The following is a 60,948-nucleotide window of genomic DNA, read 5'->3' as shown; positions in this document are numbered from 1 at the left end:
TCTCATCTGCATCTAAGACATAGGAGGCCTTTGGTTTTTTCTACCTACCGGTATTTAAGTCCTCTTGCATCCACAAACTACTGCGGATGCTCTTCATCTTCAAATCCTCTCTAGCAGCCACTGTATCCTTTGTTTTTTTAGGTCTAGGATCAGATACAATATATGCTCAAAAACATTCTTTTCATCGTGCATCACATCAACACAATGTAGAACTTTATGACTTGGCCAATATAATAGCTTAAACAAAATGGACCTCCTATAAAAAGCCTTTGTAACTTCAACACTATCATCGTCATTGTCGTCATCATCATCATCACTATCATCATCATCATCATCACTATCATCATCATCATCATCTCTATCAACAACATTTATACTCCCATAAACTTTTCATCGTTTGGAACCTTTTTGGATCTTACTAGGTACATATTTAATGCGGTTTAACAATTTATCAACATCTGTTCCTTTAAGAAGTGATGGAGGAAGGTTAAGCTCTTGCTCCCCATTGAAGTGCTTACTATACCTAAAGATAGAAAATGTTAGAACTGCTTATTATACCTAACTTAATTATTTAAAAAAAAACAATATTTGAAGTGTTTACTATACCTAAATGGGTGATCCGAATCAAGAAATAAGCGGTAGTTTGTGTACACAATCTTCTTACTACAAGGTAAAAGCTCCGAGGGAGTGTTGTCACCACAAATAGGACATGCTTTATAACCATGTGTCACACAACCAGATAAGTTTCCTAGAGCCGGAAAATCGTGTGTCCCCCACATCAACATAGCTCTCAGAGTAAAGTGTTCCCTCTTGTGCATGTCGAACGCAGGGACTCCTTCTCTCCAGAGTTGATATAACTCATCAAATAGTGGTTCAAGGAAAACATCAATATTTGTAGTCGGCGCCTTCGGTCTAGGTATTAACAAAGACATCATCTGAAAGTCGGATTTCATGCACAATGAAGGTGGGAGATTGTATGGCACTATATGATAGGCCAACAACTGTAGCCAGTTGATTGAATACCACGAGGATTGAAGCCATCAGTTGCAACTGCAAGCCAAACATTACGCCCCTCATTAGTGAATTCTGGCCATCTCTCTTTAAATTGTGTCCATTGGACTGAATCAACAGGATGTCGTATATAATCCCATGAAGGTGTGCTCGAGCATGCCATGTCATTTCCCGTGCTAATGATGGTATCGCATACAATCGTTGGAGTCATGGACCAAGTTCTTAGCATAGACAAGAACTTTTCTTCATTACTGGCCAATTTTCAGGTAAAGTATTTTCTTTTGGCAACCAAGTTCTTAGCATAGACAAGAGTGCGCTCACACTATTTCTGGACCAACTATACTATTTCTTCAAGTCATGAAGCTCTACAACTGCAGATAGAGTTGTCACAGGACCTTCACATGAAGGGTATAATTTTTCTTCGGCTTTACTTTTGTATTCAGCATACTTTTTACCCAAATCTAGTTCGGGAGCAAAAGGTTGTTCAAAATCAGAAATTTGACTAGTAGCCCCTCCATACACATCACCCCTCACACCTTCATGTATGCCATAACAAGCATCAACAAGATTCTCTAACCCAAGCCCTCTATCTTCAATGTTTTCATCTTCAACTATGTCTACCACAGGATACTTCGATTGTTTTTCACCATGTAAAGACCATATAGTATACGCTAGATCAAAACCATTTTGAATTATATGCCTTCAGACTTCATCAAACACCAATCTTTTCCCATTCCGACATGTTACACAAGGACAAGGACATGTTGTTAACCCTTCATACTTTTTTTGTGCCAAATCAATAAAACTAGCTACCCCTTCCCTATAGACGGTGCTCACTTTCGGTTTGGTTCATGAATCCACTCTTTTCACGAATCGGCCGTGACATTCTACCATTATGTAGATACAAAGATAAGAAAGAAAAAAGAAAGATAACTCTCGAGTTAGTTAGTTAATTTGAAGCAATCATAGATTACTTAACACTATTACTACTAAACTCAATTACTTGTCAGTCTTGAAAGATTTTCAATAGAGAGACTTGACAATTTTATGATCGAGCTACTATTCTACCAACAAAAATCAGGGAGACAATGACTTCAAAGTTCAAAGCCATTCAAAAGCACATTCACAATCAAACTACGTCAAACGTCAAAGCATTCACAAAGTAAAAGAACACTATACTGTCATTAAGAAAATTTAAGACTTGCTTTCGTAAAACATTTAGATCAGAACTTAGACCAACCTAAGTTGGGAAGCTTGAATGTTTGAATTCAAGCTGCCATGATTGAAAATGGATACAAAAATGTTGGAACACTAAAGTTTGGGATTCATTTATACTTGAACATTTTTAGAACAAACACATATTTTAGTGTTTCAAACAGAGGGTGCTCAAGATTATAGGACCAGCACCACTATGCATCACACAGAAAAAAAAAACAATTAACAAAAGCCAAACAAAGTCCACCACTAACAAAGATTATAGGACCAGTCCACCACTATGCATCACATAGAAAAAAAAACAATTAACAAAAGCCAAACAAAGTCCCAATGTCCTAAATAAATATAAATATTAAACAATTCAGGCACAAATTATGAATTATGAATGGCTAGCTTCAAACAATCAAGAAAAAAAAAACATAACTTTATAACTTCAAATCCTTAAAACTAGGATTTTTACGCAAAAATAGAACTTTACAATTTCAAATATTTCAAACTAGGATTTTACGCAAAAACATTGCCTAACTTGATATAGAGATGCTGTCAAACATAAAAATTTCATAAACAAAGAAAAAAAAAGATAAAAGAGCAAACATTAAGAACATACCCTCCAAAAGCCGAAAGTTAACTGTCTAAGAGAGAGACTTCCAGAGATAGACTTCAATAGCCTTCTCTAGTAATCCTTTTGCCAATTTATCTATTTCAAAACATAAACCCAACTATATTACAAATAACTCAAACCATTAAAAGTAAAAATCCCAAAAATACTAAACCCAAAAATTATAAAAAGCCAACAAATAATCAAATGTGTAAAGCTTTGTAATACTAAGTTCGAGACCTTACCTAGCTAGCGAGTGAAGTGAGTTTGATTCTGCGCTAGGGTTTTGAGATTGAGACAGAGAGAAAAGACGATACTGTTGAGAAGAAAGAGAGATGAACTTGATGCCCGCATCTCATATCACATGCCTAACATGTGTTTTAGTTGTGACAGTTTATAAAAATAACTTTGACCCCTATTTGTCGACACTATTTTTCTATGCATTTTTAAAATAAACTAAAATACATTTATGAATTATAGTGACGCTAAAACCACAAACTGACGCCTACATGCCGTCACGTCCTTTCTGACGCAAAAATGCTGTTATGGTGTAGTGAAACCATGGAGGTTTTTCACGCTTTTTGATAGCTTGGATGGCATTCAGTGAATCAGACTCCACAAGAAGGTGCTTATATTGTAAAGATAGACTCAGAATCATTCCTGCTTTAATCGCCTTAATCTCTTGGTAAAGAATATTGTCTCGGCCTCCATTTCCATTATATGCATATACTAACCTTCCTTCTTCATCTTTGATGGTGCCTCCATGACAAGACCCATAGATTCCAATAGCCCTATCTGCGTTTAGTTTCAACTGACCTTGTTGGGGAGGACTCCAAAAACATTGCTTAATAGATGGATGCTTGTATTTCATTGTAACACCAATTGCCCCAAAGACCAATCTTGCTTCCACCGAGTCATTGATCTCAATGGACAAAGAGTGAATATATCTTTTCATGAACTTGCATAACTTTTTGAACATCATGTTTTGGAACCTTCTTGCATTCTGCTATTTCCATATAGTATCAACTCCCGCACATAAATAAGCTTTGTATATTTTCGTTATCAGACCAAACCTCTTACATAACCTTAACAATGATGACCATTCTCTGTTTGTGCTTCTTGTGTCAGCAGTAATCCCAAGTAGTTGCTTAGTGCCATTCAGTAGCTCACTTGTCGCATTCAAAGAAAAATTGTTTAGAGAATTCTTTACTCCGGTTGCACAGACAACAAGATGAGTGTGAAATAATCTTCTTCTAGACAAGCCGATCTTGTGTAGGTAGACTATTGGAAAGAAATTGCCAGCACGTGAAAGAATGCTGAGGGATCACCTATTTCCCCCAAACTAACCTATTCCATCCAACTTTCGGTTAAATAGTTCTCAAGGTCATATATGCACTGTTAGATGTGTACCTCCCTGAGTGATGTGGTGGCCAAATAACCCTATCATTATCGATGTTACAATTAATCTCGACCTTAAGGATTGCCTCTTTGAGTTGTACTCTTTGAAGATTAGTGACTGCCTCATTCCATCTACCATTGTGCATGATGTGGCTAACTTTGGTGTTGAGAGGGAAATCCCATTTAGCTACAACTAGCATATTCTCAAGAAGTGGTGTTTGCCCACACCAGATACTGTACTATACTTCCCATTAGCAATACTATACTTGATAAGGTTCCGAGCATCCTTCCTTGCTTGTAGCACATTTCTCCAAGCCCATGAACAATCTTTTGGAATTTGCATAGTCCAGAAAAACTTGTCTCTGAGGTGTTCCTTCTAGGTCCACTGAACCCAACTACTCTCCTCCTTCCTTGCCTTTAAATACTAGCCCACAGTAGGCTCCCCTATTCCAACATTGCATATTCATAACACTAAGACCTCTTCATCTTTGAGTTTGCTGATGGTGCTGAAACTAGCTTGGTGGAAAGCTTTCTTCATATTTGCACCACTCCATAAGAATTGTGCACAGATCTTCTCAACATTTTTTAAGAAAAACTTAGGGAGTATAAACATCCTTGCCCAATAAGAGTGAAATGCCATAAGAACCGAGTGTATAAGTTGCAGTTTTCCGGAATGGGATAGGAATCTTGATTTCTAGTTTGTGATTCTAGAAGTTACTTTCTCAATAAGTGGCTGACATTCTTTTATTCTTAGTCTGGAAGAAAAAAGAGGAAGACGTAGATAGCGAACTGGAGGGTCAGTCAGATCCACTCCAAGAATAGATGCAAGAGCAGATCCATCTTGATGACTCAAAGCTCCAATGAGCAGTGAAGACTTGTGAGTGTTGATAATTAATCTTGTTGCTTGCCCAAATTCATGTATTGCTTGTGTCATACCTGAGATGGAATGAGTGTCACCTCTGCAGAATATAAGCACGTCATCCGCAAAAGCCAAGTGAGATATATGGCTTCTTTTGCATTTGGGATGATAATTGATCAGTTTTAACTCCAATTTCTCCTTTAAAATGCAGCTCAAAATCTCCATATATGACTAGGACAAACAAATACGGGGATAATGGATCGCCTTGACGCAAACCTCTTTGTCCAGGAAAGAAACCTTTGGGGGCACCATTTATAAGCACTGAGAAAACAGGAGATGCAATACACATTTCTATCCATTTCTTCAAGGATTCAGGAAAGCTAAACTTGACCATCATGACATAGACTGCTTCCTAACTCACCATGTCGAAGGCTTTCTTGATGTCAAGTTTGATGGAGCATCTAGGGGTGCCATATTTTCTTCCATAGCCTCTTAGAAGTTCACGAGAAAACAAAATATTATCCTGTATATCTCTACCAGGAATGAAAGTAGATTGGTTAGTGTAAACCAGATCATCTATGACCGTTTTAAGCCTATTAGTAATCACCTTGGATATACATTTATATATGGTATTACAAAGAGCAATAGGTCGATAATCTTCTACCTTTGAAGGGTTCAAGATTTTAGGTATGAGACATAGAAAGGTAGTATTGATTCCTAGGCATTTTACATGTAATAAAAGCATTTTTAATGGCAGAAATGAAATCGGTACCTACCACCTCCCAACAACTCTTGAAAAAAAAAGGAGTGAAACCATCAGGTCCAGGGCAAGGTCCAGGGCAACATTATCCTTCATGTTGAATAAAACACATTTTATCTCTTCCTCAGTGACTTTGCACTCCAAGGCCTGTGTATAGGTACTTGGAACTCTGCCTTTGATCTGAAGTGAATTAAAGAACTCATCGGCACTAATGGCAGGGCTTGCAGATCCCTAAAAGAAGCTGCATTTTTTGTAACCGGTCAAAATTTAAAAACATAGAATTGTTTCAGAAACGGAAATATCCAGTTGGCCTGACCGAGATATAAAGTATCCCCGGAAAAAATTTTTTCTTTATCTTCCACACACCACTTCGGCGAGATTTCCGATATTTTTCCATTTGTAATAACGGCATTGAAGAAGTAAAGTTCTTTATCTTACCACTTATTTTCTTTCCTTCCAAAGTCCACTGTCTATCACTCTGCTGCACGATGTCAATTTGTTCATCTCTAAAAAGCTCAGTGTATTTGTTAAGAACTTTAATCTGTTTTTCACAGAGGAAAGGGTCATGCGGCTTAGTCTGAAGGAGCATTTGAATGTCACATAATAATTCCTGTTTAAGCATCTTCCACTCTATTATTGCAGATTTGAAAACCTTGCAGCAGCCCATGGCTTTCTTTTATGTTTGAGAAGTTTCAATTTCTCAATCAAAATATACATAGGATTACTATAAATCTTGGTCGCCAAACCTCCAACAACATCTCTTGAAACTCTAGTTTGTGCGCCCAAAAATTCTTAAACCTGAAAGGGGGAAATTTCCTGGTATAATCACTCCAAGAGAGCAGAATTGGGGAGTGGTCTGAAACGCCAGGAGACAAAAAATTCAGCAGGAAATCCAAAAAAGAATCAGAATAAGATGTTTAGGATCCACTTCAAAGTGGCGGGCCCATTGAGACTCCAATCACAAACCGTTGGAAATAAAAAACTATTAAAGCCAAAATTACTCAAAATTCCAACGCATCTCACTTTCTGCTCAAATCTGAAAAAACCAAATTGCCAATTTCACACAATGGCAAATCTCTCCACACGACCGTCCATCACTCACATTATTTTCGATATGGACGGTCTCTTAATTGGTAATTTATTCACTTTACCCTCACATTTGTATTATTTCGTTAAGTTATAATAATTGTTTCATTCTTTTGTGGAGTGCAGATACAGAGAACTTCTATACACAAGTTCAACAAGTAATCTTAGCTAGATTTGGTAAAACATTTGATTGGTCATTAAAAGCTAAAATGATGGGAGCGAAAGCGATAGAATCAGCGAAAATGTTTGTAGAGGAAACTGGGATTAGTGATTCTCTTACGCCCGAACAGTTTCTTGTCGAAAGAGAAGATATGTTGCAAACATTGTTTCCCACTTGCAATCTCATGCCAGGTCATATGTCCCATTCTTAATTCAGATTATTGACGCCTCTAGTTTTTATCCTTTTTAATATTTAAGTTTTAGTATTTATTTTTGTAGGAGTCAGCCGTTTAATAAATCATCTTAAAGCATATGGATTACCCATGGCTGTGGCAACTGGGTAATGTTTGACCCTTTCTCTTTTTCTTTTTTCTCTCTCTCAATATATGTTGTATCAATGCTTTGTGATTGTACTATTTTCGTAAGCTGAATTCGGAGAGTTATATAGTTCAATATTGTTTGATTGCCAACTGCTGTACCTGCTAATCTTTTTGAGCAATATTTGTTTGAGTTTTTACGTACTTTGTATAGCGCAGTTCTCACAAGCGGCATTTTGATTTGAAAACGCAAAACCATGGTGACATATTCTTGATGATGCATCACATAGTTCTTGGTGATGATCCAGATGTTAAGAAAGGGAAACCATCACCAGACATATTTTTGGCAGCGGCCAGGAGATTTGAGGTATGACTATCTTGGGAGATATTGTGATTCTGAATTTATATTCTTAAACTGACTGGAAACTCGTGGTCTTATTAAGTGTTTCTTTACTTTTCTTATTTCTTCATTTAGTTGTCAGTTCAGACTCCCTAGAACTTATTGCTGACTCATGGAATGTTTATCTAAGGAATTTCTAACCAATTGTGATTGTTTAGGGAGTTCCTGCAGATCCCAGTAAGATTCTTGTGTTCGAAGATGCTCCTTCAGGAGTTGCTGCAGCTAAGAGTGCTGGCATGTAAGTTCTCCTTTAGTAATTTACTTATATTGCTTTTCAGTGCTGGCATGTAAATTTCTCCTTTAGTAAGAGCACTCCCAAAGGGAAGGTAACTAACTGACTACAGTCACCTACACATCAGCACCACATAAGAGCTTTGTAGGACAAACTCACCCAAACTTGTGTAATCTATATAGTCACCAGGTGACCCAAGATGGACCGTCCCAATGCTGAAGGCAAGTTTAAAATTCAGACCCTATGAAACATTCCATCTTGCTATGAGACGGTACGATACATATCGTTTGTGTGTTTCAAGTTAGGTGACTTGCCTGGTAGTCACCACGCATTAAATGTTTTTTTTTTTCGTTTTGTTTTGTAATTGAGTGACTTTCACTCACTTACCTAGCAAAGTCACATCACATTGGGAATGCTCTTACTACTTCCATTGTGCAACTTCAATATCATATGAAGCCCGATGAAGCTAATCTTTAAAGTATGTCACCAAGTTCTACACTGAAAACATGTCTACTTGGGGAGCTGATATTTTTTATCATTTTTACTTTCATTAAAAAAAAATACGGTAAAATGAAATTAATGTTGTATGCAAAGTACGAAGGAACCAAGGAAGGGAGTAATTAGACCCATTTTCTCACTTAGCAAGGGATTAAAGGGAGCACAATAAACCTAGCCGATGTTAATACATTTCATCAAAATTACCTAAAATGTAACAATATGTGCCAATTATTAGGTGTGCGCAAGGTAGATAAAATTAAAAGACTAAAGGTGCCTGTTACAGAATGCTCAGTAGGAACATTGCATTGTAAATGTCTGGATTCCCCTTCGGCGCCAAAAAGAATAGCAAGGCGGTCTGGGCTTCCATTATTGATATGTTTAACAAGAAGTTAAGTCGATGGAAAAGAAGGTTACTTTCCAACGGAGGTGCCCTAATTCTAATCAAAGGCACCTTATCCAAATAAAAGGTCACTATTTGTCACTTCTCATTATTCCGGTGAGTGTGGATAATAAGTTGGAGAATATTTTTAGAGACTTCTTCTGAGGATCATACGAAGAGAAACATAAATTTCATTTGATCGCTTGGGACTAATTGTGCTCTCCCATAAATGATGGTGGTTTGGGACTTAAACATTTTAAAGAGATGAATAGAGTCTTACTCGGAACATGGATTTGGAGATTTGGCAATGAGCCGAGTGATTTATGGAGGGACGCCATTCTTGAAAAGTATGAGGTTGAAGGCGATGGATGGTGTCTCAAATAAGTGAAGCAACTACAAGGCTGTAGTTTGTGGAAAGCTATAATTGCTAATCTTCCTTCATTCAAGAAAGGAATACTATGCGTGGTGGGAATGGAACAAAGACAAGTTTCTGGAACGTTGTTTGGCGCATCGACTTGCCCCCTCTCTAGTCACTTTCCTGCTATATATGCATTGTCTCGATGCAAGACAGGGAGGGTCATAGAGGTTGTGGTTGCTTGGAATCTCCATATTAGATAGTTGCTTATTGACTGGGAGGTGGATGCTCTAATTCAGCTGTTGGAGATGCTTCAAAACTATAACATGAGAGAAGGGGATGGCAAGAACTGCTCCTTCTCTGATAAATGTTTTTATATGAAATTAGTAGAGGAGAATGCAATCAATACAGGAGCTTCCACCAACCGTTCCTTACAAATTGGTATGGAAGAAAATTATCCTCACCAAAGTGTGCCATTTCATGTGGTGTGCAGTGTTGGAAAATGTCCTAACTGATGATAACTTCAAAGCTTGTGGTGAGACAATTCCTAGATGATGTGTGATATGTGGCATTAAGGCGGAAACGGTTTGCATATATTCCTTAGATGTGACTCGGCAAAGCACATCTGGATGTCCCTAAGTGCTGGAATTGTCTCTCTTTCTTTGGCGGATGCAGGGTACACTAATCTTATGGATTTTTTTATTATTATTATTTTTTAAATTAATTATAATAATTATAATTATTTATATCATAGCCAAAATCTGCTTCTGCATTTGGAAAATTGGTGCGGAAGGCAACACAATATGCTATAATACCTGCAATTATATGTATTTCCTTTGCTTCTTAGAAGCTGCTGCTAGCACTTTGTAATTAATGCTTTCTGATTGATTTTTAATAAAAACTGTTACTGAAGATAAAATAAAAAATATACATGCCGATTATAGAATTTTTCTTTGAAATTTTAGGCGTCTAGACGCTAGAGGATGATTGCAGCCGCCCAATCGGAGAAAATCTCCTTAGTGCAAGAACAAGCCTTGGGGAATCCCTTCATTCATTCTCGAACACCCTTCTATTCTGATTGTTAAGTGTTAGCATAGCAATGTGCCTTGGAGAGTTGGAGGTGCTTGGAACTTTGGAAGTAATGAGGTCATTGCTAATTTTCTTTGTGGAAGAATATGGTGCAAGAGTCTTCCATATGGCGTGCCCTTCTTTTGTTGAGAGGCTTACTTATTGACGTACAAACATTAATAACTTGAGTAAAAGACAGATGAATGCCCCTTGTTTAATTGAATGCCTAATATTGAAGAAAACATTCTAGAGTTACTAGTTTTGTTGAGCCATGTATGGTGATTGATGTGCACAAGAGAAAATACCAGAAATAGAGAGCTTACCGGGAGATCATGCAGGCGCAATAATGCATGCCATACAGCTGAAGGAGGAACAAGACCTGTAGTCAAACAAGAGCTGTTGGTTATACTTTTATGGACTGAAGATAAGTGCTCAAGATGGACATATGAAGAAAAAGGTGACCTCGGACTCTAGCAGAGCAGCTCATATAACAAAGAGGATAGAGATGGTTCATTGGAAGCAATGAATGAGGTTCATGAGACCCGGGAGCTAATGGAAAAGTTTGAACAAGGGCAGTTGGTGAATGTGTATATAGGGACGCCAATAGAGCTGCAGATTATTTGGTCTCCTTAGGAGGTCCACAGGGATGTAACTATTTCATTAACCCAATGGATGCAGAGCTAGACAAAATGACATGGGAGGATGAGATGTGTAATCTATGTGAGAAAAGGTTGATAGTCACTGCTACGCAGCTTTATGCTTCTAGGAAATGTACTTGTTCCTTGTAATAGAATACTATTTTGTTAACGTAAGACAACACTTGAGTTTTTGCAACAAGATAACAAAACAAAACCAAATAAAGAGGGAATGTTTTAAACTGTGTTTGAGTTGAGTTCGTGATTCACTTCCTATTGATTGATGCTACTATTCTTTTTTCTGTTGTCTCTTGAAAGCTCTGATAAAGATCTGTCTGTTTTCATATTTTGAGTGAATCCTTTGACTCCTTTGCCTGTTCTGTTTACTTCTGAAATTAGGGAGGTTTCTTGCTTCCCCTTCATAGAAAAAGAAGCAAAATAAGACTGTGAAGCCAAGGAATGGGATCTTGTACCATAAATAGAGTGAAAACTTAATTAATATACACCACCATTGACCTAAAGGGATAACCAATCACTACGCTAGCAAATGAGCTTTGGACTTGCAATGTTCTACTGCTAAATATAAGAAATATGCTTTGAAAATAATTTTGACACTCTTCCGCCCTATGTTTGCATTTTCTCATATAGTGTAGTGAACATCTGCAGTGTGCACTTAGAAAGAGATATCAATTGATATGTTAAAAGCGACTTAAAGAAAGAAAGAAAGAAATAAATTACAGAATAAGATAAATGCTTGGTTGAAAGTTTTACTTCGTTGGTTTCATTACAAGCATTCTTTTGATGTCTTCGTCGGTTTCACTTGAATGTTATGGTATGACATTTCTCTTTTGGTTTTCTCTCAAGTAGTGCATTTACCTTACAATTAGGTTATGGTTTACCAAATTATTTAGTTATGATTCCATCATTTTAAAGGCATTCATTTCGTAGGCAATATTGTATTTCTTTTCCCTATTCTCTTGAAGTTTCTGTGCTTACCGTTGCAGCAAACTATGTGCAAACTCCATCTTCATACTTAGAACACTTAATTACGACAGTGGCTTCTTGTGCCAAATGTAGCCAATTAAGACCCTAGCTCATTATGTCAGCCCACTTCAGTGTCTTCCTTCTCTAAAGAATTTTATATTATATTCATGTGCAGGTCTGTTGTTATGGTCCCTGATCCAAGATTGGATAGTTCTTATCATTCAGCTGCAGACCAGGTTTTAAGTTCCTTATTGGATTTCAACCCCGTTGAATGGGGCTTGCCTCCATTCAAAGATGTGGCTAACTGAAGTTGCAGTTACCTGCTTTAGTATGTCTACTAGAGAATTGGAGACGGGCTATCAATTAGGAAACTCACATAAACTTGTGTTTGGAATTAGTTGAAACCTCTTAAAAAATTTTTTGTTCCAGGTGAACCACATTATATTATCATTTTTCTTTGATTGCTTATTAGATCATTTGTATGTAAAAGAAAATTTATTCTTTTGGCAGTACTAATTTTGTAGCTTCTACAGTCTACACATTCATTGAAAGTAATTTTTGGTTTTCCATAGGGGTTGGCAGACATGTTCTTGATTGATGCTTATTTGTAACCTTGGTATGAATCCTCGAGTTCATTAGGGTAACGAAGGCATTTCTCAGTTCATTTTCATTTGGGTATAAGATTTTTTTGATGGAAGTCACTCAGTTGTCATTAATGGAAGTGATTGGTTGCTACTGAAACTTGGCAAAAGTATGAGAAACTTCACTTCTTCTCCAAAGTTTTCACTCTTTATATGCCTAGAAAGACATGCTCTGGAAATTGTCTAGCCATTTGCTGTATTGACTGAAGGTCAGAAATGTGTCAGCAAACTTTTTGCCGTGACCCCGAGTTAGTTTCTAGGAAACCCCCTTTTAAGGTTTGTAATCATCCTGTAGGGTAATTGATTATTTAGCTACATGATATGAAGACACGCCAATAGGGGTCGTGACAGGATAGAATCGGATGGTAGAGTCATTTGCTATAGTCTAAATTCACGGAGTATCGTTCTCTAATATGGGTGTATTGGTATAGATAGGTGTGTTGTGATTGTTTAGGATTACAAGTTCTTAACTGTTACATCAACTCAAATTTGGAAGAGCTTAGCTGTATATTTGGATCTGTGTATATGAGTGATAATGTCCGGGATTTTGTTTCATATTCCCGACCTGATAAAAAGGTCCACATGGATGTAGTTTCGAAAAAACCCCAGTTTGAAGATTTTGTGATTTTGTCTATTCAAGTATTTTCGCCTCGTATTTAATACCAAAACTGGATTTTAATTATACCTCAAGGACAGTTATACGTAGCAAATTTCACTTTTACCCTTCTTGCATATTACGAAACAAAACGAACAAAAGAAAATTAAAAGATTTGTGGTTTCCTCCTCAAATCGACTTGGGCGTTCAACTTTCTCCGGTTGCAAAAGAATCACAGAAGAAGAAGTTTCTTTAGTTCCCTAAGTGGGTGTTTGGTTCTCATTTTTTCAAAAAATTATTTTTTCTTAAAGAACACTTTTATGAAAAAGTATTTATTCTAAAAACAGTTTTTCAATAAACATGTTTGGTTGTGACTTTTCTTAAAAGTTTTATTTTATCAAATCGATTTTCACACTTTATGTTTTACCGATATATTTTGACATATCACAAGATAAATCACTAAAGTCTAAAACATCAGGAGAGTTCATTTGCCTTTTAAGACTAAAAAAGTGTTTTCCTTCAAAGAAAAATAGTTTTTTAACTTAAAAAACAAGTTTTACCTAATTATCATAAAACAAGTTTTTGGGACCAAAAAATGTTTTTTGGATGAAAAACTATTTCTTTTTAAATAGAAACCAAACACATTTATTTTTTCAAAAAATATTTTTTCACTAATAAACACTTTTTGGCAATAAATAAATAGGATCCAAACACCCCATAAAGTTTCGTCATGTAAACTTTTCTTCTCAAGCCTCATTATTTAGTTTTATAATTTTTTTAATGTTTTTATACAATAATTGTCATTCAATGCAAGGACCAAATTTGCCCCGCCCGGCAGACCCGCCCATTCAAAATGAGGCCTCACACACTAAATAAATAAATAACTTTGAAACTTATCCAGCCCTCATTAGGCCCCTCAACATTTATTACATGTATTTTAATAAATTTTTTACAATATAGTTTATTTTAATATTAATATGCTAAAAATCACTTAAAAAAGCGTTTATCTATTAAGTTTGTCAACCTTATAATTTAATTATAATATTTTATGAAATGAATTTAATTGATCTTAATTGACTAATACAACTTTAACAAGTTTTTTAGTAGTTTGAAGGTTTAATTGTGAAGTCAAGATTCGATTTTTATCATTTTTAACTAATGTTTTTAAATTTATTTTGTAAATCAAATGTATAACATAGTATCCGCCTCCGCGGAGGGTTGAGGGTGGGTAAAGCGCTTCGAGATTTAAGCATTGAATCAAAGTAAATGAGGGTAGAGGGTTGGCCCGCCCTCAAAGCATGAGGGCTTTATTGTTTGAGGGCCGGGCCAGCCCGGCCCGGCCCATTTGACACCACTAGACCAAATGAATCACTTGATGTCAAGCAATCTCATTAAGGATTTAATCCACGAGATTGTTCGAACTAGGCCTGCAGTAAACCCTGTAAAACTTATGGAATTAATTGAGCGGGATTACAGGATGAAGATTACCTACTACACCGCATATACTGCTAAAACTAAAGCACTCAAGGATATCAATGGAGAGGACGGCTTGCTTTATTATCAGTTAACATGGTTCACTGAAGCTATAAAGAAAGACAACCCAGGCAGCCACGTTGTTCTTGATGTTAATGGAAGCACTCTTAAGTTTGAGAGGGTTTTCATTTTGAAGAACTTTGCTATTCACAGACACTGACAGTGAAGATTCTATTACATTAATTCCATTATGTCGGGGTATCGTAATATATCTTTCCTGTTCTATGTTAATTATAAAAACAATCCAAGGTGATGATTAAGGAAGGTAAAGTTAATCCTGATCCGAGAGAAGAGATCACAAACAGTGGCTTGTTTTCGAAGTAAATGTCTAGCAGCCATTTTAAGGAGACTGATTCACTATTCGAGGCTTGTAAGATACAGACTGATTCACTACTCGATGCTTGTTAAGATACAGATGAAGTGCATATTTAAAATGATCCCACAGTTTAAGAGTTCAGAACAAGTCATCTGCATGATATCACCATAACACCATTCCATTTCTTTGGAAAACTAAGATCCGCATAGGGTGGGAACTCGGAATTTCATGTACAGTTTGGCTCGAAATTATTAGTGCAAAATAATATTTGTTTTATATGAAAAATTAAAAATTCGAACCAAAAGTATGCCCCGTGTCTGAGGGAAACCACACGGGGACAGTCTGCTGACAGCTTTTGATGTGACTTTTTAGATTTTGGGTCATGGCCAAGTACCCTTTATTTACTCTTCTATGTTCAAGCTCTCGCCAAGACTGGTAACTTAAACTGTGGGGATCTGTAGGTTATCTTGGGTGCTAAATAATCCACAAAAGTTGCTGTGTGGGATATTCTTTGACCCACAGTATGTTTGGTCGGGGAAAATATTTGCTCTTCAAGTCTTCATGTTTGAAAAGAACAAGTAGTCACTTTGACCTTTAACCTCCGGGAGTAGATGGTTGATGTCTCTATGACTCTATGAGTAGATGACAATTTGTAGTCATTTATTTATTACTAGGTTCTACTGATTTAAAGTTTCAAAGAGGGCTCTCTTGCCTCTCCAAGTCTCTGCAGATTTCCTTAAATTTAAATGATCCCACAGTTTCACATTTAGAGGGGAGGTGGGCACCTTGATATTTTTGTTTGGATCATGCTTCGGCACGCTCCTTGGTAGAACTAGGTATGAGACAGTTCACGGTTCCCTTGAAGGGAGCCTTTCTTTTTTGGAGTGGCTCCCTTTTGTTTTTTTTCCCCAAAAAACAAACAAACAAAAGAAAAAGCGAAAAAAAGATACCAATTCTAGGAGAAGGGCATTGTGAGATATTGGTGCTGTTCAACCACAACTCTCAACTAAACACAACCATTGTTGAGATTTGGAATTGGGGATCACACTGCAGCCAAGCACTTAATGGGCAACGCATATGGATCTGAAGATGCCGGGTTAAGCGAGATACCAGTCATACCACTTACTGACTACAACAACAATCCATTTTCTTTTGTTGGGACTTGGGAATCGTTATAAGAGCTGTAAAAGTTCCTCAATATAGAATTTTAACAGAGTAGAGTCAGTAGACAAGTGCCACTTGATATAAACCACCAATATATTCATATATATGTTGGATACCATTTAGCACTGTAAATTTGAAGTGTTTTTTTCTTCTATTTGTAGCTCGCACGCACTACTCTTTGATCATTCTCTTGTTTAAACTTGAAACCATTCTGTATATTGTCGTCAAGTGACTTGAGAAAGAGTCTGAAATCAAGCTTTCTAAATTTTCTTTTTAGATTCACTATTATACATTTTTGTGGTAAATTATGAAATCAAAGCTAGGCTAAAGGCTTAAAGTGACCTCGTTAACAACCTCGCTTACCCCGATCCAAAAAAAAAAAAAAAAAAGGCTTAAAGCTTATGTCATTTTTTTGGGTGGCTTAAGTTTATATCAGAAATCAATACAGGTAGGGTCCGTCTAATTAAAAAACAGGGACTAAAAGCTTATGAAGTCAAAGAAAGAAATGGCTTTGAATTACGACAATGCCAAATGCGGCCTTGGTAACTTCAACAATTCTCAAGTGTTAGTTAGTACCTTTTATGCACGATTAATCTGAAAATTATATCTTTGTATTTCATGGTAAAAAGGTCATGTTGGCTTACATTGGATGGCTGCATTGTTTCACCTTATTTCTATATTTATACTTTGTAACTCTGACAGAAGCTCTGACCATTGGGTATATGTTTGTAAAACGAGACAAGTTATCAATTATTTTCACCTTGTTGCGTTTCGTGGAGAGTTCTCCAAACAAAAACAAAGTTATCTAAACCAAGGACCAAAATATCTTCTATCGCTTTCTGAAATATCTCTGGTATATCTTAGTTTTTGAGATATCTGATATAGATATATTGTGATATATCAGATTGATATATTGATATATTTTGTATCTGATATATATCAGATTTTTTAATATATTGATATATATCGACCGATATATATGATATAAATAGTTGTCTTTGTTAAGTTTGACCAATTTTTGACCGATTTTTATTAATATATCAACTATATTTTCAATATAATTGGTTTATAATATATCGATATACAAAACAAAATTTTAACCGATCAACAAAAAGATATATATCTACTAATATATCAATATATATCGGTTTTTGGGGGTCCAATATATCACCCAATTTTGAAATATAGCCAAGAGTATATATCAATGTATATCGGTTTTTGTGGGTCCAATATATCGCCGGACATCGAAATATAGCCAAGAGTTTCCTCATATTAATTTTGCTGTTATGCGTAAAGAACCAAATATGACGAAAAGTCCTAACATTTGTCTTCATTAGCCTCACAATGTAGGTGTCTCAAAGTCAGGACAAAGAGAATGCATCATGTGGAGTTGTGGACTACTTTGAAATTAATGCTGATCCTCAGCATGGAACAATAAAACGTCCAAAACAGTCTTTTTTTTAATTGACTTTAACATTTAAGATAGGACATGAATGATACAAGAGATAAAGTGATCAGCATGAAAATTTCCTTTTGCAACAAAATTAAGCTAGCACTTTATTAATGTAAGAAAACAAGGATCCTACATTAATACTACCTCTATAGTACCCTTAACAAGGGTTCTTGTTTAACAAGAAGCTAGACATTGTTCAGTGTTTACAATTAGGGTTTTGATTACGCCCCTCGTCGTCCCTTCCTTGAATTCGCCTTCACTGGAATTACCCGAATTCTCTTTGCCACGCGAACAAAATCCCTGTAAATTAAAAAATAAAATAAAATTCGCTGAAAATTGGAAAACCCTTCTTAACAAATACAAAATAAAAAGTAAAAAAGAAGAGAACCATAAAATGGACGTACTTCCAATTAAGGTCACCGACAAGGAGTAGGTCATCTTCCATATCTTCATAAGCAATAACATGACCAGGAATAGCATTTGAAAGGTCAAGTTCTTTGTCGGACAAGACTTCTAAATCACTTTCATCAACGAACATTTGACGTAGGGCCTTAGCTAGGCTTTGATAGCTTGCGTGTTTATCAAGACTGATTCTTTGACAGATCGAACGCCCTTCGAGTACTACAGTTACTTGCGGTACCATTGACACAAAATCATCTTCAATTGAAGGAAAAGAAGGGAGGTTACGACGATGACCCGAGTTATATGTAGTAGTATTAGTAGTTGTATTTGTTGGTGTTGTACCTATAAGTTTGGCATAGAACTCGGCGGAATTGAAACGTTGGTCGTCGTTGTTATTGAGTTGTTTTTCTTGCCATCTTCTTTTCATGGTGGAATTTTGCTGAGAAATAAATGACCCGTTCATGGATTTCTAATGTGACTCTGACCACAACCTTTTCTACTCTAGTAGGACTTTTGTGTTCACTGTTTGATTTATATGTTTTTGAGATATATAAAGGGGAGAAAGAGTTTGGTTTGTGATGAAATACTTGCCAACACTGGTAGAGTTGTGCCAAAGGATGTTTGCTTGCAACTGCCAAAAAGGGGTGTGACTGTGTGATATATTTTTTTTTTTCCTTATTCATTTCATATATGATCCTGTACTCCCCAAATAAAGGACACAAATTTGAGTCATGGGCTTTGTTATTCTGACACCTATCAAGCAAATTTCCAATACATGCACAATTGAGTTGAGTTACAAAATTAGTAGGTGAAGTGTAAACTCTATAAATTGAAAACTATAAACCAAGGCAAGTCCAATGAATTTTGTTATATATTGCTACCTCAATATGAATATCGAACAATGGAGGCAGTTTACGTTTCATGGTTTTTACGAAGCAATGGTAATAAGTGGTATAAGTTTGCTAATTAATTCTTTGTCATCCAAAAAAGGCAGAAAGGCACACAACATGAATTAAGTTATTGAGGTTGATTTTTAAACAACTCCACGGACCGTATTCAATCGGAAGATAGTGATATAACGCGTGAAGATAAAGTTACTTGAACATGTTTTTGCTGTCGAGAAAAAAATGATTATCCTTAGTATTATTAGCCCTACGATTGTACCAACTTCATATGTTAATTTCAGTCAATAAACTAAGGAGTACGATAGCCTTAATTATGTAATACAAAATCTTGAAAATTGTAATCCGTAGGCTATGGAGACGACCGCGCTACGGTCGGCGAACCGTTCGCAAGTTTGACTCCCTAGTGGTCGGTTGCTACGTCATCTCATTTATTGCAGCAAATGGGGTATCAAGAGAAACAATACTGCACTGCTAGGCCATTGATTTTAGGCCCAATTACTATTAAAAGTAATCTGGAAATCTTATTCTTCATTTTTGATGGTTATTGTTCATGGTGAAAGTGTGGAAGAGGGTTAGACACTTAAGACTGCATGAGGATGATGGGCCTTTGTGCTTGATCAACATGTAAGTTTTAAGGATTGAGGTTGGGTGTAATAGTTGTGAACATGTCGTAGTTACAAAACTTGGGACATGCTCTTCTCACCTAGCTTCTTCCTCACCCTTTCACACTGTTTGCACTTTGCATTGTTCTCTCTCTCTTTTTCAGGTAATTCCCCTAAAAGTAAAAACTCTTCAACATCTCATAACTAAAACCGTTTGACAGATAATGTTGTTCTCGCTCGTACAAGAAGATTGTACTTGAATATAGACGCTATTGTCACATTTATGCATGTGTACTTGTGTAGTTCATCAGGTATATGCCTGTGCACACCTATATGCATCGGAATAAGATTTTGTACAGGTACCCAATTGTGGACGTCCAACATGACTAATTCACAATAGACAGTTGGTTTTGAGCCCATTGGGCTATAACGCCAGACCCATAACAGTGGTTAGGAATTGGGAGTGATTTTGCTTATATTTCTATTATTACTACATTTATTTATCACTAACATCGAGCAAATTTTCCTTCATCAGCATTTTTTACTTTTCCAATTGGTGACAAATGAAAATTCTTTTTGGAATCCACATTTTCCATATGTAGTGATAATCAATGACTTAGACAAACATTTTTATGACTTTGATTGGAGTTCAGTTTAAATTTATGAAAGCTGATCCTACTTAAGAATAGTTCATCTGTATACTCAAATATTACAATCTATGAATTTACTTGTATTAGGGTTCTCCTCCTCTTTTCTCTTCTTTTCACTCTCTATTCTTTATATACTGTCTCTTTTTTTCTAACTTCTCTTTTCATCAGGTTCGTTCATCTTTTCCCCATCTCGCGCTCCTCAGCTCTCCACCTGTCCCACTCCCTATATGACAGTTCTCGGCAGTTAGGTTACCGCGGACCTGATCCGCTGCATCCTGTCGCTTCTTCGCTACTATGCGTACGACCCCTTTGCTACCTATGACTCCACATGTCATCAATATGTCCTATACAAATGCCCCTCTCGGTCCCGTTGACATTCCGCGGTATCATTTATGGTGGTCGCAGGGCCGATCGGACGGTCCGAATCCAACCAAACCTCCCCTCTCCTTTCCATCGTAGTGGTAATGCTCCTCCTTTGCACGTGCGCCATCATTACATCCATGTGTCCAAGGCACACGTGTACGGAACCTGTCTTTTCGGCGCACGCGCATCGCACCCGCCTTTTCAATTTTTGAGGCCCCACGTGTTCCTTTTCCCTTGGTCCTTTTTTCTTCTGAGATTACATTTTTACCCCTGTCGCTTAGTATCCCGCTCAAACATCTCTCTTTCTTCAAAACCCCACTCTTGCATCTAAACATTCTCACTTTTCTCACTTTTCTCACTTTGCTCAACCCTTCTCACTGTTCTTTGTTTCCGGTGGATCTTCGGTCGCTCAAGGTTCGAGTTTTTTTCACTGTTCTTCGTTTTCGTTGCTCTTTGCTGCTTAGTAACTCAGGTTTGTCTTCATCCCCTTTGCTCCTGTCATTTGTATTCGATTATTCTTATTCGCGTTACTGTTCCCCTTCCTTTCCCTTCGTGGTTTATTTTCCCCTTTGTTAACTCCGTTAGGGCTCTCCAATTTGTTTTATTTTATCATGTCGGAATCCGAATCGGTGAGTACCTCAGCTACTCGATCCGATGGATCGGATCCCTCCACTTCCAGATCTAGCGGTCATACCGCGGAACGATCTGAGTCAACGGCTTCTGACACATCTAGCCCTGTGGCAGAACCTTCCACTTCAGGAAGGAAAGCCACTCTTCCCCCGCCCCTTCATACCACTGTAGACCCAACTTAGATGCAGTTAAAGCTGCTTACAGCATCCCAGCCGATGTGATCCTTGAGCACGTGCCTGGCGTCACCCATTTCCCACATCTAGTCAAACCGCGGCCTGGTTGTCTCATCACTACTATAGGTCAGATTGCAGCAGGCTTGCGGTTTCCCTTAACTCCTCTTGACGTCGAGGTATGTAACCACTTCAACATCCCCCCATGCCAAGACATTGGTAACTTTTGGCGCATCCTATATGCCGCGAATCATTACAACGAAACCAATTCCCCCAAAATCCAACTCTGCAATATAATAGCTCATTATTATATAAAGAAGAGCACCAAATTTGGTAGTGTAGGATATCAGTCCTTCTGTATACGTCTACAGAAGAAGTCCTTTGTCCTCCACATTACTACCTCTGACAAAGTGTGGCATTATTATTTGTTATATGTATCCGGTAGTTTTCTATCTGCGGATCTTTCATCTGAAGTTTCTCTAAGGCATCTCAGTTTCCTTACTAGTGATACGTAACATCTTTTGGTTCGCAGTGCCCTTTCCTAACTTGCTTTTAACTTATCTTTCTTTTGTGACACAGGTTGGAGCCCTGATTCGCGATCTAAAATTTACACCGGCGTCTCATCAACAACTTTCCAAAGACTCCGCGATTTGGGAAGTGCCTAGGTGAAGTTCTCGGCATAGATCCAGAAAATGGCAACCCTCTTCTCCTTGATCCTTCGTTGAAAAGCATTGGTAAATATCAAGGTCCACTCTATCGCCCAGCACCACCCAAAGAAAGACTTCCCAAATCCTCCCCTCTCCCTAAAAGAAAGGCCTACAAGTCCTTCAAGTACACCAAAAAGATATACCACTCCAAAGCCGTTGCCCAACGAGCTGCCGCCCAATCCCATACCGCTACTCCAGATACCGCCCCCTCTTCCTACTCTGCCGTGGCGGATTGGGAAGACGACTTTGCTCAACCCTCCTCCACTGTAACTGAAGCTGCCATGGCCACTAATAAGTTTAAACTTTGGGAAAGTGACTCAGATGGGGAGGAGCCCACCGAAGTTGCGGCCAAGAGTCCCCCTGCCAAAAAGGCTAAGACTACTGCTCTGGCCTTCACTGAAACCGTGTCTATACAGTCGCGACCTATTGCTCCTACGTGCCGTCTTGGAAAAGACCCTTACCTATATGGGCCTTTGCCCTCTGGTGCCATTGACATATGGCGCCCTCAATTCATGGCCAGAGATCGGGATATAACGATTTGCGACTCGGCCCTAGATAACACCGCTGTCGCGGCCTCTCTTTTCTTCAGCTCGCATCTTCCCAAAGATCAAGCCTATGGAGACTCTGGCACGTTCGCCTCACATAGAGCATCCATCTACCACGGCTGGGAAAAGGTTTAAATTTTTCCCCTTGTATCCTATCTTTTTCTTTGGATAGTTTGGTAATCAATCATTCTTTTCAGCTGAGTTTGGACATCGGCTATGTGGTGCGTGGCTTAACCAACACGCTGGAATCGCTGGAGACCATGAAGCAAGAGATTGAAGGTCCTGATGGCTGGAAAGCTAAATATGCCAAGGTGGAGAAGGACCGTGATGATCTTCGAATTGTAGAAGTGAAGGCTCAAAAGGCGCTCTAGCTGGCTAAAGACAAGCATCGCGATTATGTTGCAGGTGTGACATCCAAATTTGAGAGCCAAAAAGAGGCGGATAAGATAGCCACGCAAGTCGCTGTAGATAAAGCCGTGAAGGAGGCCGCGGAGCGTTTTCATTGTCTAGCTGAGAAGAAGATTAGCCGCGAACTTAAACAACAGCTCGAAGAACTAGCTGCGTCTGGCCGTCTTCTTCCCGTTCCCCCTCCAGTAGAGGATACTCCACCCTCTGTTCCAATTTCTGCTCCAACTCCGGTCACCTCCCCAACTGAAGCTGCTACTCAAGTGATGCCTCTACCCACACCCAGTGTGGTTGCCTCTCCCATTGACTTGGATAACGATCCTCCTTCCTCTGGTGAAGGGGATTTGGCGTCCACTCAGAAGGACGTGACCGAAGGGCAGCAGTAACTCACTGGAATTTATGTCTTTGTCTAAGTGAAACTTGTGTTTTTGTAATTCACATACTTTGAATGACTGCACTCTTTGTATTATATCTTTTGCCTGGTTTTCTGGGTATGCCCAGCAGGTCTTCAATGTCAATTGTTTTGCATTCCAGAGTTCTTTATTAGCAAGCCTAATTCCCATTGAATGTACTTTTGATATCCATCTTTAGCTTTAAAGTTTGTTTCTGTCTCAACTAATTTTTCTTCCTAGTTGATTTGGACATTTAGTCCGCGAAAGACTCATCCCCAATTCTGTCTTTGATCGGCTGTGAAGCCTGATGGGGGCAGCTTATTTTGCCCCCCCGTTTGATTTGGACCTTAGTCCACGAAAGGATCATCCCCCACCTATCTTTGGACGGTGGAAGCCTGATGGGAAACGATGGGGATTAGCTCATTTGAAAGGCTCATCCCGATTGTCATGACTGATGGGGCAACTCATTTTCCCCCGCTATCTTTTTTGGCGGTTTGAAGGAAGCTTAATGGGGCAGCTCAATTTGCCCCCAGTTTGATCCGAACGTGTAATCCGCGAAAGGGCTCATCCCCCCTGCTATCTTTGGACGGCTGTGAAGCCTGATGGGGGTAGCTTAATTTGCCCCCAGTTTGATTCGGACTTGTAGTCTGCGAAAGGCTCATCCCCCCCGCTGTCTTTGGACGGCTGTGAAGCCTGATGGGGCAACTCATTTTGCCCCTAGTTTGATTTGGATGTTTAGATCATGAAGGGCTCATCCCCCACTGTCTTTGGACGATGGACGACCTCAAAGCTTGATGGAACTTAATTTTGCCCCCCAGCTTGACTCAATTTGCCCCCGTTTGATTTTTAGTTTGATTTGGATGTGTAGTCCGAAATTTGCCCCGGTTTCATCCGAAGGGCTCATCCTTGGGCCGGTTGTGAAGCCCCGATGGGGGCAACTCATTTTGCCCCCATGTTGATTTGGGCGTTTCGTCCGGGAATGGCTCATCCCCATCCCCCCCCCCCCCCCCCCGCTGTCTTTGATCAACCAGTATTCATGCTATGTTTGGAAGAAATGTTTTCTTTATTTCATTGACTTAGAATTCGAAACACAATACATTTTCTGATCGCTCTATATATATAAATACTTTTCTTGTCCCACTGGAAAATTAAACAATGCTTCTTTCATGAAATTTCTTCACCATTCTGATGTTCCATGGTTTCTCAATTTTTTCCCCTGCTGGCGTCTCAATCTTGTATGTTCCCGAAGTTCCCTTCTCTGTCACGACATACAGTTCTTCCCAGTTGGGTCCCAGTTTGCCGTCATTCTCCTTCTTAGTGGCTGGGGTAACCCTTCGCAGCACCAAATCCCCAACCATGAATGCGCGCGGCTTTACTCGTCTATCATACTGTCTCTGTAGCCTTCGATGGTATTCCTCTAGTCGCATGCGAGCTATATCTCTTTTTTCCTCAATGACATTCAACTCAATGGCTAATATCTTCTCATTTAGTCCCACTTCCACAGCCCTGGTTATTGTCATTTTCTCTATCATTTCCACAGGTATAACAACCTCTACTCCATATGCCATTGCGAATGGTGATTCATTCGTGGAGGTTCGCGGTGTGGTACGATAAGCCCATAAAACATGATTCAATTCATCAGCCCACGCTCCCTTTCGGTCCTCCAACTTTCTCTTTAAATTGTCCATGATGATTTTGTTTGATGCTTCCGCTTGACCATTCCCCTCCGGATTGTATGGCGTTGAGAACCCTTGTTTCACTTTGTAGGCTTGAAGGAATTGGCGCACCTTTCCCTCAGTAAATTGTGTTCCATTATATGCAATGATTGTATATAGCAATCTGAATCTGCATATGATGTTTTCCCAAAGGAACTTCTTCACATTCTTTTCTTTGACTTGCTGTAGTGCCACTCCCTCCACCCACTTGATGAAATAATCAGTGGCGGCCAGCATAAATCTTCTCTTGCCGCTTGCCATGGGCAAGGGCAAGGGCCCCACTATATCCAGTGGCCACATGGCGAATGGCCACGGACTAAACACATTATGCAGCGGCTCAGCTGGGGAATGTATGAGTTGTGCAAACCTCTGGCATTTCTCACATGTTGTTGCATACTCTGTCGCATCCCTCTTCATATGGGGCCAAAAATACCTGAGATATCAATCTGTGGGTTGTTGTTCGTCCAGCTGAGTGACTTCCGCAATCACCTTCATGTACCTCGGCTAAGACTTCTTGCACCTGTTGTGGCCCTATGCATCTTAACAGTGGCCCGCTGAAACTTTTCCTGTACAAATCCCCATCTAACAAAACGTATCTCTGACTTACTTGCTCCATCCTTCGTCTCTCCTATTTATTCTCTATCTCTACTCCCATCAGAAGAGTTTTTATAGGCGTCATCCAACTTGCCTCCTTCTCAATGGTGAGCCATACACCTTCCTCTTCTGATGTACTTGGCTTGCTCAACACCCTCACTTCAATAGAATGACCCTCTGTTCCTGGAAGCACAGCAGCCACATATGCTAACGCGTCAGCATGCCTATTTTCACTGCGTCCTAAATGGGTGAACTGAATCTTTTTGAACTTGCTTGCTTTTCGTTGTAGAACTTCTAGATATCGCGCCATCCTTGGGCAACGCGCCACAAACCCCCCATTCATTTGACAAATAACCAAGTTAGAGTCAGAATACACCGATAACTCGCTTACTCCCAGATCTTGTGCCAAATCTAAACCTGCTATCACTGCTTCATATTTAGACTCATTATTAGAAGCCGCGAATCCCAGTTTCATTGACAACTCCAGCCTTGTGTTCTCAGGAGTCACCAAAACAACGCCAATTCCATTCCCTGTATCTGTAGCTGATCCATCCGCGAATACTCTCCATCCATTGCTCATATCCCAAGGATCCAAGGGATCACGTTTAGATTCTCCCTCCTAGTCCATGACCATTTCCTCTCCCCAAGTGGGATCCTCGGTTGCGAATTCTGCTAGGAACTCCGCCATGGCTTGCGCCTTTTCCGCCGTTCTGATCTGATATTGGATTTCGTAACAACTAAGCATCATCGCGCCCATTTTAGCATTCTGCGACTTTTCTCGCCTTCAACTCTTGCTTGAGGGGCAAATTTGTTATCACCACCATTTGAATGAGCCTCAAAATGGGGGTTCAACTTTAATCTGAGAGAATATCAACGCCAATAATCGTGCTTCTCAATTTCTATCAGATCAGCGTCTCGCGTCTAGCATGGTTTTACTCACGAAAGTAAACCGCTTCTCTACTTTTTCTACAATTCACACCAGATCGAGCTTATCGCGATACTCAAACCCCCAAATAAAGATACAATTTCTCTCCCTCGTTCCGATTCGCGGCCGGTAAAGGTGTTTGTCCTAAATAAACCTTCAACTCCCCGAAGGCTTCTTCACACTCTCACGTCCATTGGAAATCTGGCGTTTTCCTCAACAACCGATACAGCGGTCTGCATTTGTTTGATGATTTAGATATAAATCTGTTCAATGCCGCGACCCTTCTTGCCAAACGATGCACCTCTTTCACATTCTGAGGGGACGACAGCTTAACCAATGATCTAATCTGCTCAGGATTTGCCTCTATTCCACGGTAAGTGACTATGTAACCCAAGAACTTTCCTGAAGTTATCCGAATGTGCATTTCTCGGGGTTGAGTTTCAGCCTATGCCTCTGGAGTATGTGAAAAGTTTCTTGGAGACCGCTCAAGTGTTCCTCCTCTGACATGCTTTTTTCCACCATATCATCAATATATATTTCCATGCCATTCCTAATCTTGTCTTCAAACATTTTTTTCCCTAACCACTGAAAGGTAGCCCCCACATTCTTTAAACCAAAAGGCATTCTTGTATAACAGTAAGTACCTCCTTCCACCACGAAGGTTGTCTTCTCCTGATCTGGGCCGAACATCTTGACCTGATTATATCCCATGGAAGCATCCATGAAAGAAAATACCTTGAAACCAGCAGTTCTGTCCACTAACTCATCCACTCGCGGCATAGGATAATAGTCTTTTGGACACTCTTTATTCACGTCTGTAAAGTCCACACACATTCTGACCTTGCCGTTCTTTTTTGGAACAACGACAACGTTGGACAGCTATTCCGTACATTTTACATCCCTGATTATCCCTGCGCCCTTAAGCCGTATAACCTCCTCGCGAATCCCCTCCGCGAATTTGGGTCTTACACTTCTCATCTTTTGTCTTACAGGCTTCGCATCTTCCTTCATATGCAAGTGATGACAAGCAAACTCTGGGTCTATCCCTGTGATATCTTCAATCGCCCATGCAAATATATCAGCATTCTCTGTTAACAATTGTACCAGCTTGATTTTCCATTCCTCCGGCAAGTCCGACCCGACCGAAGTAAACTTCTCTTCCTCTCCCACCCCCAGGTTCACGATCTCAATCTCATCCAAAATTTTCGGTCCCTGAGGAGGTTCGTATCCTTCAGTCGAGTCTGCCTCCTATAATTGCTATGCTTCGCCTTTCTCGCGTGTCAACTTTTCCCCTCCTGTTCCGCGGACCATATTGTTTACTGTCACCTGATGTATATTCTGCGCGGCCACTTGATCCCCCTTTATTTCGTACATCCCCCCCTTCGTGGGGAAGCGGATCATCTGATAATAGGTCGACGGAATGGCCTTCATTTGATGAATCCATCTTTTCCCAGAATGACATTATATTGGGACCCAGTATCTACCACCATAAACCTTGTGAATACCGTCGTCGGACCTGTTGTTACTGGTAGTGTTAACTCCCCCATGGGCTCTGTCATGCTACTATTGAAGCCATACAAATTGGTCTGAGGAGTCTTTAACTGATCTTTATCTATGTTCATCTCTTCCATGGCCCCTTTAAATAACAGATCCACCGAACTTCCACAGTCTATCAACACCCGCTTCACTAGATAATTACCCACTGCTATGGTAATCACCAAAGCATCCTTATGCGGCGAAATCACTGATTCCAAGTCTTTCAGGGTGAACATTATGTTTCCCTCACCCATCGTGGTTCCCAACACTAACCGCAGCGTGCTTGCCACCTCATTTACTTGTTGTAAGCTCGCTGTCTTTCTTATCTTGTCTCGGTGTGCATTTCTTCCGAGTGTCTCTCCACTGTAAATGACATTTATTGTTCCTAAGATCCTAGCAGGAGCCTGCACTCTCTCAGCATGATGAACCTCCGCGACAAATTCTCTGAGCATCCCCTTCTCAATCATTCTTTCCACCAGCCACTTCAAAGCATAACATTCGTTAGTGGCATGGTTCCTAATCTGATGATAGGCACAAAAGGGTTTCCCCTTTATCTCTCCAGGTGTATTCTGTGGTCCTTCATAATGCTACAACCCCTTGATCAGTGGCAATATTTCCTCTAATGGCCTGTTAAAAGGTGTCTGCTCTATCTCACGGTATGACTTTCTTTCGCGAATATCTCTCCTATTCCGATCTCCAGTTCTTTCGGGTCTATGATTCTCCCCTCTGTAGGATCCCCCTTCTCTCTCTTCTCTCTTGCCCTTATCTTTTCGATCATCCCTATCCACCGCCTGTATTGCCTTCCCAGATCTCTTTTGTTCCCTCGCATTTCTTTACATTATGTCCTCGTACCAAATATATTTTTCTACCTTTGGGTATAGAGTGTGCATAGTGGTGATTTCTATTTTATTAGACACCGACTCGTGCACTCTAATTCCTTGCCTCAAGCCGTGCTGAAAGGCAATGACCAGCTGTATGTTCATCCAGATTCTCCACCCTCAGGGTCTCTTCTTTAAATCTACATAGAAATTTTCTTAACAATTCCGCTGACCTCTGCTTGATGTTGAATAGGGTCGCAATATCCACAACCCTCCTTTTTTGGTGGATGAAATGGTCTGCGAAGGTGCGCTCTAGCTCTTCAAATCTACTGATGCTCCGCGAAGATAAGCGGTAATACCAATCGAGGCTCCCCCCTTAAGGCTGGCAGGGAACATCATGCAACGCAGTCCATCATACTTACTTTTCTGCCACAATGGTATATGTTGTCTAAAGTGATGCAAATGATCAGTTGGATCGCTCTTCCCATCATACCTTTCAAATCTTGGTTGACTGAATCTCTTAGGCACCTCCGAATTCCATATCGAATCTGCCAGCGGATTCTTATTGAGGTTAGCAACTTCCTTTTGAGCGGCACTTTGGTTCACTTTTTCCGCCACACGGTTCACTTCTCTATCTTTCTCAATCATCGCCTGTACTACCTCCAGCGTGATGCCCTCTACTGGATCTACTCCTCGGGGATGGTATTCTTCATTTTCCCCTTCCATCTCACTGCCCCGATGATCCCCACGTTCCATGTCTTCCTGTGCGGTTTCCCTTTCCTTTCTCAACTCGACGTTCTCGTTCCTTAACCTAACCATTTCCTCTTGCATAAGTCTAGTGGCGTCTGCCGCCACATCAGATATCTCTTCCTCTCTGCCCACCTCCCTTTCTTCGCTCACAACCTCCTCTACTACCTCTCGAACATTTTCTTTCCTAGGTCTTCCTACTCCTTTTTTTGTTACGGTGGCCATTTTATTTCGCTCTCCCCACAGACGGCACCAAAATGTATACTCAAATATTACAACCTATGAATTTACTTGTATTAGGGTCCTCCTCTTCTTCTTCTCTTCTTTTCACTCTCTATTCTTTATATACTGTCTCTTTTTTTTTCTAACTTCTCTTTTCATCAGGTTCGTTCATCTCTTCCCCATCTCGCGCTCCTCAGCTCTCCACATGTCCCACCTATATGGCAGTTCTCGACAGTTAGGTTATCGCGGACCTGATTCGCTGCATCCTATACATCGTCTTTAATGGATTACTTACTAGATATACTGAAAGCTGGAAAAGTTTTGTGATTGATTAGCTGTCACACCCTAAATTTCTAGAAAATTAAAAATATGGAATTATCCACACCCTATTCTATCTTTTGAAAATCCAAGATGAAACGAAACCCTAATAACCCATTACTAAACACGATATAAGAAAATGAGATCAAATTAAAACCGAATGAACAACTCTTAATTCACAAATAGAAAAATACTAACCAACTCTATCACATCTATTTCAAATCAAAACTTTCCACTTCAGAAAACTTAAACATATAAGGCTCCAAAAGCGAATCCAAATCAAACGTTGTCATCCACTGCATTCTACCATCCATATGTTTCCAAAAACACACCCACGTTGCAAAACAAAGCAAACATGAGTTAGCAAATTTAATTTGATGGTGTGAGTAAAACTAAAATAAAATATACACTACTACATTCAATCTTCCAAATAAATAAATATAACATTACCAACAATTTTAACTTGGAAGACAAGATAGTTCTGTTTTCCAAAACGGTGTGTAGTTTCTTCCCAAGTAAGATTTCAATCCCATTATCTCGTAAATTAATTTAATTAAAATCTTACCTATAACCGCTTACGTGTTAGAGTAGGACAACATTTCTGTATAAAAAGTTAATAAGTCCTACCCGCCTGCAAAACAAAGTTAGATTTCCCAAACGTAATCCTTAAAAATCTACATTTATTTCACTCTCACTGCAACCATCATGGGTATACATAATATGACATAATATGTAACCAATATTAACATTCATGCCACACCATCTTATCCATCATATCACACTAACCATATTCACGTACATTCCTTCATAAGAAATTATATGCATCCCCTCGTCTACTTATGAGAACGAGGAAATCACAACCAGAGAGTACATTCATCCCTCATGAGTATCAACTCACACAACCCACATATATATTTCCTTGTAAGAAATCATATACATCATAATACATAAATATTCATAGACAATAACTCGGTCACACGTAAAATCAATATTTTATTTTGCTTATTAATTATCTCGTTGACTCATTTATTAAAAGATACAACCCAACCTTTAGTAACTACTCCACGATTTGCACTTCACACATTTGCCAAATCATACATATTCGTGTGCTTCACTCACACTGAGTACCACTACAAGACATATGCCCCAAGCGGGGATATCGCTTCTAGAAAACATATTTCAATCTTGTAAACTTGTAACTTGTGAGTCACAACCATCTCTAGGTTTTCTATACACATAAACAAACACTACTACAGAAAAGTCTTAAGATAGCATGCGAAAAACGCTATGGATGTTGTTCAATAGCGTTTTCTAAAACGTTATTAATGACGGTGCTATGCTTTTATTGATAGCGTTTTATGAAAAAACGCTATTGAATTTATAGCGTTTCTTAAAAAACGCTATTATATTTATAGCGTTTTTGCCTTAGCGCTATTATAGACCGATAGCGTTTAATATGGAAGTGCTATGCTATTTGATTGCGTTTGTTTCTATCACTATCTATTTATTAATAGCGTTTTCTCTTTAACGTTATCCGTTCTATAGCATTTTAAATTGCGTGCTATCCATTTTAAAGAATTTCCTAATCACATGCATTTGTAATGAATTTCGTTTTTTTTTTAATCTCGAAAACACGATTAATTTTTATTTGGATCCAGATGGATTCGAACCATCAACCTCTCACTCTCATTGAGTGAGCACTCTTTCCTATTTTGAGCTTATAGATCCATGAAAAAATAAACACACACACAACATAAATTTCATTTAAAAAGGAGTAATAACTTGTAGTTATGTGGTTACATAAGGAAGTCACTTGTAGTTATGTGTATAGAAAAGGAAGTCACTTGTAGTTACATAAGGAGTAATCACTTGTGTTATGTGTATAGAAAAGGAAGTCACTTATAGATTTATCTTATGTATAGATTTATCTTATGTTCTTATATTGTGTTATGTGTACTAGTTACATAACCACATAACTACAAGTGATTACTCCTTTTTATTTTGAATATAAGATAAATCTATACAGATACACAATATAAGTTACATAAGGAACTAGTACATAGGAATGAAAGATATTTACCACACGGAATGTAAAAGGAAGTCAATACAATATATCTTCTTATACATGACAAGACAACTAAAAAAATACAATGATCATGGCATGAATACATGATGACCTTATAAGATACTCATTTTGAGAAAAAATCTTTGGAATATAAAGGCACTTACCAAAAAATATATATAAAGTCAAAGCAATAAGAAGGATTTGGAGTATGCATGATACCTTACGCTCTAGCAAGTAGCAATGCAAATCTTCAAAAATAGTATAAAGAATTATCAGTTGCTGAATTTAACTGCGCCAATTGGAGCATATAGAAATAGCATTGAAGAACTTAAAACAAAATTTAACTATGTACTGATTAACTACCAAACAAAAGTCACATGATCACTTCATTTGTTCAATATTTACCTGTCCCCCACTTCACAGAATAAGCCAATTCTTTCAACCCCTAACTAGGATGCTCCACGAACTCTTAGCTAGTAAGGAATGATGCTTAAAGCAAGTGTGAAAGTCGTTGCTTGTGGGTCGGCATGTCCCTCCTTACTTCCTTGCTCCACTTGCTTTCAATCCGTAAACCTCCGTTGGAGATGCTTCCTTATTCCTAACATAGCCCACCTGCACCATCACCCAGCAGTTCGAAGAGTTGGCCATCCATCTGGAATACTTATTTATGAGACTGAAGAACCACTAAAGAACAATAAGTGAACAAACAAACAAACAAAAAAAGGTGTAGTAAATTTCATCTACAGTACTTGAAACCTCTTAGATGCACATTGATCCTCTAAAGTCTCCATGTGTAAAGAATTCATTAGCAACAAAGAAAAATGGACAGACACAGAGAGACAAAATTAACAATAATATTAAAACATTAACTACGTATGTAAGGTGATAAGCAACACGAAATGATAAGCAGAGGAAATCATATAAAACAGAAACAGATATCTCTACAAAAAGTGATAGGCAACCCGAAATGGCATCTGCTTACAGGAAGTATTCAAAGTACTGATCCTATACCCACGACATTCAACCTGACAATATATCAAGCCACACCAGGCATTTCAGAAACCAAATGTAGAATGCAGGCTTCAAACCACTGACAATATATTGGACATGTAATAGGTTTATACGCAGAAAACAAACAATGAGATCCATCGCAGTTACAAATTGCAATGCCTAGTAACGAAATTGGGATGAAAACTCACTGGAAAACAGACTTGTATGCATTGTACTTTAGCTAAGGTAAGTAGTACAAACACATCCTTTCGATTGGTAATATAATTAACTATAAAGCTTACTTCGAAAACTGAAACACCACTTACTTGGATACATTATTTACTGTGACCTGCATGTATGTCGATGTGAAAGCGAACTTTCTGCTTCTCTGCAAAGGCAAAACAAAACACAAATAAATACAAAGTTTCATTCAGTTGGCCTGGGTCAGCTTATTGCCCTTTAAGGACACATAATTAACATGTATAACCGGTCCTAGTTACTCAAGGAGGCTTTGTGCATGCCCTGATACGAACTTGTTTAATTATTAAAAAGGTAACCAAGCTTGAAGAATTAGACTAGTTGAATCAACATCCAAGGAATTAAAAGTCAGGAAAAAAATGAGGTATACTTACCAGTTTGGAACTCTTAACACAAAAGGGAAGTGAATGGGGCAATGCTACGCAATTCAACATTAGATTATTGGGTCAGCATAAATTTCATTGTTTTGGAATTCAACATGTGCATTCCACGTCACACACTTATTCCTTGGATGGCTGTTCAAGCTGCACTAGGGTAGGCGTAGGTGTGCTACTCTGCAGGTCAGAAAAAGAAAGATTCACGACTTTAAAAGAAATGAGAATAAGAGAAGTGTGTGTATGTCGGCGTTTACGTGTGCAAGTGTGTTGGTGTAGGTCAGCAAACAAACTAACACAAAGTAGTCTTAATAAGGATGAGATATGATAACAGATAAAATTAGGCGAAGGATTGGACCTTGTATAGCTGAGAGAGCTGCTCCTGAACCACTTCATTTAATTGGCATGATGCCTTGAAGAATAGAAGAGGCCTCCAAACAAATCCCTAAGATTTATATCAACCAACATAGCAAGAGATGCTTCTCCTTCCTGGAGAAAGTTTATAAACCTAACTGAAAATTTTGAGTTTATGCATCCAGAGTTACATAAGTCTAACACAACCACATTACCAAGTGAATGGTTCTTGAGTGCATAAATCAATATGTAAAATGGAGTACTTTAAACTTACCTTTCGCATATTACACCGATAAGGAACAAAACAAGAATTGACTGCATCAAAAAAGTCATGGCAACTCTTGTGAGGTAAAATAATAAGGAAAAGATGACAGAAAGGGCCACCTAATTAGTATTACATTTTAAGACAGTCAAGAAATAGAATTTAAAAGCAGACACTAGTCAAATCTTTTACTTCATAGGATATAGTCTTCTGTCATTACTCGTGGTTTCTTCTCTTTGTGCCAATTACCAACAACACAACCGCCACAACACCAACCAAAAGAAACAAAAAAAATGCAATTAAGATATGAAATATGTCAGGAAAATACTCATTGTATCAATTGCAGTTAGAGTAAGATACCATTAAATATGAGACAACGATAATACACAAATAATATCAACAGTCCATTGCTTCCCAACATTTTTTCTTCACTCTAAAACCTAAGAAATAAACCGATAGTAAAAGGGTATGCTTTCATTGTTGAAATTTTTCCAAACGAAGGATGCCCAGATTCACAAATTCACAAATCCAGGGAGCATAAAGTAAAAGGCACGGTCGAGTAAACAAGTGTATCAACGATCACCCAATTGTTTTTTTTAGTTCCTGACTAGGTGAATGATATCTACCAAAAAAAAACTGGAAGGTAACTACAAGTCCAACTTTAAAAATGGATGTGCTAAACTACAGTGCATTATGTACCAAAGAGCACTTACTTGACTGCGCTAAATGATCTTTCTCATTTAGGTTCTTTAAAGTCGAGAAATAGAGAACCGAACAAGAGAAGAAGCAGACCTTCAAGTTCACACTGCATCTCATTGGTAAAACCATTAAAACTAATCTTAGTAGCAAAAGATAAAATTCAATACAAACAAAAATAAAAGATGTACCTTTGAGTTTTTTCGAAAGCTCAAATCAGAAATCAAAATTGGGATTTTGAGTTCAATCAAGAGATGAGATGTAGACAGGGAAAAATACCCAATTGCTTTGTGACTTGTGAGATAACCTGAAAGATCAGTTAATGGGGTCGGGAGAGACTGATGAGTTGCCTCGAAAAATTCTATCTCCAAAAAATTCAAAGTTCCATTCTCAGATTTTGGACGTTTTGCCTTAGAGAGAGAGATGGTGGTGGCTGTTTAGGGAAAGAGAGAAAATAGAGAAATAGAAGCGGACCTATTTTAGTTTTTGGGAATTTCAGTTGTAGTGGGCTGAAATTTTGGGCTAAAGTCCGATAAAGGCCTGCCATTTATAGCAGTAACCAGAAAACACAATTGATTTTATTGCATTTTCCGTATAAACGCAATTGTTAGTGTTTCAATTACAAACATACCATAGCACTAGATGGATAAACGCTATCCTCTAAAATGCATAATGTTTTTTTGTAAGTGCTATTAAATGAACGCTATCTTATTGCATTTTTGTAGTAGTGAAGGCCTCTTTTGGGCATAAAAATATAACTGGTCATTTATGGCACATTCAATGAATACATTGGGGTCATTCCCGTCACATTCAAGGAATACCTATCATAATACTAACAGGTCATTCATGGCACATTCAATTTATACCTTGGGTCATTTCCGCCACATTCAAGGAATACCCATCATAACACTAACAGGTTATTCATGGCACATTCAATGAATACCTTAGGTCATTCCCATCACATTCAAGGAATACCCCATCATAACACTAACAGGTCATTCATGGCACATTCAATGAATATTATACCTTAGGTTATTCCCGCTACATTCAAGGAATACCCATCATAACACTAACAGGTCATTCATGGCACATTCAATGAATACCTTAGGCCATTCTCGCCACATTCAAGGAATCCAGACTTACATTCCCGTACACTCAAGGAATCCAGCCCACCCGCAAGGCGAATGTGTTAGTTCCTCTTTAAAGCGGCTTTTCACATGACATCATTAGTCATAAACATTTCATTTCATTTCTTTTCATCAAAGAGGTATGGAGAGATTTAAAGATGTGGGCGACACATTAAATTTTCACAAGACTTTTTACAACACTTGTTAACACCTAAGAGTTATCATTTATTATAATATTTTCATCATAAAATAAACATCTTCTCACACAGTAGAATCATTAATAAAGATTCTAAACACAATAGCCAATCACCTCACCTCATTATCAATTATATAAATCATAGATATCAAAAGGTTCAATCAGAAATAACACATTAGTTAAATGTCTCGTGAATGCATTTTAAACAACCACAATCACGTACACAATTAATTAAGTACTAACATTGTACACATATAGTTATCACCATAACTAATAACTTATATATAATATAGTATAGTGGCTGTACTTTTGCTTAAAGCTGCCTACGTATCCAAATCTTTTAAGATTTGAATCAAGCCTTCGTAGTTCTTATCAGCCACATAGTCAAAATCAAAGTCCATCACTGCCAATATATATAATTGCATAAAACCACGTCAAATCTTTATTAGATAATGACAAATATGTTTATACAAGTTTAGAAAACATCCTATTATTGGATTTGTCCACAAAGTTCAATATATCAACAGTTCGAAAAGTCAACCATTCAAAAAGTCAACAGTCAACAGTCAAAGGGTCAACTGTCAACAGTGAAAAGATTATTTCCCAAAATTAGTTAATCCAAAACTCATCCCATAACCCATTAACTAAACAGTGAACTCATAAGTCCTAAACTGACTTGGCTAGCCTGACCTGGTTCAATAACTTAAGTCTTAACCCAGCACATAAACAAATTAAGCCCAACTAGAAATAGTTTTTATAAACCGATCCAACCCTCACAACTCTAAGCCCACAACCCAGAAACTAAGACCCAAGACCCAACTAAAAGAAACTAAAGCCCATCCCACTTAAAATGAAGGCTTGCCCAAGAAACCAAAGCTAAAATTTTCGGCCCAAGCCCAACTAAAAAGACTTTAGAGCCTGGTCCAATTAAGAGGTCGTCTTCTACCTCCTTCTTCCTCCTCAACAACCAACATTACCACCGAATCAACCACCACCAATCTCACTCCCCACCACACCAAAACAATTCAGTTTTGATCCCCCTAAAAAACCCAACTCATTGCCACCTTCAAAACCCAATTCCATCATTTTCAAAAAAATCGACCTCGATTAACACTCGTAGGAGCTTCAACAACACTTATTCAAACCACCAAACACCACCGAAACAGTTCGGTTTTGTTCACCAACAAAAACCCCACCCTATGATACAATAAAAACTCGATTCCCCTCGCTTACCCAAAATCGAGTTTGACTTCGTCAACAACCCTCTCAGAGCTTCAACAATACCAAACTCATAACACTCAACATATCCAACTCAACCAACAACCAATTCAACAACCCATATATAATCCAAACATTTCAATAGCTCACACAAATCAATACATATACAATTAACCATTTTTAACAATTACAATTAGACAGGATGATATTCGACAAGCTAATCGACATCCACAATATATAATTAAACAATAATCAAAATCAATTAATATTTGACCGGATCGACAGTATGTATTCCAATTTCGACATGTATGTAAAATAAGCACAAAACGAGCAGAAAAATTTATGAGCAGTGATAGAAGTTTGTAAAATTTTTAAATATTTAAATAGACTATTAGTAACGAAAAATCTATGAGTTCAATGAAAAGATAAAAATATCTACTCACCGATTATACGCTCTATCAGTATCTCCAACAAGAAGCCTCCTTTTCCTCTCTAAGTAAAACTCTCCTTTTCCTCTGAGTAAAACTCTCTCTGTATTAAAACTCTCTGTGTAAATTATTCTATATGTTTTTTTTTAAACCCCAATAAAAAATGGGGTTTATTCTCTTTACCCCATCTCTTTCTAATATTTATCTCTTTTTATTTTATCTATTATTATTATTATTTATTGTATTAATAAATATATAAAAAAAACGGGGTGTTATATTAGCCATGGTTCATTTTGCAATCTTGCATATACATATGTACACTCTTTCGATGCATTTGATGACCCTATTTTGAGTTTTTGACTAGCCCAGTGATCTTAGTTGAGTTGATTATTCAGTTTTGGCATACGTTACAGGAGTCCATTTTTGCTGCAATTTCGGTGAGGCTTAGTTTGCTTCCAGCCCAATGGAAACATAACACGTGTCCATCTAACTAAACAAAAAATACTTTAAAAATTGGAACCGTTCCTAGTTGTTTTTCTTCCTATTATGCCCTCTCCTTCCCTTTTGCCTCTGCAATTCAATAGTCCATAGACCCACCTCTTTCTTTGGGCGCATCAATGGGTGGAATTAAAGGGCATACTCAATCCAGACTTGCATCTGTTGTCCACTAATTAGGCTTAGATTCTTGTAATTGCCACCAGTACGATCGAGATAGTACTTTGCAGGAGCAGATATGGCTGACCTTAAGTTATTTAGATCAATACCAACATGGTTATCATTTATGTCACCAAACTCTTTGTTAACGATAGTATCAAGCTCCACAGCAACAACATGATTGGATGGATCCCCATTACTGGTGTAATTGAAAAGGCCGAGATATTGGGTTGGTAGAGCTCCTGGTAGGCTTCTTGATGGTGCAATAACAAAGCAAATACCGGGACCACTTAAATCACTATATTTGGGGACAATTGCAAACACAAAAGTAGTAGAGAAGGAAAGAGTGCTACCATTTGATGACAGGTTCTTGAACTGAAATGGTTTCGGATGGAAGGCATGACTTGTCACTGTCAGTTGGGTGATGTTGGTTAAAGGCCGCTCCCTGTGATCCCCGCTTGGCCGTCAAGGCTCAAATTAGCATTTTTGAAGCCGTTGTAAATAAAACCATGTTCTTCTAAGGCAGTTGCAACGCTACCGGCTAAGAAAAACAACCAAACGAACCTAGGAAACATGTTTGAATGTCAAGTCCTCTTACAGCATTGTGAGCCCCTTTTACGAGAAAAATTTCACTCGACGACGATGAGCGAAAAGTCTCCAGCACATCTCCATCAGAGTACTCTCTCTATCACATCTCCACCTATGAGTACTCTTCAATTATTGATTAACTATAGTTAATAAAAATCTAATCAATTCCAAGATTTATTCCATTCTCTCCAAATCAGTTTTTTTTTTCGCTCACATCCATTTTTATTTCTTTCTGCAAAATGAAAAATCACAAATAAAATTGTTACTTTCCTTCCTCTGTATTGAAAAAGATAATAAATTCCAATATGTAGTCTGTTACTTTACAGTGCGTTGTTACGGTGACAATGACCACCAATGAAGAGGATGGAGCCATTATATGTAATTTATGAATCTTCCAGAAAAACCGAAGTTTCTACGTGAACTCTATAGGAGAGATCAAGGGCATAATAGGAAGAAAAACAACTAGGAACGGTTCCAATTTTTAAAGTATTTTTTGTTTAGTTAGATGGACACGTGTTATGTTTCCATTGGGCTGGAAGCAAACTAAGCCTCACCGAAATTGCAGCAAAAATGGACTCTACGTTACAGTGTGACAATTTCATCTTACCCACGTGAACTTATTTGTCCCGTTTGAGGGCTTTGTGACTCTCTGGCTCTGTGCTGTCTCGGGTGAATACTAGGGACAGTCCCATCAAAAAATGAGTTGGGCCTCCTCTTCCCAAAATTTGACCTGCACCTGATTCTGAAGCTTCTATTTTACAGATGGACGTGGTTGAGCTGGGCCATGTTCGGTCTGGGTAGGATATTCGTATTTCGTAAACCAAGTCTGGGGCGGCCTATATAGGGTCATAGTGACAGCACCTTGAAGTAGTAGTCGGTACTCATTTTCGTTAAATCCACGCGTATTTTAGATCTTTGCATATATATATATATATAATTAAGAAATTTGAATCTTGGATTGATGTCATAATTCATAACAATTTTTACACCAAACTAGTCAAACACGTTTAAAACATTTGTAAAACATAGTTTAATAGGTTAGTAGGGAGGAGTTCTAGATACATATTTTATCTTAACACGTAAACAAATTCAAAATCGTTATGCCATTTATAAGTTTTGGATTAGACTAAATTTTTGTAGATACGACTTTCTAACTATTCTAAACATTGTCACAAATAATCTAAAAAATAAAAAATTTCTTAATTTGTTAAATATAGTATCCAAAATGGTGAAAATGAAGGGTCTATAATTAGCCAAATTTTATAAATTGTTAACTACATTTGACAAGTTTTTTTTTTTTTTTTTTTTATTATTTGTGACAATATTTAAAATAGTTGGGAGATCACATCTACAAAAAAATTAGCCTAATCCAAAACTTATAAATAGTGTTAAGATAAAATACCCCACCCTAACTAGTATTATCCCCACTAGATGAGCCAATTAGAATCTCCTGCTAGATGGGAAATTAAGAACACCCCCCTACACACAAAAATACTAGTTTAATTGATCAATAGCAATAAGTGTCCACAAACGGTAGTATTTCCCAGAATTTCAAATTTTCAGATCCCATTAGTTTTAGGCAAAGAGGCGTTTGAATGTTCTTTAAGGCCTGACTTTAGAGAGGGTGTAGTGTTTTTACTTGACAATGTCGAAAGCTCAAAATTCATACGACTTTCATTGAGAAGAATGGATCTTCTCGGCAGTCTGTTAGCACAAATCCACAGCGCCTAACTTTAAGTTGTCCTACACAAAAAGTACCCTTCCTTCAGTTTCGAATTCTCAACCCGTAAATTTTTTTAATATAATTATAATTCATAATTAAACAAATATATTCATTTTACCACCTGCGCATAGGGGAGTGAGATGGCAAAACTTGTCTACTGATGTGGCATTTTTCGTGATGAGGTTTAGACTTCAAAGATCGAAAATGTGCAAAAACCAAAAACGATTATAACATGAGTCTTATAACATATGATTTGAATATGAACTTGTCAACATCATCACAACAGCAGCCTTGTAGTGTAATTAAAACTTGGTCAGCAAGTTTCATACATATCATCACCACTGTCCACTCTAAGGTCTTGAGCCATTGGATTAAGGTCCTTGACGTGAGCACTTTTAATCCAAAGGTGAAAAACCCTTATAGTTAAGTTTTTTTTAATAGCAGTACAAAACTTTTAAGTATCTGGATACCATTTTCCACAATTTCCTTTTGTATAGTCGCAAAAGTTAACACGGTCCTTTATTATGTCACGCTTTTATCTATAAACTTTTAACTCCTAAGCAACTTCCTTAAGAACCTTAAAACCGTGTAGCTTCTCTATGACCTTTTCCTTTACCCTCACATATCCTTGTCCCTATAAAACCAAAACTCCACGCTCTCAACAAAACATCAATTCATTTGCATTCATTTCAGACATTTTTTGTTCTAATTAAGCATGGGGTTACTGGATGACTGGGTTTCGTTAAGCCGCCTAAAGAGAGCAGTAAAGAAAGTAAGATTCATTCTAAACTTCAACATAAATAGATGGCGCCTCTCTTCAATCATTGGTTCGACTAGTCGGCGTAGATTGAGTTTTAATGATCGACAAGGTTTACATAGTTTTATTGACGATATGGTAGGACGTGATGAAGAATCAAGTTCTATTTCATCTCAAAGGGAGCTGCAAAGGACAATGAGCTATCCTTCGGAGGATAATGAAGATATCGATAATAGAGCAGAGAAGTTTATATCTAATTTTTATCGACAACTTCAGATTGAAAGACAGATTTCACTCGAGCTTCGATATTGTAGAGGGAATAGTATGGATAGTACGCGTTCTGATTAATATGAAGATGGTTTTTAATTGGTATCTTCATTTTGTTTGTGATTATGAAGGTGATTGATGTGGACATATCACACTGAAATTGCAGCTGTGTATGGTGATGGAGGCCTGTGTTTTAGAATAGATCTCCATGGAAATAAGGCATCTTCTCATTTTTTGTTGTTGATTTTTTATTTTTCCTTCTTTTGTTTATATTGATAGATCGTTAATGTAAGCCCATTGTAGATATTCTTTGGAGTTTGTTAATTATTACATGGTTCTGGTGAGAATTATATTAGAGAATGTTAAAGGTGCTTTGTATTATATTGGTGTTCATCAAATAATAATTGGGATTAGTCAAGCACAAGCGGCGGCCTAATCTTTGTAATACGCTCCAATTTTCTATATTTTGGCACAAGGCCATTTCCTCCAAATTCTGCAATTTTACAAGAAGCTAGTGAGTAAAAAAAAACATCATTGGTCTATCCCGGCGACCAGGCCTATGGCTGCAAATTAATTAGGTACGTTGGTTGAGTCGGTGAGACTTATGTAAGTATCAAACACAACACGCCAGTACAGAACCCAAGTTTAAATTAATCAAATGCGAGAAATCAGATTGGTTCGAGGCTTTAAGGCCAACATCAGCCTGTTGCCTGTGCTTAAAAGGAAAGTGCCTACTTCACAATCCACACCCGTCTAAGTCACAACTATTTGACATGTTTTCTGACACATTGATTAATTTCATAGCACATGGAAAATACATGTGTTCTAAAGAATGATTGGTTTTGTAGCAAATAGATCTTACGCGCACTCCAGTGAAGGTGGACTGGTATGGAAAAGATAAGAAACGGCGGTTGACACTTTTGAGATGTCTGTTTCATGTTTCACTACTACACAATGCACAGTTCAATGCCTCCCCCCTCCCGAGCCAACTGAGACACCGGTCAATTTCATGGCTTTGCCTGTTTCATGTTTGGTACTACACACTGCACAGTTCAAACGCTTTCAGTGAATCGCCCATGGAGTAATTGAGTTTCGCGTGTGTCCGTCAGATGAGTGGATGGGGTGCCATAGTATAATTGTCTCCTCACCGTGCAGGTGTTTTGAAATTAAGCCCATCATTTCATTTGTTACCAAGAAAGAAAACTAAAAATACTAAATCTTCAATGCGCATCAGATGTACCAAAAAGGTATAAAACCAAATGAAAATAATGAAGCCCATAATGTAGATGCAGTCCAATCTAATCTTACGGTTACAAATGCATGTGTCAAAGTTCAGTTTGATGGGCTTCAATACAACGAAACATTGGCTTTTCAAACACGTTTCAAACTGAAATTATTTCGTTGGTCTCAGGCTAAGTCCAATGGTTTGGTCTGGTGCGCCATCTTAGTAAACTACAGTAGAACTAGCCATGCAGCCCGACCTGTGACCGGGCCTGTTATTCTTAAACCCATCATGTCTGGGCCTATATTTAAGGGAAGCACTTGGAAGTTTAACATATCCATATCCAATAAGTAATCCATATCCATATCTATTAACTAATACATATCCATATCCATATTTAATAACTAATACATATCAATTAACGAATCCATTGTTTTTTAGAATTTGTTTTTTTTATCCCATGCGTACATTTGAAATAATGAAATAATGCGTAGCTTTGTTTTTTTGTTTTAGCATAACACATGAAAGGACAATTTTAATTTATATTAAATTAGAGAGCAGGCCAAATTCAGGATTAGTTTGGTAAGAAGGCAAGTAATTATTTTTCAAATAGGGACTATTTTAAAAACTTTGCTGATGTGGCTCACTATGAGCATCTTGGGAGAAACGGATATTAATATAGGTAGGATAGTATTTAGCGTTTAGGGTGTTCGCTAGTGCAATAGGCCTACAAGAGAAAAACTAAATTTCGGAAATTGCTAGCCGCCACTCTTAAAGGTGTATGCCAAAGTTATTTTTCTTTACTTCCCATTTTGCTCTTTTTCATACCTCTCTCGGTTTCCTAGCTGCCATTTGCTGGTGTGCAACCCAAATATATTTTACCCGGCATGTCATCATTCCGCTAAAACTTGCGTTGTATATACGGAAATTAATATTGATAGCATTGACAGATTGGTGTTTTGACGCACTATTATGTTTAGAGTATCTTTAGATTGAATTTTTTTATTGAAGGATTTGTGACCCATAGTGTTGATACAATCTTTCCTCATTGAAAATCACAACAAGAAGGTAAAAGTAGAAATTTTCTATCAATTCCAACGCACCAACCATAATGTAATCTCTACATCTTCAGGATTGGTTTTCTACCCTTCACATTTTTCATCTTCAACCCTTACCCACCATTGTTTTAATTAAACCACCACCACCCAAAAAATAAAATATACTACAAGAAAATAGATTTTATCCCGCGGTCCCGTCACAGGACCGTGGGCTTTTTGTGCATTGAAAATGGTCTACCCAGTCATGAATGTGGGAAAGGTCTACCAATAGCGACAATTTTTGCGTCAACTATTGCTGTCGGTATAGCCACGGCAGAAACCGTTAGATACTCTATGGCAAAAGGTCACTTTTCCCTACGGTGCTGGTCTGTAAGAAAAAATCATGTTGGTCTGTGGCATTTGCTGTTTTTGCTACGGCTATATAGACCGTGGTAGTCATTTAAAAAAAAATGATATTTCAATTATTAGATATTTTCACCTGGAATCCACAATAACCACCAATCACCTAACAAATAACCATCCTACACCTAATTAATTATCCTGAAAGATATATAAAAAAAAGCTCGCAAAGCCAAAGATTGAATTAACCAAGATCTCGAAAACAAGCATGCTAAGTATATAAAAGTTAATCATCCATGCATGCAAGTTAATGCTAAACACCACCTATAATTTTTTATACAAACACGAACCATGAAAATCAAAGAAACAAATACATATATGGGGGTTACACCTTTCGGCAAAGTGCTTCACCATTTCCAACCCTGTATTAGGAAGGTCTGAAGCAAATCATATAGTGCATCAAACTTGAAAATTGTAATATCCATAGCATAGGGAGCAAACCATAAGTACTAGATCTCGGTGGTACTATTTCTTCATATTGTAAGTCACGCGAATGCAAGCCATTGAATTCCAACCAGTGAATTTTGTTGGCCCTTCCTAGCCAAAAAATCAAAGTGGGTGCTAATCTTAAAAACTAAATATAAGTTAAAGTGTGATACAAACTCGCACCTGAAATATGATACTAGTGCCTCATCCCAACTCTTAGCAGTTCCATCCTTTAACCATTTTTTTTTTTGTTGAATTAGGTAACCTGCATGCCGAATGTGAACAAGGGCAATACTAAAGGGTCAACAAATAGGATATACACCAGTAATACAGTGAAACTCTCACCTTGCCACATACACACCATGCCCTTCTTCCGGAAGAAAACCAAGTGCTCGCACTGCTGGGTGAGGATCTTGAACAATACATCCACACCAATTAACCATTCTTGTTGTGCCATTGCCATCTCTAACATCAGTTCCCACAACAAGTTCAATTTCTTGTCCCTGCCAGATCTCACACAAATAAATTCATGATATTTTCGAGTTTTACTTTCTTAACCCAGTTTCAAGTAGCGTGAAAAATTTGTGATGGAGTTAAAGACCAAAAAGAGAAGTGTGTTATAAGGAAGAACGAACACAAAAGAGCCTACCTACCAGAAAATTGTCATAGTAAGTTCCCCTGCACTCTCTTCAGACATATCCAACTCCTGGCAAGCTCGTTCTATATCACGGAAGCATGTAATAGGCTCTTTCTTGATCACCAGGATCATATCACCCTGTTCTAGTAGGTGTTCAGCTTTCGATCCAGCCAAACAACCTTTGACCCGTAAAACCTGACGTCTTACTGGATCTTTCTTGACAAGAGCCTACATGAAAAGCCATTAAAGATCAAATGACACCTTTCTGAAGTCCGACTGATAAAACAAGATGTGAATCATCCACTACCTAAACACCACTTTGTAATTTTATAGACATCATAGCAACAACAATATTGTAATTGATCAAAACAACAATAACCACAAAAGTGCAAGTAAGATAACACCGAAATACTATCTCATTCCACACAGTAACCACTCAAAAGCAGGACCTGTATGAATTGGCTGGCTGAACAGGGAGCATACTGGCTTACTTGTACTTTTTTATTCAGCAGATAAACCGAATAAATCAGATTTCTTGGTAAAACTGACTAAAGTTGAAAAATACTCAGCTACTTGAACAGCTTTAAGCAATAAGCTTAAGCTGCCTGAGCTTCATCTGTATTTAACACTTGTGAATTACCAATTACAAAAATAAACTTAAAAAATATGACTTCTTGACAACAAAACTCTCAGCTATCGGAAGGCGATGTTTAAGGAATGAATTACTAGAGGGTAGTTCCATTTTAAGCCAAGATCCAACACCCAGTGCCAAGATCTGGTTTACCAAAAACACTGATTTATCTCAGAACCTGATTGTTCTAGCTGCCTGAACTATGAGCATATTGGCTTCCATGTACTTTTTCTCCCACATATGAACCAATAAAGGTGAAAAACGTTGCGAAATATGTATGGATTCTAAAGGAAAAGGAAACAGTTAGAAGATGAAAAGATACTTGAACCTAATCATCGCTCAGTCCAAAACTTCTGGCCTTTGAAAGCAGTGTCGGATAAAGTTCAACTTCCAATATTCTAACAAGAGGCATTGGCATTTTGATTCCATTTACCAGCAGTCTAGTTCCCTTACAACAAGAAATTATCTTGTTGAGGACTTTGCTAATTGAATATACTGGAAGCCCTCTTACAAATTGATGATCCTCAGATGTACTACCACCGTATTTTAGCTGCAATCGGGTATGTTAGCCCTTCCAATCAATAAGTATCACAAAGAAACAAGTAGCACTAAACAAACCTGAGTCGAAAAGCTTCCCCAAATTGCTTGAACCCTTCCACGGTCATCAGTTAGCACACCGGAGAATGTACTACCGAAATCTGGAACAAAAAGAAAATAAGAACAATTTGAAACTAATCATAGAACAGAAAAACATAAAGTGTAACTACCGTAGTAAATCAACCACCTAGATAAATCCAAGACATGGAAATATAAGTACCTGTATCAAGTTCAATAACTTCCATAGTTCCATGTTTGTTGCTCTACAGCGTGGGCAGTCAGCGGAACCAATGTTCAAAGAAGCACAGGGATTAGTTATAGTGGATTTTCTAGATGTAGCCTGCAGACTTCTACTTAAACCCACAAGATAGATTGAATCTCCTCATCTCAAAGCAGGTTATGTCATCCCGAAAGATTTACAGACACATTAAGACACAGAGCAGTAGATATGGTTCATAGAATCATTTCATTTTAAATAATCACAACAGAGACATCCTAGTCTTACTCTTTCCAGGGAACTTAACTAAGATGCACATTTGGAAAAGGTAGTCATCGATTTAAGTGTTCTCACCACTATCTCACTTGCTATCACAGCCAACTGAAACAACTACACTGGTTGGAAAAAAAATTGGAATGACAATATTGATCTTTCTCGACAGTCATGTCAAGCCAGAACAATTGGAGCAAGCAATTTGTCAAGCACCGAGTTTGGCTCATAAACTAAGTTGCCTAATAAAAAAGACACACGCTAGACCCTTACAGAAAAGTAACAGCAACATAAATCTGCAACCAGAGAGGCATATGATATTACCAGGGAGAAGTTCTGCGGCGCGGACAACAGAGGCACCAGCAGGTCCTAGAGCAGAAGGATCATATGCCACAAGAGCATAGTTGTGAACAGGGTGAAGAAAAACCAGCTATAGAAGAAATCTCAGTCATAACTCCAGATAGAGGTCTTAGATGCATATCTAGCAACAGGTCAGCACTTTTACCTCCCCAGGAATTTCAATTGGGTATGCAGCAAATGAAAGCATGACATCAGAAACAGATACATCAACTGTATTCTTGTCAACAACAACCAAACCCATGTCTCCAGAAAATTAAAATTGAAAAATGTTGTCAAATAAATCCCTAGAAAAAAAAATCGGTGCTTGAAATAATTTTTTTGATTTCATTACCATTTTGAGATGTGAGAAGTAGAAAAAGGAAAAAAAAAAAACAGATAAAAAGGTAAGTGGCCAATTGTGGGGGGAGAAGCCTAACCGACGAGTATTTGTGTTTTTGTTTTGTTAAGTTAAAACAACTGATGGGGGAAGCAACAATGGTGAGTGACTGAGTGGTATACTCGTCCAATTTTACTTGTCCTAAACCCACGGTCAAAAGCGTTGATGTGAATCTACAGCCAAAAAAAAAAAAAACGCACCCGACGGTTTTTCTCGTGGCTGCCACCGACGGGCTAAGAAATAGGTAAATCATGGGTAAAAGCATTTAAGTAGGCCTACTCGTTGGCGGATCAGCAAGGATTCATAACCGTAGCAAAAAATATCGAGCACCCGTAGCAAAAGTCTATCTTCTTGTAGTATAATACTAAAAAATATACTATAAAAGAAGTCATCTTGTTGATATTCAGACTGCAATAATAAGATTTAGATTATGTGCGATATATCATTACGAAGCTTATCGAATCAACTTTTCAACGCAATTCACGGTGTTTCGTTTGGAATTTTCTAGAGAGAGATACTTCAATTTTCGTCAAGCCTGTCAGATTTTAACAAAATTCGAATTTTGAAAAAACAAATGTATGAAAATTTATCAGTTAAATCCACAACAACTTTATGCTCGAATTTGTGTCATTCAAACAAAAATATGTGAGCTACAAGACGATATTGATTTTGAGTTTTATAAATCTCCTCATCATGATTACTATAATCGTTTATGGTATCAACAAGACTATTCTGATTGTTATTACAAGTTGTCTCGATTACAAACTGTTCATAGAAAATATTCTAATTAAAACACTTTAAGATTATAAATTTCGTCGTCAAAAGAATATTAGATAACAACAATTTTACGCACAAAAAGTTGCTGAAGAACATATATATGCTCACTAGATTACTGAAGAGAATTATCGTCGTTTAATTTGCAAAGAGAAAAAGAAGAAAATTATTGTAGATTGCAACAATTAAGAAAAATAAAGAAGTCGACAAGAGAGCAAAGACAATAGCTTTCGGACATGAGTAAAATAGTGATATCTGAAAGTCAAGCTTCTGTTACTAAGAAGTAATCTCCATCTCCACTAACATGTGAAAAAACATTTTCTGTATCCACTCTTGAAGTTTGTGATTCTATAGTGCCTTCTACTCCTTAGAAAGATAAAGTTCAAGATTTTCCAATTGTTCTAGTATCAAATCAAATTGTGGAGATCATGAATGAACAAATTGTAGATATTTATTGTGAGGAGGAGAAAAATATTCAAGAGAATGTTAATGTTGCTAAAGTCTTAGGAGATCGATGATGTTAATTTGTATGAGATAATACCACTTGTTACTAAAGAAGTTGTCAATGTTTCTAATCTTGAGCAAAAACTCGAGGATAAGATAATTGTTGAAAAGGAGGAAAATATGGTATATCATAGTGTTGGAAATGTGAATGAATTTGTGTCCTCATGGGTTTGAACCCATGACCTTTTGTATCTACTACACTCTAATGTGGGGGGCTTTAGTCCCACATTGGTTACTAAACTTAAGACTCTTAAGTTTATATTGGTTGTGTCCTTATGGAGGGATAGTGTAGAGATATAAGGAGGTGCTCAAGCACAAGCAAGGCCTCCTTGGTTTGGGGGCCTCCTTGGTTTGGGGGCTCTCGGGGAGGTGTGGAGCTCCAGAAAAACCCACCCAATTGGGGCGTGGGTGCAGTACTTGGGCTTGCCGCGTTTTTGGTCTTCTTTCCAAAACTGAAACTCAGAAGGGGTGCAAATCCACCCTTTGGGCGAGTCAAACAATAAAGGCAATAGCCTTGGGGCTTTTTTTATTAACTAAGGTACACAACATTATTTTCGATTAAAAACTGGTCCGAGTATGCGAGAGTTATGGTGAGTGGTGACCGGGTCGGGTGACATCCATTTGTTGTATCTGGGAGGCGACGACGCTTGAGGCTGGCAGCTACCATACCGGCGGCGTTTTTCGTCTTAAGGAAATTGTGCCGAGCACAATCCTCAGTGATAAGTTTTACTTCCTTTCTTATTACTGTTTTTCGATACTAGATTCATACACATAGTTTTTCAAAGAAATTTATTTGTGGAGACCCATACTTGAAGTTTTGTGAAAAATTGATTGATGTTCGTGTTTGCCTCAAGAATTATATGTTGGATTGTCAAAAGAAAATAGGGAAGAATCAAGTTATTATTTCTACTTCGCTTTGCTCCAATCGAATAATTGTCATTCCTATGCATAACTCAAGGGCGAGTTATTTAAAAGAAATTAAAGGATAATGATGTAGAACATAAAGCCTATGTTTATTGTCTAATTGTTTTTAGTAAATCAAAGTTTACTAAAAATAAGTTATTTTCGTTTTTATTCTTTAAGCATAATATTGAAATGTCTAGAAGTCTAGTTTGTGAGCTATAATAGTCTTAGAATGATACTATTATGATATAGATAGATTAGGAAAATGTTTCTTAGTGTTTTAGTAGGTTCTAAAATGATTTGATAGAGTTCTCTATATAAAGAGTTTCATGACTGAAAATTATAATAAACATTTCAATATTATTAATAAACTTATGTTTCAATTTATCTCTTTAATGTTCTATTGATGAACTTTTAATATCGCTTCAGCTATATCACCCCCACTACCCATTGCTCCGACCACCAGACTCTCTGATCAAGAAAATTATATCTATTATCCACACAACATTATTCATTTGAAATTAAAGTAAGAACATTAAAGCATAGAATCAAATTAAGGTTCCTACCAATTTGAGATGTAATTCATCCAAAACAAGATCCAATATATTTGACCCAACACCAATAACTAACAACTCTCAATTTAGAGTGAGTTTTAAATCTCATATAACTACTAAGAGTATACACCACACCTTGTTTCAATTTTGGAATAAGCCATGGATGGGGCATGCATAGATATTTGCGAGTGGTGGTAGTGGCAGTGGCTATGTGGAGATGGACAAAAAGGGGTTGAAAGGGAGAAGAAAAAAACAAAAGAAAAGTGGTGGTGGCGGTGATGCTACTGTTGGATGGTGGACAGTGGTGCTTGATGGAAGAGAAGACACTTTGAGTTTAAATAAGTTGTCAAATAAGTTTTAAAATTTATGAAATTTTACAAGTAATTGATCATTATTTTCTGTCTTTGGTTGGGTTAGGATGGTCATACCCCTTTAAAAGTATGACGCTAGCAACTCTCTTAATTGGGGTTTTAAAGGAGTCCTGTATTGGGCGCCACCAGAATTGGATTGGGCAGCCTCCAGTCCAAGCCCAAATCGCAAAGCCCAACAAAAAGCCCATGTACACCCCCCACCTAATCGCGAAACCGGAAAAACTTGTTGTAACCGGTCATCTCTCTTGCGATTTCTAACCCAAAACCCTCGACAAAATCCCTCTTGTGATCCTTCAATCCAACAAAGCATTGTGATCAAATTAGCTTCAATCCCTCTCGTGAGTTGCTGGGCGTGTTGGTTATCAAGTTCTTCAACTTCTCTGTCTTCAATAAGCTTCAAGTAAGTCACCTTAATTAAGTTCTTCAATCACCTTAATTCAATCAGCTTGCTAGTTTGTGTGGATGTGTTGTGTTTCCTTGGTCAAATAGTTACTGATGTTACTTTTTTTACTCTTGAATTTTCTTTCCCATTTTTTCCGATTATTACCTTTTGTACGCCTGATTTTTTATTTTTTATTTTTTTTTAAATTTCTTCCTATTTGTGTTGAAGGTAATAGCTAAATGACAGTATGGTAGGTTAAAGAATCACAGTATAATTGGTTTGTTCGTATGTTACTCAGATGAGTTAGTAAAGCATATTTTATGATACAGAGCAAGAGCCTATTGACTAATTGTTCTCTTATAATCTGTAATGGACTTAGGAATATAAAGTAGAGAACCCTCTCTTGGTTAGATCAGTCACGGTTCACCCAAGTGTTGTATACCCAGAGGCTAGGGATGGAATTTAAGTGTGGGCTTGTATTGATCCATTTCATCATTGGTTAGATTTAAGGTCGCTTTCATGTTTTGAAATATTCAATACAGGTCGAGTCGTTGAAGGTTATTGTAGCAACAATTCAAAAGGTGATGACCTCAGGTCGTTCACATCACCTTAATGTTTGAGTGTTATGTACAGTCTGAGTTTTGATGCGGTCCATGATGCTAGCTATAGAAAGCATTAGGTAGTAGTGTAGCACCCTTAGTTTTATCTCTCTTTCTATTCGTCACTGACTATTTCACTCGTTGCTATGTTTGTGTTGTTGTGTTTCACTCAGTTCTGCCTATTCACTTTCATTTTGCTGAGTAGTTTTTAACCTGCATGATTTGTGTAGGTGCTTTCTCTTTTGAGGTTTTACATTCTTCGCTATACTTTCTTTATATCACTTTCTTGTCCCACTTCATTTACAGTATTTATAATTGCTGCATGATTGTTGTACGTAATAATAACGAAAACAGTCAACTATCAAGTTATTATTTACTTTTCAACAGATAATGTAAATCTCTGACTTGTCTAAAATTCTAACTACTCAATATAAAAAAAGAACCATGGCTGTGAATCAGAAACAGTGGGAGAAGTTGAGGTAGCAGGTTTATCAATCCAGAGGGTATTCTCAACTCGTTTGATAATAGGACTCTTTAGAATATGATGCTCCAGTGCTTCAAATAGAATATATATATATATATTTTTGCAAGCCATTGTGGTAGGGTAATCATATAGTTATGAGTGTTTATTTTGGTACATGTAACTTTGTTTTTTTGATAAATGTCATGTTGCAAACAGTAATAAGGACATGTAGAACGCATGGTGGGGGATGATTTGCTTTCTCTACACTTGTATCATTTGCTTTCTCTACACTTATTTATTTATTCATTTTTCTTGGTTTGTTATTTTTATGGTTTTTGTGTTCTCACAAGTTTTCATTGCTTTCTGTTTCATTGATTCCTTGTTAATTGCTTCCTGTTTCATTGATTCCTTGTTTATACCTCGGAAATTGGCCAAAATTTTGAAGTTTGAAGATATCAACCTTTTCCCTTTAAACTTCCCTTTGTACTTGGATCTCGCATTTAGAGTAGAAAAAGCTTGATTAACTTTAGTTGTTAGTCTTTTGTCTTTGATACTTTTCTGTTGTCCCAAGACTCTAACTTTTATTCGATATTGTTATTAAAACTATTGTTTTATTATTATTACCCTTTGCAGGTTATAAAATTCTCTGTGCACACACACGGCTCAACCGAGTGTGTTGGACTTTCTCAAAGACTTTCACAAAGGTACTTTAGATATCGAGTTATGTGCTTTTTCGATACCACGACTACTATCTATACTTAGTATCCGGAGAAAAATATGCAATGTTCCTTTTAGTTTATAGTGAATATCTTACTATAAGAAGGGGTGAGTTCTCACTTCTCTCCATGTATACGGACCATATCTAAATGACGTGGTCTACATCTAGCTTAAGATTTAGAATCTAGATTCAAAAACTTTTAGTTCTACTAGTACCGGTACCCGTTTTTATGTAAAGTTTAGGATCATGAAAAGAATTTGGATAGATTCAAAAACTTTTAGTTCTACTAGTACCAGGTACTAAGAAAAAGAGCTGTAAGATCATGAAGAGAACTTAAGAAAAAGAGCTGTAAGATATATTTTGTTGCCATGTAGAGCCAACAAAATATAGTCTACATCTTTAGGGCCTTGTTTGAAAATTAAAAAATGAGTTGCTTTACATCTTGTTGCTAAACTTTCATAGTGCTCATCTTTCATACCTAGTATTTTCCTTTTGGGCCTGATGTTATAAGAGAAGATACTTTTACCATTTTATGATTAGTGTTTCTGTACATTCATTTACTCACCTTTCATCTCGCTTATGTTCTTGAGTCTTGACTAATGAGTAATGACCTTGATCACATGCAACTTTTACAGTACTTGCTTAAGGTCCGGATCTGGGGAACAAACTGAAGCGGTAAAGCATTATAGGTGAGAAGCTCTTTCTTTGGTTATCAAACTTCTTGAATGTACAATCAAGGTGGTTTTTTGGGTGGTTTCCCCTATGCTTGACGAGGGGACGAGTCAAGTTCATTTTGTTGTAGAGAGTCCAGTTATTTTGTTGTAATACTTGATGTACATAAATGACGGTTCATCTGAAACTTGATCTTGTATATATATATACATTTTCACCGCCGTAAAAATTAGGTTATATGTACATATGGTTGTTCGATCTCACATGTCAGTAAAGAATCAGTTGTTCGATCAATGTATTCCTAATATTTACTCTTTGACATCTGTTAATAGTTTCTTGTAACTTGTAGTGGTTGTCCTTTCTTAACACTGTTAATATTGTTAACAAGTTACAAGACATATAACCATGGCGTTTTGAAAGAACAAAAACTTTACTTTTGGAAGTCTATCTTTTCCTTCTACTTGCGTCCACCTATTATGCGGCTAGAAATTGTATTGTGGGTTGAATATTTTATAGGGTGTTATGTACATATGGTTGTTGGAAGGATGTCATTATTGATTTCTAGGTTATGACAGTTTAAGTATCACTAAATGTTGACTAAACAAAGGAAACTCTGCCCAAAATTCGATAGAATTTGGATAGTGTAACGCCTCATTCTATTTCTTCATATATACTTGGAGTTATCATAACAAGCTTATAAGTATATTAGTTTTACGACTGGGATGATCTCTTTTTTCTAGTGGTTTTCTTTGTACATTGTTTATTTAAATATGGTTTACTAATACTTGTTTTATTTTTCTTTGTAGCGATGGGTCATCGATCAAAGAATGTGAAGAATGTAGCGAAAACTACATTCAAGGGTGTTAAGAAATTGTTTGGTGGCGGTTCCTCTAGTGGTGACGCACTTGGAAGAAAAAGACAAAGGGCAGACGGCTTAACGACATCAGTGCGTAGAGGGGACCATTTGGAAAAAGAGATTTCTGAGGTTGATTCGTCTAGTGAAGATAGTGTAGATAGTATAGATAGTGATACTAATGTAGGTTTAGATGTAAATATGGACAAATGGAAGAGTATAGTAGAAGAGGAGAGTGAGGAGAGTGAGGAGAGTGAGGAGGAGGGTGAGGAGAGGGATGAGGAGGAGGATGAGCAGGATGATGATGTTGAAGAATATGTGGTAGAAGACGTACCACCAGTGGAAGAAGCACCTCTGATATTGGATTTCGTAAGAAAATCCAATGATGATTTGGAGTTTCAAAGAGGTGTGTATGGAGGAGGCCCGTATGAGTCAGAGTTGTTGTATGACTATGCGGTGCATGTCGCTCGCGATGTTTGGGAGAGAAGGGTAATATTTTGTTTTTCTTGTGTACTTTGATTTTATTTTACAAAATCTTTTGTTTCGTTCATATATATCTAATCGTGCTTTCGGTTGTTTTGGTGAGGATCGCGGAGCGTTGAAGTGTGTTTCACACTTAGCAAAGTTATCCCAATGGGATTTCAAAAATGAATGTGAAAGGTCTCCGAGATTTGCCGTGCAGTTGAGAAGGACTGGGTTGTTTGATCTCGTGGAAGGTTATCACGAGCATATGGATCCACCATTGATCTCTGCGTTTGTGGAGAGATGGCATCCGGAGACCAACACCTTCCATATGCCAGTTGGGGAGATGACTGTGACTTTGGACGATGTTGTCCAAATCTGTGGAGTCACAGTTAGAGGAAGAGCGGTGCAAGGGGACAGTGAGTTGAACTTACAACAATCGATAAATCTCCTACATCTTGGTCTGGGGCTCCCTATTGATTTGATTAGGGCGGAGATGGAATCTAGCAGGTTCACTTCAAAAGTAAGGCTAGAATTCATCTGGAAGCATTTTGCGAACAAGGTTCATGATAGCCCTATATGTGACGTTGCTGGGAAGGTGGTGGAGAAGGCCCCGAGTTTCCATGATGTTCAACGGACTGTTAGAGCTTTTATCCTGTTTTTCATTGGATGTGCCGTTTTTACTGACAAGTCTGGGACTGGGTGCCTATATGTTATCTGAGGCCGTTGTTGAAATTCAGTGAGATAGAAGAGTATGCATGGGGTTAAAGACAATTTTGGTTTTTTTGTATAGAGGTCTCGGGGGTTGCCACATGTGCGAAGGTGAAAAGGGGTTACGGGCTATATGACTCTTCTACGTAAAACTTGAGTATTTTAGAGTTTATTTTTTAATGTTAATTTTATTATTCTATCAATATGTTAACTATTTGTGTATATCTAGGCGTGGATCTATGAGTATTTTCCGGTATTCATGAGTCCCAAACTTCAACTATATCTCGTCTCGACGGCGTACTCATAGACACATCATATCCCGCTCCACACTATTACGATACAACGTATGCATTGCAGTTTTATCGAGCGATAATTGATGATTTGAATGAGTTCAATGTAAGTATTAAATTCAATGTATGTAAGTATTTAAGTTTGTTTATATTTTTTTTTAGTAATTGATCATTAGAGTTGTTAATGACACATTTGATTTTGTTTCAGGTTGTTTGGCATCCATACAAAAATAGCAGAGATACAAACCCGATCGATGACATTGCATTTTTTGAGGGATTGCTATGTTTTTTTAACATTGTCGAGCTTTACGCTGTTGCAAGGGTGGTGCGTCAGTTGGGTCACGTACAACTTGTACCTAAAGATCCTCCAATACCAAATTGGAGAACAAGAACTGTGGCAGGACGCGGGTATGAGGTGAGCTGGACCAATATTGGGCCACTTTACTGGGAGTCGTGGTAGAATCACATGATCCAACCCTGCAACCGAGGACCTATTTCGTCTTATCCATGGGAGTGTCATCAAAACTACATGACTTGGTATGCGAAGAATTCTCATGTAGTTTTGGTGAACCCTGAGCTTCTTCCTATTCATCCCTCCCTGGAGACACTGCCTAACTGTTCACCGATTGTAAGTATTATGATTTTTAATTGAGTTTCTCTAACTGTGATTTTTTACATTCGATTGGTAACTTATCTTGATTTTTCTTTTTTCGACAAAATGACGTCATCGACGAAACCAGTCGTTTGCTAGAGAGAGGTCTGCAATTGGCTGGGAATGATATGCCAGAGGAAGAAAGGTCTTCCTTCGAACAGGCATACAACTTGACTAGGTGCAAGTACATTGGTGGGCGCTATAGTTCATGATTTGTTTCAGTTTAGGGTTTGTAACTTTATAATTTGTTTGATGGATGGATTATTTGAAACTTTGTTAACTTTGTTTCAGTTTTAGTTTGATGGATGTAATTTGTTTCAGTTTAGGGTTTGTAATTTTGTTAACTTCGAATGAATGGATGGATATGATGTTTAAATGAATGTTGGATGTTTGAATAGATGAATGATGTTTAATGTTTGAATGGAATTTGATGAATACGAATGGATGAATTTGATGAATGAGTGTTTGATATTTGATGTTTGAATGAAATTAAATGGAATTTGATGAATATGAAAGTGTTGTAAAAACAGAATGAATTTTGAATTTTTTTTTTTCCAAACGACCCAGCCGCATCGCTTGGCATAAAGGCCAAATGACCTCATCAGATCGTTTTTCCTTTATACCAAACGATTTCAGCAGATCGTTCTCTTTTAATCCCAAACGACCCATCCACATCGTTAGGGATTAAAGTCAAACGACATGGTCAAGTAGTTTGGCCTTTATACCAAACGACATGGCCACATCGTTTGGTCTAAAGGCCAAACGACTTCGCCAGATCGTTTGACTTTTATACCAAACAACATGGTCACATCGTTTGGTATAAAATACAAACTACTTGTTCATGTCGTTTTTCTTTAATCCTAAACGATGTGGCTGGGTCGTTTGGGATTAAAGCCAAACGACTTGACCGTGTAGTTTCGGTCATTATTGACAACATACAAACATTATTTCAAATCACTCGATTGCAGTCTGAATCAACTAGTCGATCACTCGATTGTCATCCGAATCAACTTAGTCGATCATTCGATTTCCAAATTACTCGATTGCCGTCCAAATCAACTTAGTCGATCGCTCGATTTCCAAATCACTCGATTGCCATCCGAATCAATTTAGTCGATCACTCAATTTCCAAATCAAATCAAATAAAAGCCCTAACATTATTTCCAAATAACATAAAAATAAAATAAAATTACACTTGTTCCAAATTACATCAAAATATCAAATTACATCAATATATCACTTAGTCGATCGCTCGATTTCCAAATCACTCGATTGCCGTCCGAATCAACTTAGTCGATTACTCGATTTCCAAATCAAATCAAATAAAAGCCCTAACATTGATAACATAAAAATCAAATCAAATTACACTTGTTCCAAATTACATCAAAATATCATATCGACAACATACAAACAACTTAGTCGATAACATGTACTGTTGGGTTTTCAACGAGCTCATTTTCCCATATTAAATTGGAAATGTTCAATGTCATAAATTGCAATTGCCTTGCTGTCAAGGCCAAATTCCAACTTTCAGCAATATCATATCGAGCTCTAAGCCATTGGCGCATTACTGGAGGAACCGGACAATCTTCAACAAGTTCAACATTGACAAAATGATTTCCACCAACATGTGCGCTACCCAACACTTGGGTTACTCTATCAGGATTTGCTTGGGTTCTCAGCGGCATGAGAAGGAAGCACTGACGAGCTCCTAAATACAGAAGGACAACATTAAATCTTGAAGCAAATAAGTATCCAGCAAAGGGCATGCTTATCCACTTATTTAAGAGTGCGTAACCTTCTTCATATAGGATTTCCTTCATCGAATAAAAAACCTCACTTTGATTGTACAAAGTACAATAAAGGGGGAGGTTGTCGAGAAGCTCTTTCAGATAACTCCCTTCTCATCTGTGGCCATTCTTCTTGACTTCTTCCTAATGCAATGTAAAAAGCTCTATAACCGCAGTTGCCATTGCCAACAGGGTCATGGACTCTAACAATGTATTTATGCATTTCTTCATGAATATCCAACCCGTAATCCTTAGGACCCCTCGTCTTTCCAAAGTCTAAGCCATCTCTCACATTTCGTGGTGTGGCTGTTTTTGGAGAAGGCTTATTTCTTGGTGTGGTTGTTTTTGGAGAAGATTTATTTCTTGGTGTGGTTGTTTTTGGTGTTTTTGGGGAAGGCTTATTTGTTGGTGTGGTGTGGATGTTTTGGGTTGGTATTTTTGGAGAAAACTTCTTTCTTGGTGTGGTGTGGGTGTTTTGGGTGGGCGTAGTGTTTGGTTGTGACGAGACCCACTCTTCATGGTCACGTTGAGAATGTTCAAAAGAGATAGATCTCGCTTTGAAGAGTTATCATCTCCAGTTGGAAGCTTTCTGCTGCAACTACCTTTCGGCCGACCTTTGGTTTTTGCTTCCTCACGAGGCGGTACTAGCCATGTACTTTCTGGTACGACAATCTCCATAAGCTTCCTAATCATAACCCTCTGCTCTTCTTCAGAAACCAATGCAAACCTATTCATGAACAAGTCTATCGAAGGTGCAACATCGGGACCAACACCCACTGACACATTGGGAGAAGCAGACAACGTTTTCCAAAAGGGGGCAGTGAAAGGGATGGACCGCTCTTGCTCTTCAAACTCAATTAATTCATGAGCACATGGTAGTCCATGGCTCATGCGCAAATAACACCAACACCTTATCTTTCTATCTTTAACACGCTTTACGCGGGTATCTATTTCTTCAAATAACAAGTCCAAACACTTGCGTGAGACAAGGCCTCTGAGTTCACGAAACAAAGGAATCCGATGGTGGTGCTGAGTTACAATCATACTTCTCTTGAAGGTAGCTCTAATCTCGGACATCTGGATCTCTAGAATCGGGTGGATTAAGCTAAACATACTCAAAAAATCATGACAGTTTGCATTTCCTAGTACACGCTTCACCTGAGCATGAGACCCTTCAACTCTATTAGTCGTTGTACTCCCAAAGTGAATGTATTGGTCAGTCCAACAACATACGAATCGATCCTTGTAAGGAAACCAAGTCTCTCGCAAATAACTAACAAAATTGGAGTACTCAACCCTGTAATATTTTTCCAAAGCATCCCATCTACGCTGGAAAATAACCTCTGTCTTCGATTTGACTACAGTGTTCCACGAGAACTGGGCCTTCTCTACAAGTTCTGTAGTTGGAAAAATATCGTAATATTTTGAAAGGACGCACGTAGCGATATGCCATCTACATAGATGCTTGTGTGCGTTAGGGAAAACTCTATCAGCAGCACTCATCAGGGCCAAGTCCCTGTCAGACACGATCACAGATGGGCTTATGTCACCAAGCAAGCCACTAAAATGATGTAGGGCCCATTTATAGTCGAATGTTGTTTCAGACTAAAGAAGCACCTGACACACGGTGAAAGATTTCTACGTTGAAGTTATCCCAACAAACTGTACGAAAGGCCACCGATACCTGTTAGTTTTGTAGGTAGCGTCTAACATGAAAACTGTTGGAAAAGTCTGAGCCAACTTAACACCTTCTGGATGGGCCCATAACAATCCCGTTATCTCCTCGGTATTCTCATCA

At 37.9% G+C, this 60,948-nt stretch overlaps 4 protein-coding genes and 2 pseudogenes across 6 annotated transcripts; 2 read left to right on the top strand and 4 right to left on the bottom strand.

The window, feature by feature from the left end:
• The first annotated feature begins 6,183 nt into the window (after nt 1-6,183).
• Nucleotides 6,184-12,466, top strand: GS1 (Haloacid dehalogenase-like hydrolase (HAD) superfamily protein). Of its 2 annotated transcripts, none has more exons than XM_086601162.1 (6): nt 6,184-6,974; nt 7,054-7,278; nt 7,366-7,426; nt 7,623-7,770; nt 7,962-8,041; nt 12,130-12,466. In XM_086601162.1, exons 1-6 carry the CDS (start codon nt 6,755-6,757, stop codon nt 12,260-12,262), a joined length of 867 nt encoding a protein of 288 aa, XP_086457288.1. In that variant the 5' UTR covers nt 6,184-6,754; the 3' UTR covers nt 12,263-12,466. The 2 variants fall into 2 exon arrangements, with proteins under 2 accessions (XP_086457288.1, XP_086457287.1); XM_086601161.1 differs by lacking the exon at nt 12,130-12,466 and adding an exon at nt 10,674-10,933.
• A 5,268-nt stretch (nt 12,467-17,734) lies between these two features.
• Nucleotides 17,735-18,555, bottom strand: IAA33 (indole-3-acetic acid inducible 33). Its single transcript, XM_086599166.1, has 2 exons — nt 18,061-18,555; nt 17,735-17,956 (listed from the first exon to the last, which is right to left on the bottom strand). The coding sequence occupies exons 1-2, from the start codon at nt 18,519-18,521 to the stop codon at nt 17,878-17,880; spliced, it is 540 nt and encodes a 179-aa protein (XP_086455292.1). The 5' UTR covers nt 18,522-18,555; the 3' UTR covers nt 17,735-17,877.
• A 9,533-nt stretch (nt 18,556-28,088) lies between these two features.
• LOC147508778 (uncharacterized) lies at nt 28,089-28,664 on the bottom strand. The gene has a single exon (XM_086597629.1). It carries the CDS (start codon nt 28,662-28,664, stop codon nt 28,089-28,091), a length of 576 nt encoding a protein of 191 aa, XP_086453755.1.
• Nucleotides 28,665-38,639: 9,975 nt separating this feature from the next.
• Nucleotides 38,640-40,100, bottom strand: LOC147508777 (L-type lectin-domain containing receptor kinase SIT1 pseudogene; annotated as a pseudogene).
• Nucleotides 40,101-41,847: 1,747 nt separating this feature from the next.
• LOC147508776 (cotton fiber protein) lies at nt 41,848-42,640 on the top strand. The gene has a single exon (XM_086601160.1). It carries the CDS (start codon nt 41,951-41,953, stop codon nt 42,338-42,340), a length of 390 nt encoding a protein of 129 aa, XP_086457286.1. The 5' UTR covers nt 41,848-41,950; the 3' UTR covers nt 42,341-42,640.
• Nucleotides 42,641-45,134: 2,494 nt separating this feature from the next.
• Nucleotides 45,135-48,317, bottom strand: LOC147508775 (protease Do-like 7; annotated as a pseudogene). The gene is made up of 9 exons (XR_015215928.1): nt 48,222-48,317; nt 48,041-48,146; nt 47,450-47,610; nt 47,251-47,330; nt 46,955-47,182; nt 46,014-46,229; nt 45,710-45,867; nt 45,548-45,658; nt 45,135-45,475 (listed from the first exon to the last, which is right to left on the bottom strand). The product of XR_015215928.1 is annotated as a protease Do-like 7 (transcript).
• Nucleotides 48,318-60,948: the final 12,631 nt, after the last annotated feature.

This window comes from Coptis chinensis, chromosome 3, assembly GCF_015680905.1.
Source record: "Coptis chinensis isolate HL-2020 chromosome 3, ASM1568090v1, whole genome shotgun sequence".
Classification (NCBI taxonomy): Eukaryota; Viridiplantae; Streptophyta; class Magnoliopsida; order Ranunculales; family Ranunculaceae; genus Coptis; species Coptis chinensis.
Note: the sequence above shows the minus strand (reverse complement) of the source record. Positions and strands in the feature narration are given on the sequence as shown.

What these genes read in the sequence shown, in the direction of transcription:
- LOC147508778 (XM_086597629.1), bottom strand. Translation starts at nt 28,664, where the DNA reads ATGATTGAGAAGGGGATGCTCAGAGAATTTGTCGCGGAGGTTCATCAT.
- GS1 (XM_086601161.1), top strand. Translation starts at nt 6,755, where the DNA reads ATGTTTAGGATCCACTTCAAAGTGGCGGGCCCATTGAGACTCCAATCA. An exon ending in TATGGACGGTCTCTTAATTG is followed by an intron (nt 6,975 to 7,053) that starts GTAATTTATTCA and finishes TGTGGAGTGCAG; the next exon opens with ATACAGAGAACTTCTATACA. An exon ending in CACTTGCAATCTCATGCCAG is followed by an intron (nt 7,279 to 7,365) that starts GTCATATGTCCC and finishes TTATTTTTGTAG; the next exon opens with GAGTCAGCCGTTTAATAAAT.
- IAA33 (XM_086599166.1), bottom strand. Translation starts at nt 18,521, where the DNA reads ATGAACGGGTCATTTATTTCTCAGCAAAATTCCACCATGAAAAGAAGA. An exon ending in GTCGGTGACCTTAATTGGAA is followed by an intron (nt 17,957 to 18,060) that starts GTACGTCCATTT and finishes TTTAATTTACAG; the next exon opens with GGATTTTGTTCGCGTGGCAA.
- LOC147508776 (XM_086601160.1), top strand. Translation starts at nt 41,951, where the DNA reads ATGGGGTTACTGGATGACTGGGTTTCGTTAAGCCGCCTAAAGAGAGCA.